This window comes from Canis aureus, chromosome 34, assembly GCF_053574225.1.
Source record: "Canis aureus isolate CA01 chromosome 34, VMU_Caureus_v.1.0, whole genome shotgun sequence".
NCBI classification, from domain to species: domain Eukaryota; kingdom Metazoa; phylum Chordata; class Mammalia; order Carnivora; family Canidae; genus Canis; species Canis aureus.
Genome location: NC_135644.1, coordinates 22447215 through 22519303, shown reverse-complemented (window position 1 = coordinate 22519303; position 72089 = coordinate 22447215). Strand labels below are relative to the sequence as shown.

Here is a 72089-nt window from a genome sequence, read left to right as displayed (position 1 = left end):
GTATATAGTATCTTGATTCTTCTATGGTCCTAAAGAAGAATTAAAAAGAAGAATTAAAGGAAATAGAGGAACAAATATTTCCTTAATAAATTAAAGTTAAGGGGATCCCTGGGTGGCGCAGCAGTTTAGCGCCTGCCTTTGGCCCAGGGTGAGATCCTGGAGACCCGGGATCGAGTCCCACATCGGGCTCCCGGAATATGGAGCCTGCTTCTCCCTCTGCCTATGTCTCTCTCTCTCTCTCTCTCTCTCCGTGTGTGACTATCATAAATAAAAAAAATAAAAATAAACAAATAAATAAATTAAAGTTAATAAAAGGTAGAATGAAAAGGAAAACTTGAGGAGCCCATATATACACAGGACTCCTATATTCAACACCCATAAGTGGTTAATCACATGGTCAACTAGACTCAGTTAAATCAAGAAACAACAACAACAACTAACTAATTCATTTATTTAATTGACCAAAATAAAATATTTAGATTTAAATTGAACAGCAAATGCCAAAGATTAAATTTTTCACATTTAGAATCCCTTTTCTTGCATATTCGAGAGCACCTACCAAAATGTGAGCCAAAGTGAACTACAAAGATTTTATCTTATTCAGAATATCTGTTAAAATGAAGACTCACATTTGGTGTAAATTGCTTTCACTTTGGTTTACTAGCAGATTATAAATAATGAGAGCAAATAATATATGAGATAATGATGAAAAGGAAAAGCAGTTGTAGCTGCCCAGTGTGATCTAGAATTCCCTAATTCCTCACAAGAATGTCTTCATCTTTTGTGGTAGTTTATGAAGAATCAGGTTCCTGGGAAATCAGAACACCCCATAGTTCAGTGCCTTTTGGATATTAGGCTGGGTGAGGGTCATATCAGTATTTAAAAGTCTGCCTGCTACATATAAGGCAATTCCTTTCTGTGCTTCGTATTTTACTTCTTACTGTGTCATAGATCCAATGACAGTTCTGGCCGTGAACTCCCACAGAGGGCTCGCCGTAAATTAGATGCCCCCCAAATTTTTGTTGAATTGACTCATCAGGGTTTAGGCTATTCATGAGAGGCATCTCTGTGGGATAAGCCTAATCTGCCAGACTCCCATGGTTATAGCAACCCTTGATAGTTTGGCTACTCTAAGAGGAAGTAAGAAACTTGAAAATAACAAATGAGCTGCTTTATTGCAATACAGTATAATTTCCTTATCTCTCTTTTGCTTCATGTAGTCCATCTCAAGAACGTAGCTAAAAGATCATTACCTCATTCATACTCATCAGGATCAGAAATAGAAGTACTGCTTTATATTCCTTGAAATTAGATGACATATTGGTTTCATTTCCGGAGAGGAAGTTGTGACACCTTTGGTAGCCAGTTTTTCATTTTCATCCTTGAATTCAAGCCATTAGAAAGTGAATTAGAGAAAAATTGCTAGAAAACTATCTTAGAAAGCTTTTATGAATATTTTCAGTTGGGCATGTCCCAGTCGGGATGTCCAATAGCATTGTTTGCAGGGTGTGTATTTGTATTTTACTGAATGATTAGGCAAGATTTAGCAGACCACCAGTATAAATTCATCATATTGATGACATTAAGAGAATAAACGTTTCTAAAGATTTCTTTATTTATTCATGAGACACACACACACACACACACAGAGAGAGAGAGAGAGAGAGAGAGAGAGAGGCAGAGACATAGGCAGAGACAGAAGCAGGCTCCATGCAGGGAGCCCGACATGAGCCTCGATCTCGGGTCTCCAGGATCACGCACTGGGCTGAAGGCAGTGCTAAACTGCTGAGCCACCTGGGCTGCCCAGAAAATAAACTTTTAATGTGTATTTTTTTTCTTATAGTCAGCAAGTTCCCCAGAAATTTTACAGGACATTTTTTAAAAATTAAAATATCAGTCACGTTACTAAAATGAAATCTTACTTACAATTATTGACTTAGACTAAAACCCTTGGTATATTAATTTCACAGGGAACACATACTTCTCTGAAATAATATGACTCAAAGAGATCTGGATGCCAAGCACACCTCTCTGAGCCTTAATACATGGTTTCTCTACAGCTGCTGAAATCCAACTGGGGACAGTCTCCTGGTATAGTGGAATAGCAGCTCAGTCACACAAATGGACAGCTTTGTGTTCAAATGTTAGACAACAAGCTAGAGAGGGTAAGTGAGATTTTCCATTGAGTTTACAGAGTTTGTTTAGTAAGTTATGACAACTGTATAATTTGGTCTCACTTAAAAGGAGACATTTCTTGCCTTTAGTTTGTTTTCTGGATGATTTTCCCTTTCACATTTTCAGGACCAAGTGAAGGTTTCTGGTTCCCATTTCAAATTACCCAACCTTATGTCTGGTATAAAGGAACAACACCAGTTCTGTATATGAAGTAGCTCTGAAAAAGTTGTTATGCATGACCATGTTAGTTCTGCTGTCCCAACACAACAGATTTTGAATATTTCATAGCTATTCTCGAATGAGTTGATTCACTGGCATCTGTCTTGGAATAGTGAGTGTTCTGTATTCACCTTGTCTGTGTTTTTTAAACTCACACCTCTCTTCTTTTTCCTTGAGGGAGATGAGAAATGCAAAAATGGATAATTAGCTTCCTTGTCTACCTGTTTTGTGTCAGGTCGGATGTTTGAATATGGCATTCTATTTGTAAAGAGCCTTAATGAGAATACCAATAACAATTTATAAGGCACACCACTCAAAAGCAGAATCTGAGATGCAGTACATCATAATAAACAAAAAGGAATATATTCAGACATATAGTCAGCCATGAGCCCACACATATACATATACACACCTGCAAACTCCTAAACCAGGAACACTACCCAGTAGGAGGCAAGCAATGGTGGGAGAAAAGGTGTGTGAGTGTGGCTTGGGAATGAAGAGAATAGAGAGGCAGAACAGATTTAGGATCCAAAGTAGACCATTCATATAGTAAAAGGATCTTTGCCTATCTACATTGCTTGGAAGGATACGCCCAAGATGAAATTTAAGTTAATAATGTTCTATGTAACAAATTATACTATTTTACATTAATTATTTCCAATGGATGATACTGGGCTCATATAAGTCAATTTCATGAGTTCTTCCCTCAAGAGGGTTCTGACACCCCTACTCAGTAAAAACATGTAGGGGAGTGTTTGCTAGGCTAGGAAGCAAAGCCTCAGGTTCTAGTCTCACACTGGACACTGCCTGACTATGTGATCTTACATAAGCTCTTTAACCAAATTGTGTTTTGTTTCCCTCTTTATCAAGCAAGGAGAAAATATTTTGATATTTAAATTATGGGGAAAACGCTTTAAAATATATAAAATGTGGTAAAAAGTACAAATTGCAAATATATAAATCTTTTTTTTTAGAAGCATAAATCTTTAAGTTAGAATTTTCATCATGCCTTTGTGTTTGTGTATGTGTGTCTGCATGTGTGTATGAGATAGTTGAAGTAGGTCTTGGAAATATTTACAATAATCCTAATTAAATGAAAGTAAATTGATATAGTTTTTTAGTATGGAACAATTACGGGAAAGGCCAAGCTCATTCCTACTTACTTTTTTTTTTATTAAGTCTATGATATACAGTCTGAGCAAGTTTTCTTACTCGTTTCAGAAAAATACAGATAAAATAGGAAAGTCAAGCAAAATAATTCATCTTTTGTTTCTTATACAAAAGGTTCGAGAACTTGTATTCCCAGAGCAATATCAGAGAAGCAATTATAAGTTGACTACTAAATAAAAGTAATGAGTAGCTGGAATCAGAGAGAACATCAACTGTGAATAATTAAACCACGGGATGGAAACTCTTTTTGAATCACAAACAAACCTGCGCCTTCTCTAAAGTTTTCTATCTAAGCAATCATCTATTTTTATAAATCCTTATGTAACAAACTGGTATGTGGATGGATTGGAGGGTTATGTGTGTTTGTGTGTGACTATGTTTACCTGGGGGTATGTATAACGGCAGGGTGACAGTGGTGATTTACCTGCTACTTATGAGCATAATTAATTTTTTTCTCTCTTACACCTTTTGAAGTCAAGAAAGGTAGATGTAGGGAAAAGCAAATAAAATAGTTTCAAATTCTTTTGTGTGGCAGTTTATGATTTAGTTCTAACTCTAAAGTGAATGGTAGGAATAGTTTGATATCTAGTAACTATAAAATGCACGTTTAGTATCTATAACAAGGTGCCTATGACACATTTAGTGTCAAAGCACTATTCATCAGTGGTGAAATAAATTACTTCCCAGAGCCAGTTAGGCCTGTGAGTGATTATTAATTATTTTATTAATAGTGATCAAATTTACCATTTGAAATAGGTTTACATAACCAACATATATATTTGTTGAATCTGGAAAAGATTTGATGAATGGAGAAAAAAAAGAAAGGTGGAAAGAAGGAAGAGAGGAAGGGAAGGAAAGGAGGGAAAAGAAAAATGAAGGACCATATATTGCACATTTTAACAAGAACTCCTTCAGACTCTAGGGCTAATCGTAGTAAGTAAACACATATTGTAATATCGCTCAGAGACTGATGAGCTTGGTCAGAACCCCAGTGATTTTAAATTACGCCTTCTGACAAAATCAACTTACTACAATAAATGCTAAGTTATCTAGGTATTTTTGTACTTGCTTCTATCACGCAGAGATGAATTTAAGAAAAACAGTGGGTGTCTGGGAGCTACTGTTAAAAACCATTTTCTGCATATTTTGATATCAAGTTTTCTACTTCTTCAGTACTCATTCTTCATGAGAACAAAGACCCCTGCAGCATTTCAAGAACATGGTTCGGCAAGGAAAGGCGCAAATTGTTTTGTTAGGATAGGAAAATGAACAAAAGTATTTTTACAACAATTTGGAAATTTTTGAAAACTCTATGCAAAGAAAAACATTCAAGTTAAATAAACAGACTGGCTCATTTCTGTAGCAACATTGTTGGTTCATTACATCTTAGAGCTAACACATCCTTTGGGAAAGGACCCCGCATCTGTATCTTTTGACATAATCATATTTGGTTTTACAGTCTAAGGCGTTCACAATTATTTCAGTAATTGTAATATTTTATTTATGGCTTCAATATCATAAGAGGATAGAATTAGATTGCTGAATCAAATAATGTCTAAGGAATAGTTTCATTCTACATGGATAGCTGTTTCATTAAACTACTGAGCTATAAAGAGAATATTTAACTGTCTACTTTCTGTCATAATTAATTTACACACTTCAGAATGCTATATTTTAAGGATCAAAAATAGTACCCCTCAAATTTATCTGGGTGCTAGAACCCTGTGAAACCACCCAGGAATGAGATGTATTCCCTAAAGACAAAGAATTTACCCTCTCTAGCTATAGAATCCCATATACCCCTGGCTGCTGGTGTTTTGGTTGTGTTTTATTCTTCTCCTTCCACTTCTGACTTGTCTCTCTCTAAGTTTGGGCTGCCAGAAGAGACAGGTGGTGTGTAAAGGTTACTTAAAACAGTGCCAATTTTAGCTGCACAGCAAACACAGGTCAAACCAAGTGGGAAGTGATGCCAAAGTAGGAGAAAAGTAAGGAAGTTAGACATGGGATGGTCTTTTTCCTTCATTTGGGTACATTTCAGCATTTTCTTTTGTTCTGCCTGGATAAACTATAGGGACTGCTGAAATTTAGATGAGCAAATTATATGATCAGTGTATTCTGTGCATGGTCCTATAGCCTCTCATTTAGTATTCACAACATTCCCATGCAGTACCTTTATTACACACATTTTACAGATGAGACATCTGAGGCTTAGAATCTCAGAGTAGTGAAGTGACCCAACTGAGGCTGCATATAGCTAAAGAGCGACAAAGTTTAAGTAGAAATATGTCAGTGGTAGGTCAGTTGTTCTACACTAGGGGCAACTGTTCTTTCCAGGGGCATGTGGTAATGTCTGGAGACAATTTTTTATTTTCCTAACTGGGATAGGGGCACTGCTGGCCTCTGGTATCTATAGAGGCCGGGGGCATTGCTAAACATCTTGCAATACAAAGGACAGCTCCCACAACAAATAATTATCCAGCTCAAAATGCTCAAGAGGGCTGAGCTTGCAAATCTGTGAAACACGTGTTCAAACTCAAGGCTCACTGTGCCTATCCCATTAGTGTTTTTCCTTCCCGAAGCAATAACATGGGAACACAGTTTCTGAAATATTGTATGGGATATATTAAGAGGGATTGTATGATCTGAGACACTGGAGAAAAAGCATAAGATGGAGAATTATTAAGTCATTGTTTATTCAACACTTTTATTAAGTCCCCAGATAGCTGTCTAGGGATGGATAAAGTTGAGCACTTAAGATTCAGTCCTTTCAAATGAGATGAGAACCATGTGTGCATGTACGTATGTGATATATATGTATATACACACGTTTGCATGTAGATAGAGATATATGGGAAATAACTCTGTAGGTAGCATACATCGAGGATAATCATGGAGGAGGTAATAAGCCAAAAATGCTAAGAATTAAGAGTGCTTACTATGTGCTGAGTGTACCTATGAGGTAAACACTTACCATATCCAATTTATTTATTCATGAGAGAGAGAAAGAGAGAGAGAGAGAGAGGCAGAGACACAGGCAGAGGAAGAAGCAGGCTCCATGCAGGGAGCCCGATGCGGGACTCGATCCTGGGACTCCAGGATCACGCCCTGGGCTGAAGGCAGGTGCTAAACCGCTGAGCCACCCAGGGATCCCTCATGTCCAATTTATAATGAAGAAACTGACATTCAGAAAACTTGAGTAACTCTCCCTAAAATCACATATTAAGTTGCAGAGCTGCTGTACCCCGTCACCTGGCTCCAGAGGTTGGCTATGGTAGGGCTCTACTGCTACAGACTACCATCGGAATTCATAGGAAACACACCTCTATGAGAAGGCTATGCCAATTCAAGGTGGGTTTGTAGTAAGGGGGAGACGTTAATACCCTTAGAGGACTAAGAAGGCATGTCAGATAACTGCAAAAGCCGAGAAAGGTGTCTGCTGCATTTGGGAGATGAAGTGGTGGCTAGAGCAGAGGTTACATAAGGAAGGACACGGTAGGAGACTTAACTGCAGAGGTAGGCAGGGCACACAGCATATGCTCAGCAGGTGACGTCTCAGCCCTCTGTCAGTGAAGAGTGATAGTCTTCTGGTGGAATCTACTCTGTCTCATCCCACCACAGAACTTCACCTCAGAACTTCAATATATTTTCCCTTTCATTCCTCCTTTCTCTTTAACAAGGCGGATCCCTCTGTGCATGCTCTGGATGGTGATTCTCACAGCTCAGTGCACATAGAAATCAAGTAAAGCAAGTGTAATTACATAAATTCCAGGCCCTCACCGGCAGCGATTCTGAATGAGTGGGCTTTAGGGAGGGCCTGAGAGTTTGCATGTCCATCAAGCTTCCAGGTGATTCAGATGTTACCATCAGTAAACCACAGTTGGCATCACATTGCTCACATCCTACCTTCTCCTGCCGCCTCTGAAATCTTGTTCTATCAACCATCCTTCCTCCACAGAGTATGGACCTCATGAGTCCAGACACTCTGTTGAATTCATTGCTGTACACTCAGAATTTAACATCACGTCAAGAAGAAAAAAATTTATAGCTAAATACATATGGGTCAAAATGATTTACTTTCCTTTCTTTCCATGAGTATCTTCCCTGCTGCCTGCAGATATGTTTGGGAAACCCTGTACAAACAAAAGTTCCCCCTTGATATATCCTACCATCTTAAGCATCTGGATTAAAGCATGTTAAGGTCAAGTTTTTATTGCCAGAAAATGAGCTAAAAAATATATGTATTTTAGAACTGCAACAAAAATCTATGGACCTGCAGAGCATAGTGTAATTATGTATATTGGACAAGTTTCTCAACCTCTCTATGCTTTAGTTTCCTCACTTATAAAATGAAGACACTATTAACTACATGTTTCATAGGGTTATCAGAAGAAAAAAATGTTGTTTTTTATGACAGTGCTTGATAGGTTGCAAAAGCAAACTACTAAACTATTTTGTTTAATTTCTAATATTGAAAGCCCCCAAGAGGTAAGTGACAAATGACAGAAACCAATACCTGCCTAGAAATTTGTGGTCTCAAGGGAAAAGAAGTATAGGTTGAGGAGTCATCCACATCCATGTATAACTGCAACTATGATGTAGGGGTGCCATTTGTCCTGAATCAAGTGCTGCGGTGGACCAAGGAGAGAAGTTCAAGCAATCAGAAAGTGAATGGGAGAAAAAAAGAACATAAAGTGTTTCCAAACACTAATAGAATGAATAGTGACAAAGAGAGTAAAAAAAAAAAAAAAAAAGATACTATCACAGAATAGCAAAATATAGAATCATAGTACTAAATTTAAGGACAAGAAAATAAATTGAAAAAAATATCTTAAAAGGCCTTCCATTCGACAAAATGTGCTTTATTGCCGTAAGGTTTCTCAAATTTACTTTTTTTTTTTTAAGATTGTATTCATTTATTTTTGAGAGAGATAGAGAGCAAGAGAGCGAGCAGGAGTGGAGGTAAGAGCAGAAGAAGAAGAAGCAGACTCTTCGCTGAGCAGGGAGCCCAATTTGGAACTCGATCCCAGGACTCTGGGATCTTGACCTGAACCAAAGGCAGACACTTAACCGACTGAGTCACCCAGGTGCCCTAAAATTTGCCTTTTCAGAATCAAATTTTTATGAGGCATCTCCTTTCTGACAGTCATATATGCTCACAAATCATTTCACTAATGCTTATGAACGACAGTAAGTTCAGCATTATTATCCCCGATTTTGCATATGAGGAATTGAAGATTGAGGATTAAATAAATAACTAGTAATTGGTGGGGCTAAACCTCAAGCTCAAGACTAGCTATTCCAAACGAGATATTTGACTATTTCATGTGCTAAAGATAAGGATATTCTAGGAGTGGGACTATATGGTGGGAATCATAATTTTATATTCATACTTCTTCCTTTTCTTGGAGAAACTTCTCAAAGAGGACTCTACCTGACGACTTTATTTCCTTTCCTTATTTAATGTGCAGTCTACTCTGTTCTAGCTTCCACCCACAGAGAACTGCTGAACTCCTCTTGATTATGTAAAATAGGTCTTCTACACGTCCATCTCAACTGAATACTATTCTTCCTACATCTTATTTAATCTTTCAACAGCCATCAACCCAGTTTATTTATTTATTTTTTCAGAAAACAATTTCTTCTATTGTGGTTGTGATGTCATGGTGTTCCTCCTACCTTTCTAATTGTACCTTCTCATTTTCATTTACTGTTTCATTTCCTCTAAACAAACTTTAAATGCAATGCTGGAGCTTCTTAGGACAGAGTTCTAGGATGCTTTTCAGTCTTGCTCTTCACTTATACCCTGGAGACAATGGTACCCATTGCTATGGCCTCAATACCACGTATTAACATTTAACAAATTTCTTTCTTTAGTCCACATTTCCAATGGCCTACTAGGTATCTCCATTCAGTTCTCACAAAACCCTTAAACTCCGTATGTTTAAGATGGAATTCACCATCTTCCCCTTAAATCTCCTATTTCTGTTTTGCCAGTCTTCAAGTCATCATCTCATCTGAACCATTGCAATGATATTCGAACTGGTCTCTGCTTTTGTGATGTTATTTCATTGTAGGTTCATTTTCTTTTCTTTTTTTTTTTTTTAAGATTTTATTTACTTATTCATGAGAGACACGGAGAGAGGCAGAGACACAGGCAGAGAGAAGCCAACTCTACGCAGGGAGCCTGACGTGGGACTTGATCCCAGGTCTCCAGGATCACACCCCGGGCTGAAGGTGGCACTAAACTGCCGAGCCACTTGGGCTGCCCATAGGTTCATTTTCTAATGTAGAAATGAAACAGGCTTTCCGAATTAAAAAAAAATGAAATAAAAGAAAATTAGAGGAAAGGAAAATAAAAGAATAGGAAAGAAAAGGAATAGAAAATAATCAATTCTTCACTATCCTTAATAACCATTCTCTTGGCCTCTCCTTCCAACCACAACAAAGACACTTTTATGACATAAAGTGCTAGATGTAATGCTTCTGATTCTGCCTGTATTCTATATTTTTTAAATGAAAAAAATGCTCTCATAATATTTTTCCATTTTATTCATTTAAAAAATTATTTTATTTTAATTTATATTTTTTTCAACAAATATTTATTGATTAAACACTACATGCAAAACCTTTCATTAGGTGCTGAGCAACAACAGTGAACATGACATATTCTCTACTTTCAAGAATTTTGAATTCTGGAGGGAGCAACATGCAGAAAACAAAATACTATGTAGAATACCATATTTTGTTATAAGGAAACAATAGAGTAATTTGAAAAAGTAGGAGAAGATTATTGATGTACTATATTAGTAAGAAAAGATGATTCTAAGGAGATAAATCTTGTATAAAGGACAGAAGGGAAAGTATTAGAAAGAAGAATATTCCATAAAGTAGGAACATTATGTGTCAAGATCCTGATATGGGAGAAAATGTAATCTATCTGTGGAACTGAAGATAACCAATATTGGTAGTAAGTTAGAGGAGTGTGGTAGACTGAGTTATGGGCTCCAATTCTCCATCCTTTTTTTTTTTTTTTTAAAGATTTTATTTACTTATGAGAGACACACAGAGAGAGAGAGGCAGAGACACAGGCAGAGGGAGAAGCAGGCTCAAGGCAGGGAGCCTGATGTGGGATTCGATCCTGCGACTCCGGGATCATGCCCTGGGCCAAAGGCAGGTGTTAAACCACTCAGCCACCCAGAGGTCCCAATTCTCCATCCTTACAGCCACATCTTTTGCCATGTAATATGCATTTCCATGCCTTAAAGGGAGAATGTATCTCTTTGCTCCTTGACTTTGGACTCAATTATGTGAATTTCTTTGATCAATGGAATATGAATGAAATTAGTATTGTGCCAATTCTGAATTTAGTCCTTATAAACACTGTATGCTTTGGCTTTCCTCAATGTACCTCTGCCATCTCCACGAAAAGAACATACTCTTTCTAGGGCCATATCCTAGAAGGATGAGACACATAAAGGAGAACCACATGGCTGATTGGCAGACTTTCAATTTTAATCAAAGCTGCCCAGTTGATTCTATCTACTGCATCCAACCTCCAGTTTATGGAATAAGCCCAGCCAAGATCAGCAGAACCACTTCAGCCAATCAATAGACATGTAAGAAGCAAATTCTTAATATTGCATGCCATTGAGACTTTGTACTTGTTTGTTATGCAGCAATAGCTGAGTACTATAGTTGGCAAGGTAGATAAGACCAATTAGGTATCACAGAATATTGCAACATGCTTCTATAAGTCAATAATGGAGATCAAGCTATAGTGTCCAGGAAAGTAAGAAAGGAGAAAAATAAAATAGTCAAATATGACATCATGAAAGCCAAGAAAAAAAGTGATTCACATAGGAGAGGTGCTTAACCATGGCAACCTAAGTGAGATAAGAACAGATAAATGACTGTAGGATTTGGTAAACATTTGTGACCTTTACAAAAGATAATTATATTGAATGTTAGAGGGAAAGCTCAGAGTGGATTGGAAGAACAAATTAGAGTGAGTGAGATCATATGATAATTGTCTTTGTCTGACTTATTTCACTTAGCATAATATCTTCTATTTCCATCCATTTCCTTGCAAATGGCAAGGTTTCATTATTTTTTTGATGGCTGAGCGATATTCCATTGTGTGTGTGTGTGTGTACACATCTTCTTTATCCAGTTATCTGTCAATGGACATCTGGGCTCTTTCCACAGTTTGGCTATTGTGGACCCTGCTGCTATAAACACTGGGGTGCAGGTGCCCCTTCAGATCACTACATTTTATCTTTGGGGTAAATATGTGGAATTTAAGAAACAAAACAGGATCACAGGGGAAGAGAGGAAAAAATAAAACAAGATGAAATCAGCGAGGGAGACAAACTATAAGAGAATTTTAATCATAGCAAACAAACTGAGGGTTGCTGATGGGGGGATGGTGTAATTGGGTGATGGACATTAAGGAGGGCATGTGACATAATGAGTACTGGGTATTATATAAGGCTGTTGAATCACTGACCTCTACCTCTGAAACCAATAATACATTATATGTTAATTAACTGAATTTAAATAAAAAGTTAAAAAATTTATAAAAATCAGAAAAAAATTTTTAAAAAGAATAAATAGGAGATGAAGGGGAGATTTTATTCATAAACAAGTCTTTTCTAAAGAGATGTATTTGTTTTCAATTTTGAGTAAGAAAAATCTTTCCTTTAACACATAATACGGTAGTTAGCTTGTAGCCATGTTACTTGAATTTAAATTCCAGAGTATTTCTAGATTTCTTAAGGAGTCAAAGTGGTTTTTTTTAAAGTGTTCTCTTTCACTGCCAAACAAAAGATTTTAAATTACTAAACAGATATTCAAGGCGTGCTATATTTAAAATCAGTGAAATAAGAACTGATAAATGACCATGGGATTTGGTATTAAAATGCTATATTTGTGCATATATATTTGTAAATAATAAATGAAATGTATATGTATGTTAGTATTACTAATTCAACGTGTATCATAATGAAGAGTGCTGGATATACATTACCACCTATATATTTTAAATGAAGAGTCTATTTTGATGATTTTTACTCTAACAGAAGAAGGAGAAAATTTATCTCAGGGGCAAAAAACAATGAAAAAGAAACAGATTTTCACAGATGGATGAAACAATCTATGGAGAAAACCGTAAATAGTAAAGAACCCCATAGACAGGTGCTAGGATTAATTTAAAGGCAGAAGACGTGAGTCGTTTGAACCCAGTGTGGCAAAAAATCCTCATTAAAAACACACACACAAAATTATACAGACTATTTCATCAAAGCAGACAACTACAAATTTAAGATAAGAAGAACCTGCATTCTGTATCTAACAAGCCACTAGAATATAGTATATTCACATTGAAAAACTAACCCAACAAATGTGTTTTGTTTTTTTACTGGGTAATACTTTTTCACAACACTTCCCAGAATAAGATTGGATATGCTTACACATATTTTTGATGTGGGAAAATATACATTAAGGACCCAAAGCACAACTAGTCAGTTGGTGACATTTCTTGCTTTGAAGCACAAAGCCTTTATATTTCTGCCAAATCTACAAATCATTTTAGCATGGCACCTCTTCAATTTGATCGTTATTTTGTCAGCCTGAATGCTAAAAAGGCAATTTTTTTAAACCACTGGAAATCAAATATAACCCCGTAATTTATACCTGATGGTTGGAAGATGTGTTAATAATTAAAACAAGAAAATAACCAAATCCCTGAATGCAGTCACCTAAAATACCATCTACTCTAACAGCCAGAATGCATGAGCACAAAGCAGGGACGGGATGGGGAGAAACAAGGTGAAGTGAAAGGATCCACAAATACATGGAGTTAGCCTGGGCAGAGTAATTATTCGGGATCCCTTCAATTGGATATTCTTTATATATTTGTTCAACATTTATTTAGGGAGGTAGGAATGAGTACCTGTGAGAAGTGATTTGTCTGTTTCCACTGGAGGGATTGTCTAATCCTGTGAAAGTAATACCAATTTCAAATTCACAATTTTTATGGAGAAATCAGAGATAACAGATATTTTCTTTTTTCTCTTGGTGGCAACAATGGATTTGCATGGTTTGGACCTTCCTTCAGAAAAATCTGCTGCAGAGAGCACAGCTGACTGAGTTTCCAGAGCACCTCTGTTCTTCCATAGTAGGCACAACAAAGGCCATGCTTCCCCCAGGCTGCTGCCAGCAATAGTGGATAGTAGTGGCCTACCGGATAGAGACAGGCCATTTCTGTTCTACACTGAATTCCTACAAGGAAAGTTTTTCTGAGGACTCCCCATGATCCTAGCCTCGGTTTTTAGTTGCACTTCGATCTGAAGCTTTTCCTATCAAATCCCTCTCTCTTTTCAGAGTGTCAAGTCTGGAGTTAGAAAACAGGATCAGAAATAATTTGAATTCACAAAGAATAGAAAAATATTCATTTACAGTTTTGTCCCAAGGATATATGAACTCTTCCAGCCTCTTTCACAATATAGTCAAAGGAGATCTGTGCTTTCTGAATCTTTTACAGAATGTGATACTGATCATTTTGTTGTAACATCATAGTGGTCAGGTGGACTCAGCATAAAGTGGTGAATACCCTGGAAGGCTTGGTAAAGTGGTGAATACCCTGGAAGGCTTTTGGTGCACTAAAAGAGCAGGGATTAAGCCCTATGAAAATTGAGAAATTCAGAAATCTTCCGTTTCATTAAAAATATCAGTCTGTATGATCAAGGGCATGCCAGGTTATTCCTTCTAAATTAAAAGACAAATTGCCACTTGTCTCTCCTACTACAGACAGGGAAGCATATTATCTGCTGGAATTCTTCAGATTCTAGAGTCAAAACATTCCAACTCCAGGAATACTGCTTCAGCTACATACTGTGGGATGTGGAAGGCTGCAAGCATTGGGTGAAGTCCAGAGAGGAAATGGCTCCACGGAAAGTCTAGATTGACTTTTGGGCCACAATATCTGGTGATGGAGGTGTTAGTAATGGAAAAAAGATTTACAGGGTGGAATTCATGGTAAGTCTAAGTTAAAGACTCAGTGTAAGCTCCTGAGATTCTGGAACGAGGTGATGTCCTCTACAGTGGAGAATAATGTACTTAAAAAAATAAAAAATAATACAACAACAACAACAACAAAAAAAAACAGTTCCTGAAATGTTATTGGGATCTTATAATAGAGGAGATGCTTGACCATTGATCCTCCACCAAGTATTAAGATTCTATTAGCACCGTCAAATTATAGAGATGGACAGGCCCAGCAGCATCCATCAGAATGGAAATGGTACATCTGGAATTGAACTTGAAGAGGACCACAGAGCACAAGTAAGCTGCATCAACAGATACCCAGCCTCCTCTCAAGGTACACAAGGAACCATTTCAGTTCATGCCTATGTTCTTATGAAGTGGGTTCCAAATGGCAAGCTGAAAGAGTAAGAAAGAGGTCAAGCTTAGTTTACTATGAGTCAGTTATGGTGTATGGGTGCAAGTTAAAAAAATACCATGATATAGCTACTACATTCAGGAATGGTCTATCTACTACTGCCCCTGAATATACAACATGTCAGCAACAAAGATCAATACTGAGCCACGAATAGAACACAATTTCTCAAACTGTTGTGACCAACTGGCTACTTGATGGAAAGTTAACTACCCTGAGACTTCTGCCCTGGAAGTGCCAGTGGTTTATCCTTACAGAGATGGATACTTCTCTCAGTAGATTTGCCTTTCCTGCCTACAGAACCTGAGCCAGAAACACTACCCATGGGTTTAGTATATGCCTGATCTCAGGTATTAAATTCCACATAATATAGCATTTAACCAAATGACCCATTTTACAGCAAAGAATATGCAAGAATGAACCTATAAAAATGGGATCCACTATTTATACCACATACTGAAACATTCAGAAGTTGGTGTCCGCTAATACAGGGATGCATTAGGGATGTAGGGATGGCCTACTGAAGGTAATGGTAAAATGCCAGCTTGGAACTAATAGTCTGCAAGGATGTGGGTGTCATCATTCAGGACTTAGTATACATATTAAATTTAGGACTCAGTACAGGTACTAAATCAGAAAACTGCATAAGGTGTTGTGTTACGAATAAGAATACTCTGACTTGGGAATGGAGGGGTGTTAGTAGGAATGGCCCCTCTTCCCATCATTCTGAACTACCTATTTAGAAAATTATGTTCTCTATCTTTGCAACTCTGGTTTCTATAACGTAAGAGGACAGTCTCCAAAAAGGATACACTTCTGAGACATAGCAAGGGACACATTGAACTATAAGCTACAGTTGCCACCATGGCCCTTTGGATTCCTTATGACCAAGGACCAGCAAGAAAAAAGAGCCATAATTACATTACCAGACATAACTGACCCCAATTGGTAAGAGGTTAGGCCACTTTTACAAAATGCTGGTGTATTATCTCAGGCTGTGATAATAAGATGTCATAGATTGGAAGCTTAAACAACAAAAATGTTTTTCTCACAGTTTTAGAGCTCAAAGTGTGAGATCGGAATGCCAGCATAGTTGGATCTGGTGAGGGGTCTTTTCCTGGCTTGAGATGGCTGCCTTCTCAATGTTTGTTCACATGACTTTTCCCTGATGTATACAGAAGAGTTCTCTCTCTGCCTCACCTCCTTCTTACTGGGCTACCAATCCTACTGGATTAGGATCCCATCCATATGACCTGATTTAACCTTAATTACCTCCTAAAAAGCTTATCTCCAAAGACATTCACATTGTGGGTTAGGGCTTCACCCTATGAATTTGGGAGGGGACACATTATTAAGTCCATAGCAAGTGATGAAGAAGAATACATGGGAAATCCAGTTGATCCATTTGGGTGCACCTTGGCACCTAATTATTACTGGAAAGAACACATGAAGTAAAACCTAGCTTGGGAAGTTAGGAATGTCTAACTTTTCAAACAAATAATTGACTTTAAAGTATATACAACATAAAAATACATTCATTTTTTTATGATTTTGGGTGTAACACCTAATGTGATTATTTATATACTCATTTATCTATCAAGTTACAACATACTTACATTAGCATTTTTAGTTAGGTTTGTAGGAAAAGACTCATTTATTTCCTTTTAAGTTCACTGAACTCAATAAAGGTCAATGGAAGGCCCTCATCTGGTCTGCTGCTGGGGAATTAGAACTCAATTATTTATGATATTCATTCTTTTTCCCAGGATAAAGTAAAATGCTATGCTCTCTATGGCAGTGGCCTTGGAAATAAAACAAAAAAACAAAAAACAAAAAACAAAAAAGCCCCATCAGTTTACAAATTGCCTTCAACATTTTGTCCTTATAATTGCTTCCTTGTATCCATCCCTAAGCAGATGACTCCAGATGTCCCTCAGTTGTCATACACTAAACACACACACAATTGAAAATGGGGCTGTGATCCTGAATGCAAGGTTGAATGCAAAGGGTGACGCTGGTAATATAGCATGTACTACAAAAGCCAAAAACAAAATCAATTATAGGTCTCCCCACTGATCTTACCTGAAGCACAAGGACGTATTCTACTCACTGGAATTTAAGGAGTATTGATTTTTTTCTTCTAAAATGTTTATTGATTTAGATATTTTGCCCAGCATAAAGAATTTATGTATGGGTTGAGTATGTCTTATCTCTAAACTACTCAAATTCTTAAAAACCACAACTGTAAACAATATAGATATTGCAAATATGATGTACTTGTCATATCATATAATGATAGAGAAATGCAAGGTTATTCTAGTATAATATGTCACAAAAGTTCAATTACCTATAGAAGAATTAACTATTACAGTCTAGGCAGATTTAAATCCATTAAAATTGCACTCTCAAGAGGAAAAAAAACTATTTTATATTAAATGTATCAGTTTCTAAATTCATATCATTAGCGCTTGTGAATGTTAAGCAAATCATCAAAAATTCTGAACTTACAGTGGAGAGGAACAACATAACGTAGTAGATGTGAGGTGTCTACAAATGAGTTTGCAAGAAGTGTTTCTTTATTTTCTTTTAATCTACTTAAATTCAGTCCTGGACAGAGAAGAGCTCTTATCCAGTAGGCCTGCTGGGAAGTTAGAGCTCAATTATTTTTGGTGTTCCCTCTCCTCCAGAGAGGCATGTAAAAACAAGAGTCTCAAATAGTACATCAGAGGGTAATTCCTCTGGTTTTCTCGTATACTGGTTATCATGGAGATGCTCATCTGTGGTAGGGTTTCTTGAAGTTCTTAGGATCCATTGTTCCAGTAGAAAGTGAAACATGGAGCTGGTTGTTGGGTAGTTTCTGCCTTGAATAGGATGGTAAATAATAAAGAAATGAGAATTCTTCCATTATGGCACTAGTGTATGGAAAAACACACAGACGTGAAGAAAGTGTAGAAAAATATATGTCTCCTTGCTTTCTGTTTTTAAAGGTGGGAATAAAGGATGTGAAAAATAAAATGGAAGAAACACCCTAAAATGGATGGGGAACTGGACTGTGCTGGTACTAGCCAGTGGCACACTTTCCTGGGAAGGTCACAAGTCTCTATATGTAGCTCAACACAGTCACATTTATCAAGATGTGGGAATATATAAAGCTCTGGAAAAAGGAAGAAAAAATTGTTTTCCATAAAAGAAATTTTTTTTTGAAATGCCTCTTATTCCCAAACCCTCCTTAAACTATAAGGAATTGAGGTGTTTTGTGTGCCTTGATTGAAGAACCAGAGAAAAATGGAGAAATTTGATGAGTCTGCAGAGACCTGAGATCAGGACAAAACAGCCACAATGCACAAGGACTTTCTGACTAAGGACAAGTAGCCCTTATAAGAAGATGGTTTTAATGGCTGATTAAAAAAGCAAACTCGGGCAGCCCGAGTGGCTCAGCGGTTTAGCGCCACCTTCAGCCCAGGGTGTGATCCTGGAGTCCCGGGATCGAGTCCCACATCGGGCTCCCTGCGTGGAGCCTGCTTCTCCCTCTGCCTGTGTCTCTGCCTCTCTCTCTCTCTCTCTCTCTCTCTCTCTCTCTGTTCTCTCATGAATAAATAAATAAAATCTTTAAAAATAAAAAAAAAACTTAAAAAAGCAAACTCGTTTCAGAAATAATCAGTTCAGAGAGGAGCCTAGAATGGACATACCACAGCATTTTCCAGGGAGCTTTCAAAGTTACCATGTGGATCAAAGTCCCAGTCTTCATTCCCCACCTTTCTTAGATCCAATGCCATATAAGCCTTAGTTTTAATTTTATCCAAAATCTACCTAGAAAAGGAGTAGGGAGGAAGAGAGTAGGTATGTTCTAGATTTCTTTTGACCTGTAAAAGACAGAGACTAAAATATCAGATTGGATTGAGTTTACCAGACTGAACTACATTTAGTTAGTTAGTTTTTTTTCTGGAATCTATATACATGGGAAAAAAATATATATATACATATACAGATACATGTACATCACGTATACATGTGTGTGTCAGTGGAATGGATACATATTTAATGTGGCAGTGGGATGCTTTTAAGGTAGGTTAAGTAACATAAGGAAATAAAGGATGTTTTCTGTTGTACATCTGAGTATACAGTAAAAATTTGTTATCCTGTTAAAAATAACACCAAACTCTCTGATATAGCAATGACCTTGAGTGACCATGATCAGGCCAAATTACAAATAGATTGTTTGTAGCACCTTCTCCTTTCTTGGCCACCCATTACTACAGAGAATGCTTTGGCTCCTCTGTTGTAATTCATGCTAATCTAGAGCTTTTCCAATAATAGATTCAGATGTTACCCATTCCAAGTGGATTTGCATTTACTAGTGAACATCTCAGATACAGAAGACCTTTCAAGCCAGAGAAATGAAAGTTTAACTTACAAAAAGAACTGTGAGCACTTAGTTAACAACATAGTACACAAGACTAATATTTAGAGAACATTCACTATGTACCATGTCCTGAACTTAAAACGTGCATGTCTGTTTGGGATCGGTTTGTAAGTGTATATCAATAAGATAGGAATAAGACACTTTGAATGGAACATCATCTCATGATATTCAACTCATATCACTTGGTGGTGATAAATTGAAATACAGTCTCCTCTGCTTCAGGGAGCTGTATTTGTGTCAAGAGTTTGTGAAAAGAATCAATTAGTTGCTATGTGCTATGTTCTTCACCCATCTGGCTACCTAAAGGACAAAGAATGGATGTGATGAAAGCCTTTGTCAAGTATAAATTCAAATAATGTCTCCAAGTCATTCAACCTTTATAAAAGACAGAAAGTACTGGACAATTCTATTTGTACTGGATGATTCTATTAAGGTTATTAAAATAGTGAGAATGTTCACTAATGAAGAACAGTTCTATAGGGGCAGGTAAACTAAGAAATTATCTGTGAATCTTATGGGAATCATTAAGAAGGACACAGATGAGTCTAACCTGAATTACTGCAAATAGGTAGAGGAGGAGGTGAGGCATTCTTTTTGGAATATGAGAAAGAGGAAAGGATTTTTGTGGTTAACCATTTCTTAAAGCAAAATGGTGAGGGAATTTGGAAAACAAAATGGAGAGAGGAAGGCACCTGGGTGTCTCAGATGGTTAAGCATCTGCCTTTGGCTCAGGTCATGGTCTCAAGGTCCCGGGGATGAAGCTCCAAGGTGGGCTCCCTGCTCAGCGGGGAGTCTGCTTCTCCCGGTCACTCTGCCACTCCCCCTGCTTGTGCTCTCTCCCCTCTCTCTAATGAATAAATAAAATCTTTAAAAAAAATGGTGAGAGGATTTCTTCATAATCATTGTTTCCTACAAGCACATGACTCAGATAAAAATTAGCACAATTGCTTCCTTCTTCATACTAATGAAATAAAGCTATGAAAAAAATATATATATCATGTTTGTAGCAATTTCCCCAAAGTTCTTGAAATGTTGATTAACCTATTTTGCCAATAGGACATTCCATCAGTAATAGGACTTTGACTTTCAAGTAGAACATAATAAAATTCAAACAGCATTTACGTATGGAGAATCCTTATTATTCCAAAGAACCTGTTAAGGTTAAGAAAGACTAAAAGTACAGTAAAAGTGTATAACGAAGAACAGAATTTCTTTGGAAAATGTCTGTTCAGATCCTCTGCTCATTTTTTAAATTAGGTTGTTTCAGGATGTGTGTTTGTGGGTTTTATTAGTGTTGAGTTGTAGCAGTTCCTTAGATATTTTGGATATGTCATTTGCAAATATCTTCTCCCACTCAGTAGGTTTACTTTTTGTCTTGTTGATGGTTTCCTTCACTGTACAAAAGCTTTATATATTGATGTAGCTCCAATAGTTTATTTTTGTTTTTGCGTCCTTTGCTTTAGAAGACTTATCTAAAAAGATATTGCTATGGACAATGTCAGAGAAATCACTGCCTATTTTCTTTTCTAAGATTCTTATGGTTTCAGGTCTCATATTTAGGTTTTTAATCCATTTTGAGTTTATTTTCATGTATGGTGTTAGAAAGTAGTCCAATTTCATTGTTTTGCATATAGCTATCCAGTTTTCCCAGAACCATTTATTGAAGAGAGTATCTCTTCCCCATTATACATTCTTGTCTCCTCTGTTTGACCACATAAGCATGGGTTTATTTTGGGGACTTCTATTCTGTTCCATTGATCTATGTGTCTATTTATGTGCTAGTACCATACTATTTGATAACTATGCTTTTGTAGTATAGTAGTATATCTCGAAATCTGGAAGTATGACACCCCCAGTTTTGTTCTTTCTCAAGACTACTTTGGCTATGTGGGATCTTTTGTTGTCCCATATAAATTTTAGTATTATTTGTTCTAGTCCTGTGATAAAAACACTATTGGTATTTTGATATGGATTGCACTGAATCTGTAGATTGCTTTGGGCAGTATGAACATTTTAACAGTATTAATTTTTTTCAATCCATGAGCATGGAATATCTTTCCATTTGTGTTTTCTTTAATTTCTTACATCAGTGTTTCATACTTTTCATAGTATAGGTCTTTCTACTCCTTGGTTAGGTTTAATCCCAGGTATTTTATTCCTTTTGATTCAATTAAAAAAAAAAGTAAAAAAAATAAAAAATAAAAAAAATGATTCAATTGTAAATGGAATTATTCTCTCAATTTCTCTTTCTGCCACTTTGTTACTAGTGTATAGAAACACCACTGATTTCTAGGTTTTAATTTTGTATCCTACAACTTTACTGAATTCATTTATTTTATCTTGTAGTTTTTTGGTGGCGTCTTTAGGGTTTTTTATGTATAGTGTCCTGTCATTTGCAAACAGTGGCAGTTTAACTTATCATTATTAATATGGACACTTCTCACTTCTTTTTCCAAAGAAGACAAACAGATGACTAATGGATACATGAAAAGCTGCTCAACATCACTAATCATAAGGGAAGTGCAAATGAATACCACGAGATATACTTGTCAGAATGGTTAGAATCAAAAAGACAAAAAATAACAAGTGCTGGTAAGGATTTTGAGAAAAAGGAGCCCTTGTGCACTGTGGAAGGAATGTAAATTGGCATAGTCACTGTGGAAAACTGTATGGAGGTTCCTAAAAAAACATAAAAATAGAAATATTATATGATCCAAAATCCCACTACTAGGCATTTACCCAAAGAAAATAAAAACAATAATTTGAAAAAATATATTCACCTTTATGTTTATTGTAGCATTATTTACAATAGCCAAGATATGGAAGCAACCTAAGAACCTATCCATAGAGGAATGGATAAAGAAGATGTGGCTTTACACAGTGGAATATTACTTAGCCGTAGAAAGAATAAGATCTTGCCATTTGAAACAACATGGATGGACCTAAGAAGGTATAATGCTAAGTAAAATAAAACTGAGAAACATAAATATCATATAATTCCATTCAAATGTGGAATCCAAACAACAAAACAAATGAATAAATGAAAAAATAATAAGCAGAATAATAAATACAGAGAACAAACTGATGGTTGCTATAGGGAAGGGGGTGGAAGGATGGGCAAAATGGGTGAAGGGGAGTGGGAGATACATACTCCCAGTTGCAAAAAGAACAAGCCATGGGAGTAATAGACACAGCATAGGGAATGTAGTTAATGATGTGGTAATAGCATTGTATAGTGACAGGTGGTAGCTACACTTAGGGCAAGCACAGAGTAACACATAGAGATGTTGAATCATGATGTACACCTGAAATTAAGGTAACATTGTGTGTCAACTATCCTCAAAAAATTTAAAAGATAAAAGAATAGGCTCTTTTTAAAGAATGGAGATAAATTTAAGAAAACTTTAAATTTATTATGTTAAAATTGAAATTTATAGGGATGCCTGGGTGGCTCAGCAGTTGAGCATCTGCCTTCTGCTCAGGGCATGATCCCAGTCTGTGGATTGAGTCCTGTATCAGGCTCCCTGTGAGGAGCCTTGCTTCTCCCTCTGTCTATATCTCTGCCTCTGTCTCTCTGTGTCTCTTATGAATATATAAATAAAATCTTTTTATTTATAAATGAATGAAAAGTTGAAAGGAAGAAGTAGAGGAGGAAAATGGGGGGTGGGGTAGGAGAATTAACTGCTAGTGATAGGTTTCCCTTTTTCCCTTTAGTTCTATACTCTTTCATGTTAAGTAATCTCCATTAGTCCATTAGCAGGCTGATTCCTAAAATGTGTTAAAAAAAAAAAAGACAAAAACAGTGTACTCTTACTCTCTCAAAGAAAGTAGGCAAATCTAAAGGCATTGAATCAATATTATTTTAAAACTAAAAAAAAATATTTTAAACCTTCTGCTTTATAGTATGGAACTTGGTCAACTGATGAAGTTCTCACATCTCTCAAATTTTAGGGTAGGATTTCTTACAAATGATATTCTGGCCCTCTTCCTAATTACACAAACACCTGCCATTATACTGAGGATAATTAATTAGCAATTAGTAAAACAATTAAATTAGTTTGGCTTTCCTACTGTGTTCATAAAATTTTTTCAAAATCAGCACAAATGTTTAATTACTGACAGTAAGCTCAATACTCTGTATCTTAGTAGAGGTGATGATCCACAAGAATGAGTTCACTCTAAAGACAGTACAATATGAGTAAGAAGACCTCAAGTCCTACTGCAGCACTTCTTGTCTTCTCTCCTGTCAAATCTTTTCTAAATGACATCTTTCAACTTAAAACTGGCATCTATTTTTTCCATGTTTGTTCTTTTCTTTAAAATTATAGATACCTATTCAGCCTACATTAGCTCTTTTTTTTTTCTCTCTCTCTCTCTGTTAACATGGAGCTAGGTACATTTTGCTTTAAATAAGCTCTGTAAACTTGGGCAAATTACAGAACTTCTCCAAGATTCAGTTTCCTTGTGTGTAAAAACTAGGTAGGCTACTATCAGTCACATATGATTGTTGCAAAGATGAGTAAAATAACATAAAACATAACAAAGAGTGATGATATGTAGAACATTTAGCAATATCATTTCTCTTGACCCATCCTTTCTTCTGTCATTCTTCTCTTTTTTGATGGGACACCTTAAGTTTTAAGAGCCATTCCTACAAAGAATGTTCAAATTTTGTGTCTCTTCCAAATTGGTAGGAAGCCTCATGGTTGAGAGTATTTCATTTTTTCTGCATTGAAGGTTGATAATCAGTATCATGATTATCACACTATCATAGTGACCAACATCAATATCAAAACCATCACCACTACCATTCCTTGTGAGCCTGCTACTGGGGACCTAGAGGATTCTTACTTTATTATTTTTATTATTTTTTTAATACTAGTTTTTATTTATTTTTTTAAGGCTTTTATTTATTTACTCATGAGAGGGATCCCTGGGTGGCGCAGCGGTTTGGCGCCTGCCTTTGGCCCAGGGCACGATCCTGGAGACCCGGGATCGAATCCCACATCGGGCTCCTGGTGCATGGAGCCTGCTTCTCCCTCTGCCTGTGTCTCTGTCTCTCTCTCTCTCTGTGACTATCATAAATAAATAAAATAAAATAAAATAAAAATAAAAATAAATAAAAAATAAATAAGTAAAAATATTTACTCATGAGAGACACACACACACAGAGAAATAGGCAAAGGTAGAAGCTGGCTCCCTGCAGGGAGCCTAATGCAGAAATCAATCCCAGGACCCCAGGATCACAACCTGAGCCAAAGGCAGATGCTCAACCACTAAGCCACCCAGGTACACCTATTTTTAATTTTCTTAATAGAGAGAGCACAGGAACAGGGTTAGGAAGCGGTGGAGAGAGAGGTAGAGAGAGAATCTCAAGCAGACTCCACATACAGGGTAGAGCCCAATGTGGGGGCTCAATCTCATGACTCTGGGATCATGACCCCAGGCAAAATCAAGAGTCAGACGCTTACTGACTGAGCCACCCAGGTGCCCCGGATTCTTACTTTTAATGCTTTATTTGTACCACATTTTTTTTTTTTTACCATATTTGTTGACCTCTTATCCTACTCATCGATTCTAATCTTTTTCTGAAAACCTTACTTTTGCAAAGGACAGGGAGAACAATTGAGGTGGTGATTTGCTGCAGTTTTTACCTATCCATCCTGACTCCCAAATGCTAAATATGGACGTCAGTCTTCCAGGCTATGGTTTCTTCAATATATGAGTATAACAGGGCTTTATTAAAACAAAATACACTTATACTAGTTGTTTCCATACCAGTAAGAGAATGGCATGCATTGTAGTGCCCAACACATCCTCAAGTATTGATATAACATCATAATGAACTACTCTGCTCCTTTTCCATTTAGTGATTTCCACTAGTCTTCCCATTATTACACAATTATAATTTTTACCTCAGTTACTGCCATGAGGGCAGGATTCCATCTATTAATCAGCAAGTCACTGATTGGCCAATTAGGGCTCATTCTTCTGGGGACCTTCTGAGGAACATAGTGTAGAAAGTGCAGTCAGTTTTGACAGGGTGTGGCACACGTTTCCTTAAAAAAAGCACTGTTTGATACAAAAACAGGCAATAAAACCACAGGTCTTGTGGGAATAAAAAATGAAGTCAGAAGCACAATACTCAAAACCATCAGTTACACATTAAAAAGTTAGGATGCTTAAACATGGTAGCAGTGTCACACATATTAAATGGTTAAGAAATACATCAAACCTATAATACTATGGCACTTTGTTTTGAAGAGAGCCTGATGTTTGCTGATGGAAGGGCATGTGGGAAGAGTTGCAGTTTGTGAGCTATTACAAAGTGGTGGAAGGATTATGCGAAATCTGATGGAAACTTACAACACAAGTTGTGGCTGGGTGTGGCTCACAATATATATTGTACCCTGAGGTCACAGGGAGATGTTTCAGGTGTGTGCATATGTGCCTTTTTATTTTTATTTTTTGTATTTTTATGTAGTTTTGGTCAGCTTTATGCTGTTTTCTCCATCCACCAAGATCAGGAATTATCACACTTTTCCTTAAATAATTGGATAGCGAATATTTTTAGTTTTCAGGACCACAGGGATCCCACCACAGTCAAAGAAAGGAGGTTTAAGAAAAAACAAACTTGTCTGTAGTGCCCCAGTAAAACCTTATTTACAAAAATAGGCAATGGGACAGAGTTTTCCACTCCCTAATTTGTTTCACATGGAAGAAATCACACATAAGAAAACACAAACCTTAGGTTTTGCTCAAATCATTCCTTAATATATCAATTGTGTTGCAACATATTCACATTTTCAGAACAAGTATGATAGCAGAATTGATTGTACCTCAAAATTTTCCCATTGAGGCGATTTGTCCTGATAATGCTTCATTCCCAGTTCTGCTGAGCTGAGCATTGTGTGGAAAGAACAATTTCCCGAGTTCTGGAGAAAACCCAACATTTAGATTGGAAAGCAAAAATACCTGAGTGGAAAAGCTGTCCAATTGCAAAGGAATTGTCCTCTACAGCCAAAGGCTGAGGTGACATGAGATGCGGTGATGAGACATCACCTGCATCTATTCTACTTAATCGCCTAATTCACTGCTGTTTCCTCAGTGTTCAGAATACATTAGGCACTCATAACAAATCCCTTATCTTGCAAAGGGGTCTAGTAACTCTATAAACCAGGAATGAGGACAACCTAGTTCATTTTTAATTGAAATCTTTACCCCTCTAGGGTCAGACTTGGCAATATTCCTTCCCCAGGATGCTTCATTTCCATGGTTACAAGAATGCGGAGTTCTCACTGTTTCTTCCTACTCTCTCTTTTTGTCTCCCTAAATCTTATAAGACCTCTTTTATTCAGTATATCAATTTGGCATATACTACTAAAAACTCAGTATACATTTACAAGCACATACTCACAAGATTATACTTTTCTAGCCCTCATGCTAAATACATTCTATATTAGTTTTTCTTAAGCAAATAAATTTCCCTGCTTAGACATGAAAGATTTCCTATCTGATTAACAGTAGTGAGCAATGTCTCTGACATGTAAGTGGTAATACACCTTTTGTAGTGAGAACAGACATTCTAAGAGAAATGTAGTTATTACTAGGATTTTGTTTAAAAATGGTATTTTTAATGGATGTAATTGTATTCCTCCAAAATTTATATGTTGAGACCATAATCCCCAATGTGACTGTTTTTGGAGATATGGTCTTTAAGGAGGTGATTTAGATTAAATGAGGTTATAAGAGTGGCTCTAATCAAACAAGGTTTGTGTCCTTAGAAAAGATAAAGGAAGAGACATCAGAGAGCGTCCCCTCCCCACTTATGCATGACGACATAGTGAGAACACATCTGAAAGTCAGAGGACAGATCTCACCAGAAATGAACCCTACTGGTGTTCTGATCTTGGACATCTAGCAGCCAAAACTGTGAAAAGGTAAATTTCTGGTTTTTTAAAAGCCATTCTGTTGTATTTTACATGGCAGCCTGATCATAATAATGCAGATATATTTAGAATCAGAGGGACAAAAAAGAACAGGTAAAGAAAGATTTCTAAAATAAGAAAATATTTTTAATATTAAGAGCCATCCAGAAAACTATGAACCTATGGAAAATAATTCAATACACATTTATTAAGCCCTGAATCTTTTTTTTAAAGATCTTATTAATACAGTATTTATTTGTCTTTCCTCTGTCAAACCCTGAGCCAACCACTTTTCCCAGGCTGCCTGGGGAGGTATAGGAAAAGGAACATACAGGGCATACAGGGAAGACAGGACATGGGAGAAAGACCTATGGGAGGTGGAGACGACTCCTTCACATGGTGAAGAGGATGAGAAAGGCCACCATCAGGCAAAAAGAGCCCCATGGCCTCCAAGAGGGCAAAGCCCAGAATGGCATAGGAGAAGAGCTGTTGCTTCAGAGAGGGATTCCTGGCATAACCAATGATGAGGCTCCCAAACACAGTCCCAATTCCAGCCCCAGAGCCAGCCACCCTTACAGTGGCAGCCCCAGGCCCAATGAACTTGGCTGCCGTGTCAATGTCTCTTGAAATGGCGCTGGTTTGGAAGCTGCGGCTAGGAATAAGTGAGGTCAGGGGATGTGGGGCTGCCAAGCTGCTGATTAAGCCCTGAATCTAACAGACTTTGCTGTTTCATTCAATAGTTACCATCTATATCCAAACCTCACTATCACTTTTGGTTATTTCTAGCATAAAAAGTGTCCTACTAGAAAGATACACAATTAGAAAAATTAATATTACGAACAATTTAAAACATTTGTGTTTTGGTTTCATCCTGTGGCTTTTGACCAAGGACTATATGTATAACAGAGAGAAAATTAGCCTAAGGAATGTCAAGCTTGGGACGCCTGGGTGGCTCAGCGGTTGAGCGTCTGCCTTTGGCTCAAGACATGATCCTGCAGTCCTGGGATCGAGTCCCTCATCGGGCTCCCTGCATGGAGTCTGCTCCTCCCTCTGCCTTCGTCTCTGCATCTCTTTATGTCTCTCATGAATAAATCAATATTAAAAAAAAAAAAAGAATGTCAAGCTTAAAGAAGAAAGGAAAAAAATATAGCCTTGAGAATAAAGATGCTAGAAAGGTCTATAACAGGCTTTCCAAGTAGACTGAATCCTTTTATATTGTACTTTTCAGGATTTATAAGACCAATTTCTCTATCCTTAAGCTGAAGCTAGTATCTTCAGATAATCAGAAAGTAAACAATTTTGCAGAAAGTATAACTGTTTAGAGTGAAAGCCTCTCCTACTCTAGAGATCTTTCATTAAGTATTCCCCACCAGACACAATAAACAAACTTGGTTAGGAAGAAAATCTGATTAGTGGTTATTATTTCCTGGACTCAAGGCAGTGTCCATTAAGTTGGAAGTTAGGTGTGGGAAAAACATGGAGTTCAGTGAAGTCAAGATCTTGGCTGCAGCTTTTAACCCAACAATTAGTACTACAGAAGACTTAAGTTTTTGAGGGGACTCCATTGATACAAAGGAACTTAATGGCCTATGAATGTTCAATCCTAAGGCCACCAACTTCACACCAACAGGAGGTGGATCACTAAAGCTGTATGGACATAGAAAAGGTCCCTCTCATTGTAGTTATGCAGGACAATGGAGAAAAAGCCTCTTCCTTGAGGGCAGGACTATCTTCTAGATTGGCCAGCACAGAAGTCTCTTCCGTTGGTAGGCAGGGAGTCTTTATTTCTATTTAGCAGGAAATATATGCTGTGGAAAAAAGACCACCATTTTTTCTAGTCTGATCTTTTTTCAAGCAGATGCCTTTCTTATAGAAACTGTATTTCTGTTCCATAATTTTGTACCATGTATTGTGGAGGTGGGTAGCTTGATACCACAAGATGCCTTACCCAGTTGAGGACAATGTGCTGGCCATAATTGCCTCACCGTGGGCCAGGGTTTGCCTCTTAAGTTTGTCTTGCTTTTGTTCTTGTCCATCAGAAAAAGAAATTTCCTATTGTACAGCATAATCGTATTGTTACTTAAAGGAATTGCCTTTTTTTTTGTAGGCAGATCCTTTTTTTAAAAAATTGTGATAACATACACATGATATAAAAAGTAACCATTTTAAAGTGTACAATTTTGTGACGTTTGCTACACCTGAAATGCTGTGAAGCCATCACCCCTATCAAATCCCAAAACATTTTCATCACTTCAAAAGAAAACTCCATACCTATTAGTAATCCCCATTCCCTCCTTCCCCATCCCATGGAAACCACCGAGTTACTTTCTGTCTCCATAATTTTGCCTATTCTGAATATTTCAGAATTTCTTTAGTTGGCTATTTTTCCCTAAGATCTGTTCAGAGAAAGAAAAGAAAAATTTAATAAAATAGTAAAAGTTAGGACTTTTAGAGCTAGAATTCACTGACTAATTCAAAATAATCAGATTTATTACCTGTTTAACACAAAAACTATAGAATCTATGAAACTAAACAGATCCTGTATGGCATTTTTTTCTTTTCCCACTCAATATCATTATTAAAGTATTTTTAAGAAATTATCTATACTCAAATTACCACTTGATCTCACTTTTCCTTGTATAATTGTACACAGAAATTGAAACAAATATCTTTACACACCCTCACTGACCTTTGTCCAATTCTATCAGATGACCAGCCAATTCTGAGCAATCAGAAAGCTCTTACTGACAGAAAACAGAACAAAATAAAAACCTACCAAGCTCGTTAAAAGATTCTTTGGTTCAAAAGAGGGTGACTTTTTGAAAGATACAGAAGTTTACTCTTATTAAAAGTTATTTAAATAAGCAGAAAAAGAAAATACATTAGACACAAATGATTTGTATCCTCAATATGATTCAAAATGATTTTTGCCTATTTGAATTATAAACAAGTATAAAAGTATAAAAACAGGACTATCTGACTTTATGAGGAACTTAAAGAGAATTTAAAGTATAAATACCACATTTAAAAAATAATGAAGACAGTGAATGCTGTAAATGACTAAAGACATCAAACTCAAGAAATTCCCTCAAAACTTAAAGTGAAAGAAGGAAAAATTTTAAAAATAAAGTATTGGGGAACATAGGTCAGATTCCACAGAATCCCTCTTACCAAAATGGATTTTATTTTATATTTTTTTTTCCAAAATGGATTTTAAACAGTATCAACAGAAATGACAGAATAAAAAACACTTGTATCTAAAGAAAATTTAGTCTAAAAATTGAAAGTGGAAACTCCCTGAAATAACATTATTATTATTATTATTATTATTATTAATGTTAAAAGAGAATAGTCTGTATTCTGGTGGGATTTTTGAAGATTAAACATAAATAATTTTATGAGCACATGCAGTTGCTTCTGCCTGAACCTTCTGGTCTACCTGCTTCCCTACTGACAATATTCCCAGCCTTTTCATTGTTTGGTTCTCAATTTCATTCATATCACCTTCAAGGCCTTTGTCTGACAACCAGAAACCAAGGGTCCTTCCTAGCGTTTTCTATCACAGCACAGGTTTATTATAATTAGAATATTTTTTTTAAGTTTTATTGATATATCTATTTATTTTTATATGTTGACTTCTTTACTGTATCTTTTCTTACTAAACTCCATACCCTAAGGATCATGTCTATATTAATTTATTATTTTTAGCCTATGGGGGAGCTCTATGCAAAATTAACTATTTGTAAAACCAAATATTTATTAAATCAAGAGAGAAGAAGGACAACAGTGTTATATTTTTGAATCAAAGAAACAAAGAATGGGAAAACAGTAGTGAAAAGATGATGCTTTTTTCTTCCATAAGGAAAACTATTACCATTTATAATTAATATTTATGATATAATGACAGTGAGAGTAATAATCATAATGCTGCAATGGACTGACTGTGTCCTCTAAAATTCAAATATTGAACCCCTACCATTCTGGAATTAGGAGATAAAGCTTTTGGAAGGTAATTAGTTCATGAGGCTAGAGCCCTCATGAATGAAATTAGTGTCCTTAGAGGAAGAGACACACTCTTTCCACTATGAGAAAGGACACAAGAAGAAGAAGGCAGTGTATAAATCACTAAGACGGCCCTCACCAGACACCAAGTCTACCAGTCTCTGGATCTTGGATTTCCAGTTACCAGAACTGTAAGAAATAAATGTGTATTGTTTAAGGCACTTAGTCTGTAATCTTTGGTATAAGCAGTTCAATGGACTAAGACAATTATTTTCAACTGTTTAGTACTTAAGATGTGCTAAGGACTGTAAATATATACATTCATTTAATTCTCAGAGAAATATGAGGGTTCTCGCTTTGTAGATAAGGAAACTGTCAGAGAGAAGTTAAATAAGTTGCCTAAGTCACACATTTTGGAGATATCGAAGCAAAGCTTTGACTTTAATCTCCATATTTCACAGCATAACGTTGGCTTATGAATTTCACAGAAAAACTTTGAGAAAAACATTCATATAACTAAAAAGCATATGGATAACTTTGAAACAATTCTGGAATAAGCAAATAAAACTATTTAGGAAAAGGAACCGCCAGGAACTACAAAATAAGAGAAATACATGCCAAAATTAAATATTATAGTTTTAAAATGCAGATATATTTGATCAATTCATTCAGTCCACAAGTATTTGTATCTATTATATATTAGGCAATATTCTAGGTCCTTTGTGTAGAGTGGTTAATAGAAGAGGCAAAAGTATCTTCCCTCATAGAGAATGCATTCTACTAAAAGAACCAGATGATCAAGACAAATTAAGTAAATATTAAATACACTAGACAATGGTGCATAATAAAGAGAAAATGTGTCAGCAGTATTCAAAGAATAGCAAGGAGGCCAGTGTAGCTATGCAGTGAGACAATCAGATCTGCCCGTGAGATAAGCAAGTTACTGAAGAACCAGGAAATGTTAAGGTCTGGTACCTCAGGACAGAGAATTCAGATTGTTTAAAAACAAGTAAGCAAACAGGCAAAAAAACAAATAATCAGTTCAAAAGAATAATATATATTATTCATTTATATATTCATAATAATATATTATGAAATTATTATTCATATTCATAATAATATATATTATGATAAGGCATGATATTTTTAGCTTCTCCTTTGCCTTTAATTCTCATAAATCTACTGATATGTGGACATTTCTTACAATTAAATGTTGGTGAAATATTTTTAAAATGATAATTTGTCTAACAAGGATATAGGCTTGCTCCCGAGAGGAGTTTCTCATCATTGTCAGAGTCCAAACACGCTGAATGATTGATCATCTGGTAAGGATGATGATAATTTCCAACTTGGTGTTCAACAGAAACTCTAATCTCTCTCTTTCTTATTTTTAAACTTTGAATTTATATATGTTGTATCATTTTTTCCTTAATAATTGTTTAGATATACTAAGGAATAATTATTTTTCATATCTGTCAAATGAACATTTTTAATTCTCTTTTTAAAATAATTTCCCACTGTGGAAGACCCTTTCTTACAATACATCTTTGACCTTACATACTAAAACATTTTACTTCATTTAAGACTATTTAATATCCTCTTATCTTCCTACAGATGGTTCTTGTAGTGTCTCTTAGTAAAGTGGTTGCATGGTCTGGGAATAATTTTTTTGAAGCATAACCACACTCATGGGCCCATAAGCTCATACTATTAGAAAAGGAAATAAATTGTGTATATCAATGGTCCGTTGGTCTACACTAGCTAAAAAAATGTACAGTAAATGGTTTGCCACTCCTAGTCCCTTGGCCATTAATGGATTATGCTGTCCCCTTGAGACAAAACAGTCCTTGACATCCTATGCAACAGAGAACAATAGAGAAACAATGAAAAGGGAGTAGATCTGGCCTTTAATCAAGAGATAAAATCTAATTGTAATCTAGAGTGTATACCAGGTCAAACACACCTAGCAGTGTAATTTTATTGTTATTTAAAATATTTTATTTATTTATCTGGAGAGGTTGCGGGAGGGAAAGGGACAAGCAGACTCCACGCTGAGCACTGAGCACGGAAGACCAAGGCTGCTGACCCCATCACCCAGAGATCATGACCTGAGCTGAAATCAAGAGTCTGCCACCCAACAGACTGAGCCACCTGACACCTCTAGTGTAATTTTTTTTCATTGAATCACTGTTGACATTATTTCTAACATATAGTCTCTTATATGTTTCAGTAAGTTTATTTATTATTTATTTATTTTTAAAAGATGTTATTTATTTATTCATGAGAGACACAGAGAGAGGGAGGCAGAGACATTGGCAGAGAGAGAGGCAGGCTCCATGCAGGGAGCCCAATGTGGGACTCGATCCCGGGATTCCAAGATCACGCCCTGGGCCAAAGGCAGGCGCTCAACCACTGAGCCACCCAGGCATTCCAATGTTTCAGTAAGTTTAAAAGATTTGAACAAAATGATGAATGTGTCTCTACCTCTGGCAGGCAGGATTATGGCAAGTCGATTATAATAAATGGTATGCACCTGTGGGTGTTCAATAACTATGACTTGAACAAACTTCACCTACCTAACTCTGAAGACACTGCAGATAATAAAATGCCATAAAGTTATGGCATTTGTATGAAAACTTTCATAAATATATTCAATATTACTAATAATATAATAATATATTCATAAAAATTCAATCATATTAAATGCAACTCAAAATTGAGCAAATATTATGGGACAGACAGGTGACAGAAATAGGTGATATAATCAAAACGTAATCAAATTTTGCTGTTGCTTAATTTTATTAATAGAATTGTTATTATATAAATAGCACAATTGTTTTAGGTGTCTTAGATAAAATAAGTGTTAAACCATTCCAAATTATAGAACAGAACAGTCACTAACAATGTAGCAGAAGAGCCAAAACATAACTATAATCCTCTGTATCTAGTATACTTCAATAAGAGTTCAACAAGACACAAATTATTGAAAATTGTTTAGCAGAAGCAGTAACAAGCACAATAAATATTTTAAAAGATGGGGACCTGATTTAACAATTCTCCCAAAAGCCTATAGTCGGATAAGTGCACAATATGTCTTCATCAATGCATGTCTTCACTCTGTTTCTTGAACCTGTCAATGCAAAATAATACCAGGATGTCCAATAAAACTCTACCTCATTGACAAACAGGGAAAAGTATTTGACAGTATACTGGATTTGAAAAGTATCTTGCAGGAAAACACAAGTGATGAACACCTGTTCACAGTGTGACAAAATGAGATCACTAGCAAAATAAATATTTGTGCAATTGAGATGATAGATTGAGGGGGCAGGAGCCAGGGAGAAACAGAAAGTGTAAGGCATAATATGGTTAAGAGATAAGAGAAATACATACATATATTTACACATTGTATGTAAAATAAATATTAATAAACGCTAATTCCCATCTTTAGAAGGAATTGCCATAATGGACCTATATAATGATATCCAAATAGCTGCTCAAATTGACTATTTGAAGAGTTCCTAACCACTACCATTTTGAGTTACAGTCACTTAAAGTGTATTTCAAATAAAAATCAAAAGAAAGAAAGAAAGAAAAAAATGTTAGAAATAAAAATATGTATGCAACAGAAAAGTAAAAAATGCAAAGAAAATTTCATGTATAACCAATTTAATAACACTTTTGTTTTTTACAATAACATGTATTTCAAACTTGAATTCCATAATATTTCAGGTCTATTTGGTAAACAATGTTAGGTTGAAAAACTAATGTATGATTTACTCAACAGGATATAGCAGCTTAGCTTAAAAGACCATAATTGTGCACATAATGCTTAATGTTTATCTTTAAAAGAAGTGCTTAATTGTGTGAAAGTATTTTCCCAGAAAATTACTTCTTAACCTTCCAAGAGGCAGCCTTTCCACTGATTCTTAAGCACAATAAGAAAAGGAGGGCTTAAGAACAAAGGGACAAATTTAAATAATAAAAAAGTTAAGCCACACTGTGGGCATAATTGGGAAATCCAATATTGAGGCTGAGATGACTATTACTTCATTCTTTGAAGATAATTGTATTTCAGTTTACTTTTGTTTTCTAGAACAAATTTTGTAGGGATAGCTATAAGAGGAATTAATTTTGACTCCTGAAATTAAGTATAAAAGTAAAAGAAAATTGTCCTGAAACTGCAAAGGTACAAATTTGGCTTTATGACAGAGCCTCCCAAACAAGCTGAACTAACTGGTTTACCCACTCTCTGACACTTAAAGCTCTCTGAAAGGTTTTTTCTTTTTCTTTTTTTTTTTTTTTTATTTAAGGAGGATTTTGGAAAAGAAAAAAAATGATGTCATTTTTTAACACCTTGCAAATACCCCTTAAAAACATTCTTTTTACATACTTAACAAATGAAGCAGCACACAAAGATCACTGCCTGGATTTTTATTATTGATAAAATAATTCTGTTAGTCATAAGGAGAAAAATCTTACTTTTCAAGAATCTAATAAAAAGTTTAAAAGTTCATTACTATTTCCTCTTTGAAGTCTTGGATATGATAACTGAAATTGTTCCAGGGAGACTTAGAATTAGCAAACAGTGTGACATTCAGTCTAAAAATCAGATTTTAGAATGGGATCCTAAAGCTAAATTTTATATTTCTTTGATTTTTTTCTGTCTTTAACTGCTTATTTCATATTGACCTACTTGATATTCCTAACACTTATTCAAAAAAGAACAAAATCAGATTGTTAAAACTCAAAATCCCACTAGAAGGCATTTTCATGTATCATCCTAAGAAACTAGTAAATTACTATCATTTACATTTCATTCCATCTTCTGATAAGATGGTCTCTTTAATTGGTCACTTTCCTTTGCTTACAAATATAAAAAGGTTTTGGTTTTGGTTTGGTAGTATAACTTTTATTGGTATAACTTAACCCTCTCCCAGAAAACAAAAACTCTAAACAAAATATTTTTTAAAGTAACTATTTGAAGGCATGGGAGATCAAATGGAGAGACATATAAAATTAAAAGGAATTATATCTTAAAGTGATTTCTCCTTTTTACTAGAGTATATTTCTGTCCACCTAGCATGAGGGGACTAGAACCCAAACAGAAAACTGCTGTCTCAGTGGCTTGAAGTCTCGAAGGATAGAGTTTTTGGCTTCCACAGTTGCTGCTACTGAGTGTAAAAATCCCGAGGGAAAAAGAGGACACTGAAGGGGTATGCACAAATCTATGTATAACTAGATTTATAGTTATACATAAACATAACTTTATTATGGCCTTTCCCTAAACTGTGCATGCATGGAGAAGACTCTAATGATAATAGTGAAAAACATCAAGTGGAAGACTGATTAAAGCTGGCAACTATCTCAATTTCCTCCTACAGAAGGAAGATACAATTTTGAGTTTGGGTTCTTCTCAGTGAAATACCTCAAGGTCATGTCTTAAAACTATCAATCATGTAGCAGGACTATAGAAATATTTATCTTGAACAGAGATAAAAGCAAAACATCTTTTCTAATCAAGCATAAAACCAAGCTTCTGTAGTTTAACACCTAACAGTCTAAAAAAGAAAAATCAACACTCTTCAGAGGAAGATAATAGAATTCGGAATTTCTACTAAGTATCATCTACAATATCTAATATACGACAAAAATTACTAGTTACATGAAAAAAATAATGGCCCTTTTTCAAGAGAAAGAGCAGTTAATAAGAGAGATTCCAAGATAACCCAGAAGTGGGATTTTCAGAAAAGAACTTTATGGCATCTAATAAAAGCATATTCAAGGATCAAAAGGACACTATTGTCAAAATGAGTGAATATATGTAGGATCTCAGCAGAGATATGGGAAATATAAAAATAACTTAATAGGAATTTAGAATTTAGAAGCACAGTACCTGAAATAAAAGATTCACTCAAAGGGATCAACAGGTGACTGGAGGTGGCCAAAGAAAGGATCAATGTATGCAGAAAATGTTCAATAGAAATGATCTAATGTGAAAAGCTAGAGGTAAAAATGACAAGAAAACAGAAGAGCCTCAATAATCTGTGACACAAAATCAAGTGATCTATTATGTGTAATGGGAGTTCCAAAAGGACTTGAGAGAAATGAGAAAGAAAAAAGTATTTCAGGATATTAGAGCTGAAAATTTTCAAAATTTGGGAAAGAAAATAAACTACAAAGAGGTCAAGTAAGTGCAAAATAGATAACACAAACTAGGCCATATCTACACATGTACAGTCAAACTACTGAAAACCAAAAGAAAAAGCAATATATATTATAAAAAGAGATATACAGCTCTAAAAATCATGGCTGACATTTCACTAGATTTAATGGAAGCCAGAATGTAATGAAATATTTAAAGTGATGATATTAAAGCCAATAATAAAGACTTCTACTTCTGGGATGATGGAGTACATGTACTTTCCCTATTTCTTTAAGTACAACTAAATATATAGGTTTGGGCAGCCCTTAATCTAATCTGCCTGGTACCATCATAAGGGAAAATTTGGACACACAAACATCAGTCTTATGTATGTACAGAGACACAATGATAAGATAGCTATCAACACCTCAAGGAGAAAGACCTCAGAAGAAACCAAACCTGCTGAAACCTTGATTATAAATTTCTAAGCTCTACAACTGTGAGAAAATAAATCTCTGTTGTTTAAGCCACCCAGTGTGTGGTACTTAGTTATGACAGCCCGAGGAAACTAAGACGATGATTGATAGATAGATAGACAGGCAGGCAGGTGTGTGTGTATATGTGTGTGTTGTGTGTACATGTGTGTATTTATGTACGTATGTAAAATTTTAAGAAGACTCTGAAAGGTAGCAAGAAGATAGACCAGCAGGGACCTCAGGACCCAAGGGACAACATGGTGATGAATTCTCTGGGATGTCTTTTTTTTTTTTTTTTTTTGTATTCCAGACTTGGAGCTGAAGAAGATAGCTTAGAAATGTCTGAAAGTGCAGACAAAAACAAACAAAAACAAACATAAAAAGGTCTTCTCTTTAGCCAAGAGACCAGTAATAGGGAATCTAGTAAGACAGACAACTTTTAGTAAATGACCAATCTACTCCAATAAAAACCAAGGAAAAAACTCTGGCCATACCCCATCCACACCAGCAAAGGCTGAGTGGGAAAGCTAGACTTCCACTCTTATAAGGCAGTCATTACCCTTGAGGTGATGTCAGACAAGGTCAAGTAGGAGATGGGATTTTCATCTTCACCAGCTGGTAATGAGTCCCCTGGTCATAGAATTAATGAAGAACATACAGCCTAGATCCCACACCCACCCAGCAGTGCACACCCAACAAAGCACTGCTCCTCACTAGTGCCATGGCAGGCCTAGAGGAGAGTCAGGACTCTTACCCAGTGCTAACAGAGCCATTCTCACCGCAACATCAATGGACTCCACATGGGGAGCTCAGAGTTGATTGTTCAGCCAAGTAAAAAGCTCTCACTTTCCTGATTGCCAACAAAATACAAGTGGGGAACCTGAACATCTACTTCCTTTTGGAAGTACTGAGGCAACACCTCCTTCCCCTTTTCTGTTGAAGCAGTGTCAGAAAAAGTCCACTAAACCAGAATTTTAAATAAAATCCCAAGTCTCAGAACATAATATGAAAAAGTCCAAATTTCCACTAAAAATCACCCCTCATATCAAGAACCAAGAAGATCAGAATTCAGAAAAAAATCATTGGATGCCCAGATCAAAATGACAGAAATGTTAGAATTATCTGACATTAGGAAACTTGGATGGTGAGTGGGGGGAAAAAACTATCTCAAAAGGTACATACAGTATGATTCCATTTACTAACATTCTTACAAAGACGAAGTTATAGGATTGGAGAACAGAGCTATGGTTGATAGTGGTTAAGAAGAGGGTAGGGGTTTGGGGGGCCTGGGTGGCTCAGTGGTTGAGTGTCTGCCTTTAGCTCAGGCAATGATCCCGAGATCTTGGGGTCAAGTCCAGCATCGGGCTCCCCAGAGGGAGCTTGCTTCTCCCTCTGCTTATGTCTCTGCCTCTGTGTCTCTCATGAATAAGTAAATAAAATCCTAAAAAAAAAAAAAAGAAAAGAAGAAGAGGGTAGGGGCAGGAGAGAAGTGTGTATGGCTATAAAATGACAACATGAGGGAATCTCATAATGATGAATATGTTCTGAATGAGTTGAAGGCCTTAAGACAAAAAAAAATCATATATATACATATATGACTCCTATTGGTTTTGCTTCTTTGGTTCTTATTATATATCTAAAAAGAGAATAATGGTAATACAGTGAGATCATAAAAAGTACTCAACAACCCAAAGAAGGCAGGAAATGAGAAAAAAAGAACAAAGGCCACATGACAAGGGGACCATGCTTCCTAGGCTCCCCAGTGCAGACTCACATGGAGCTGTGGGCTCTAGGACTCCTGGGGCTGCTCCCTGCTCCCAGTGGTACCCATTGCCACAGGGGGACTGGTGGCTCTCAGGCCCAGCAGCTGCTCAGCCTGTGGCTCTGGGGGTCATGGATTTGGCATCCTACCCTCTACAACCTTACCTTCTCCTCATGTAGTTAGACAAACCCATTGGAATCTGGTTGCTGTGTCTGCCAGGTACCTGGAGCACAGAATTGGCCTATGAGCCAGGATGAGCTCTTTGGCATTGGAGCAAAGCTGTACAATTCATGCCATGCAGGGCAGTGACTACAATAAAAAGTATAGCTATGGGACCAGCATCCCTACTTCGTGTAATCACCTACTCACTATTAAAAGGAATTACATACTGGCTTTAATTACCCTTGGGGTTGACTTTTAGCCGTGGGGATTATTATTCGGATGGTGTGCTAACAAAGGCTCCTGTAATCCAGGTGGTTACCTGGTTCTTTATTTTCGAAATTTCGAAAACGGTAATATATGATACTATCCATGTTCATCAGGACAAAAGAGATGATGTTCTGACTGGTCTGAAGTCGCGGGCACTGTGGCTCAGTAAAAACACCAAAGAGTGACTCAGTGACTTCAATGTCATGATCCTGGAGGCACTGTACCTAATAGGGTTCTAGTAAGGATCAGACCACTTGCTACTACACTGCTCTGGCCACAGGAAACCATCAACCTCATCAGATTTACACCCTAGACATCCATAGACCGGAGGATGGTGGAGATTAAGTTTTCTCCAACCAAATAATAGGACTAACAGTTTTTTTAGGGATTGTCCTTGGGAATTTGTGGAAGGAAAAGACAGACAAAACAAAAAAATATATAAATAGTAAAATATGATATGGGAAAAATGTTTATCTAGGAATTTTTATTTTTTATTTATTTTTTTATTAATAAATTTTATTTATTTATTCATGAGAGACACACACAGAGAGAGAGACAGAGACACAGGCAGAGGGAGAAGCAGGTTCCATGCAGGGAGCCCGATGTGGGACTTGACCCCGGGTTTCCAGGATCATGCCCTGGGCTGAAGGCAGCGCTAAGCCGCTGAGCCACCGGGGCTGCCCTATCTAGGAATTTTTAAAACAAATTTTTAGAAAACATTCCCAGGTCTTGTTGCCACATATCTAGACTTGATTAAAAATTGTTTCAATATATTGAAAAATTGAGAAATTTTTATTCTTAAAAAATTAAGAATCAGAAGATGAAGATTTATAGCATTTTGCTTGATTTTAGTCCAAATCATTTGTTACTCTTACCCTATCACAGGAACCAGGGACTCCAGAATTTGAGATAACCTTGAGAATCTAAGTTGATGTATTTTTCTGCTCATTGTAATTCTCCTCTGAAATAATGGAGATGATATACATTTTAGCACTTTAGAAAAAAATTTCATGTGTTTTAGAAGACATACCTAAATGATGGTATTTGTCAAAAAATGGACTGTTGTTTATGGAAAAATAAAAGCTGTTACAGAAAATTAGGGCTTATTGTGTTTATTTTTTTATTGGAGCTCGATTTGCCAACATATATAGTGTAACACCCAGTGGAAGGAGCCTCGGTGTCCATCGAAAGATGAATGGATAAAGAAGCTGTGGTCTATGTATACAATGGAATATTCCTCAGCCATTAGAAACGACAAATACCCACCATTTGCTTCAACTTGGAGGGAACTGGAGGGTATTATGCTGAGTGAAATAAGTCCATCGGAGAAGGACAAACATTGTATGGTATCATTCATTTGGGGAATATAAAAAATAGTGAAAGGGCTTATTGTTTTTCATTGTAACTTTTACTCACTGTCAAAAACTGTCATTCAGAAAAATATTCTTTATATACATACACGAATTTAAATAAGCCAAAAAAATTTTTTTATCTACTATGAGAAAAAGAAACACATGATAGAGATGCCTGGGTGGCTCAGTGGTTGAGCGTCTGTCTTTGGCTCAGGTCATGATCCGGGGTCCTGGGATTGAATCTCATGTTGAGTTCCCTGCAGGGAGTCTGCCTCTCCCTCTGCCTATGTCTCTCCCTCTCTCTCTGTGTCTCTTATGAATACACAAATTAAATATATAAACAAAAGAAACACATGACATAATGGAAAGCAAAGAGCAAGATTATAAAATTAAATGCAAGTATGCTAATGATTACATCAAACTCATATGACCTAAGTGCTCCAACTGTAGAGTGGAACAGAGTAAAACTCACTTTATATTGTCTATGAAAATCTACTTTAAATATAAATACAAAGATATTTTAAAAGCAAAAGGACAAAAGCGATACATCATGTAAGCACAAATCAAAACAAAGTTAGAATGGCTTTAAGAATTGCTAGATAAGGGACACTTGGGTGGCTCAGCGTTTGAGCGCTTGCCTTTGGCCCAGGGCCTGATCCTGGGGTTCCCGGGATCAAGTCCCACATTAGGCTCCCTGCATGGAGCCTGCTTCTCTTTCTGCCTACATCTCTGCCTCTCTCTCTCTCTCTGTGTCTCTCATGAATAAATAAAATCTTTAAAAAAAATGAATTGCTAGATAAGATTTACTTCAGAGAAAGGAATATTATAAAAAATGAATAATAATGTTTTATAATGTTAAAGGGCCAATTCATAATTGAATTAGATGAAGGTAATCAAAAGGTACAAAATTCCAGATGTAAGATAAATAAGTCTGTGGATATAATGTGCAGCATGATGATTAATAGTGAACACTGCTGTGTGATATATTTGAAAGTTCCTAAGACAGAAGATCCTAAAAGTTCTCATCACAAGGAAAATAACATTTTTTCTTTTCTTTTTTTTTTCTTTTGTATCTATAGGAAATGATGAATGTTAACTAAACTTATTGTGGTAATCATTTCACAATACATGCAAATCAAATCATTATGCTACATATACCTTAAATTTAAATAGTGCTGTATGTCAATTATATCTCAATAAAACTGTATGAAAAGGTAAATTTTTCAAGGAGACATAAAATACTAAATGTATATGCACTTAATCGAATGTGTAAAGCCAAAACTGGCTTCAACAATATCAAGTGCCTTATTCCCTAGTGGATGGTCCATAAATCTGTATTTTTCTAATCCTATCCCCGAGGAATGAGAATGGTGAGAGGGGGAGGCACTAGCAAGGTGCATATTTCTTTTACCAATATGGATCAACACCATGGCTAAACCTGAGTACACATGTGAGGAGGAGAAGTTTGGGTTGAAATAAGTGGAAAGAAAGTAAACTAATCACTGAGGGTAAAGGAGTTAACAAAGGAGTTATCCATAAGGGAACACTAAACACTATTTTGGTACCTCAAAAAAGATATAATAGCAAAAAAAAATAGTTTTGTTTCTTAGCTTTGGCTCAGATGCCTGTAAAGATTATAGACTTTTTCTGCTGAGCTCCATCATTACTAAAAACAAAACATCATGACCTGGGAGATAGCATCATGCAACATTGTTTTTGGAATGGCTTATGTCATATGCTTCCACGAAAGAAAAGAAATCCTCCTGATGTCTAAATGGAATAGTACTAACATACTATGTCATTTGGCTTTCATTTTACAGAGTAAATTTACTATAGTGACCCCAAATGGGACTATCTCTATGTTAATTTCTTTCTGTAGGACATACTTACATGCTTCATTCTGTATTAAAACTGAAAATTAAGGCATTCCGGGTGGCTCAGTGGTTTAGCGCCGTCTTCAGCCCAGGGCGTGATCCTGGAGACCTGGGATTGAGTCCCATGTCAGGCTCCCTGCATGGAGCCTGCTTCTCCCTCTGCCTGTGTCTCTGCTTCTCTCTCTCTCTCTGTCTCTCTCTCTCTCATGAATAAATAAATAAAATCTTAAAAAAAAACCCTGAAGATTACTGTCTAACTGTCAATTTTAATGGACTGTTTAAGAAAAGGTAAAATGATAGAATGTCTTCTCCTATTGTCTTCGTGCCTAATAGTGTTATTATACCTTTAAAGGAAAACTAAAAGAACATGTAGGTTCTTGAGATGGATCAGTTTTTATGGCTAGCCTACTGGTATCATGTATCAGATATGCAATACCTGGAAAATTGGAGAGAGCTATGAAGGATATTCTGCTATATGTATATTTATATGTATATACATACACACACTAATTTCCCATATGACTTTGTCCTGGAAAATATGGCATGTTTGATTATGTTTCCCAACTACACATAGACAAATAGCACACAGTGGGCACAACAAACATGATGGAAAAAACAACACTTAGGTCCAGATCAAACAGAGCTTAGGGGAAATAAGAAAAGGCCTAGGGATACTGAGATAAATGGAATTTGCTTTAATTAAGAGAGTTCTCAGAGAAAAAAACGATCTTGGAAGTAAAGGTGGCTTTGGGAGTATTCAAATTCCATGAAATAGACCCAAGAGTGCAAGCTGTTTGTTCCGATAATATAGTTTTAACTAAATAGTTTTTGCAAATGAAAGAAAGTTAAGACAACATGCCTCTACACAACAGTGAGTGAAAGCTTTGTATCATAACACAGGCAGGAGTTTTAAATATATTACTTCAAATAGACCAATCCCATTGGCCAGGCATACAACTGCCAAAACACTAGTCCATTTATGGAAAATATACAGACCCCTTATCAATACAAGTTTCCAAATGGGGAGTATATTTTATATCAGTCTGCTTAAAATCTCTGGCAACATCACAGATTAGGACAAGGAAGCCCAATCGTACAATTTGTTAGTACAGACAAATTTTAAATTTTACAGGAATACTCCCAAGAGACAGTTAAAAGACTCTTAGGAGCCTCCTTCCATTTCAAACCCACCTTCTTTTGATCCTGTGTGATGAAGGAATGTATCTTCATAAGGATTCCCTAGAACTTCATACCTCACTGAGACACAGCCTTTGGTTAATAATTCTGCACATAATAAAATCTGGCACATAGGAAATGCTTATTTCTATTGGAAAGTAGCAATAAACATTACAGTAATAATTTCTGATTTGTTTTGTAATTGTTTTTAATATTCATAATTATGTTGCAATTTGGTACCATATTCAGGTCATTGGAAGAGTCAATTTGATAGATGACATAAGACTTATGATAATACAGATAGTTGATTAAAAGTACTGGGAAACTGACTTAAAATCTGCTTAGGATGTAATCTCAATGGGAAATTATGGGCCTGAATAAGATTTATATCTCATTAATAATAAGTTGATTATTTATTAAAAGTTATAAGTTTAAGCTTATAATACAGTTCAAATTATAACAGGCAAAGGTTATAAAAAATTAAGTTCATGCAAAAATCTGTTAAAATTTTCACAGAAATTCTATGTTAGTTTGGTTGCTTCTTAAATTGATAACCACACTTCACTGGTATAATGTGGATTCATTTCATCTGTGGATTGATCTCATGCTTATCTCCAGAGCTACTGACACTTGGGTCAATGCTATGGAAATTATTAAAATATCATATAGTATTCTGTAACTATGGTTTGTGATTGTTTCAGAGCAGGAATTAATAGCCTGAGAGCATTGTTTAGAAATTCTAATTGGATTTTTAATTTGCACCTGGTTTTAGCAAATGTTAATGGGGCTCCAAGAATTAAGGCTGGTCACATAGCTAGGATATGCCTATAATAGTGTATTCTAAAGACCTTCACCATCATAGACCTTGGGTTTCCTGGTACTAAGATGCTTTGCCTGTAGGCAGTTAGTGATGGTTTGAGACCTTTATTAATAAAGTTATTTTGTGAATAACAACTGTTTGAGATCCGTGACTCCTTGAAACAATTGAACAATTAAGTTGATGACTGTGTTATTAACTCTATTACACTACCAATTTCTCAAGAGTTCATAGAAAAATATAGAGATCCAGATGAACTGGAACAACACTGTCAACTTTGCCAAACTGACATTTACAGAGTCCATACAGAGTCCATGCTAGGTGAACACATATTCTTTTAAAGAGAACACAGAATATTTATCAAAATAGACCTTATCCTGGCCCATAAAAAAAAAATCAAAATAAATTTGAGAGGACTGAATACATACAAAGTATGTTATCTGAACAAACTTAAACAAGTATAACCAGAAAATTCCCAAAGTATTTGCGAATTAAACCATATACTTTGAAAGAACTCATAGTTGAATGATAAATTATAAAATACTTTGAACTGAATGAAAAAATTACATACTAAGATATGAGGTGCGCAGTTTAAGTATTGCTTGCAGGGAGTTTTACAGCATTAAATTAAGTGATCGTTTTAGGAAAAAAGAAACATTTCAAAGCCGTAATTTAAGTTTCAACTTAAAAAATTAGAAAAATAAAAATCAAACTGAATCCAAAGTAACTAGAAGTAAAGAAATAATAATGACATGAGCAGAAATCAATGAAATATAAAATGAAGTGGAAATCAAAAAAAAAAAAGAAAGAAAAATCAATGAATTCAAAAGTTGGTCCTTTAAAAATTCAATAGTGGATAAAATAAATTGATTAAAAAATACAAATTCCTGGTATCAGGAATGAGATTAGGGACTTTACCATACACATTAACTGATATCTATGTCTTAATCTCTAAACCTATGGAGATGTCACCTTATATGGCAAGAAGGACTTTGCTGATGTTATTAAGTTAAGGATGTTTATTTTCTGCATGAGCACAATGTAATTATAAGAATCCTTATGACAGGAAGGAAGAAGGTTCAGAATGAGAGAAGGCAATGTGATGACAGAAGCAGAATCAAGACACCAGATTTGACAGGGCTCCATCGCTTTGCAGATGGAGGATGCAGCCTGAGCACGGGATGCAGGAAACCTCTAGAATCTGGAAAAGGTACAAAAATGATTCCACCCTAGAACCTCCAGAAGGAACCCACATTGCCAACACCTTGACTTGACTTTAGCCCAGTGGCGCTGACTTTGGACCTCTCTCCTCCAGAACTATAAGATAATAGATTTGAGTTATAATAAGCTACAAAATTTCTCATACTATGTTACAGCACTAATTGCAAACTATTACGGTTAGGAGCCTTTCTCAACAAATGGTGCAGAACTGTAAAACCATATGCAAAAAACCAACCTCACATCTTGTCCTACATCATTACAAATATTGGATAAAAAGGAATAACAAACTTTAGGGTAAGAGCTAAAGATATGCTTCTAGAGAAAAATAAAAGGAGAAAACTGGATCAGGCAAATATTTTTTAGATGAGTACAAAATCATGAACCAAAAAAATATGGATAGATACATAAGTTGGACTTCATCAAAATGTTTTGCTCTTTAAAATAAAAAAAAATTAAAAAATGAAACAGCTATCCACAGATTTGCAGAAGAGATTTATAAACCACATACCTCAGAAATACCTTGGATCTACAGCATATTAAGTAGACAGACGAACTTAAAAATACACAGATAGGCAAAACCTTTAAGAGATACTTTACCAAAGAGGTAAGAAATATGAATAGCAAATAATCACATTAAAAAAACAAAAACCCACCTCCACGTCACAGTAGTGGAGACACAGCAGGTAAAATCCTTAGACCGCACCTCACGGTCGCGGGAACCGAGACACGGAGAGCCGCAGGCCCCGGGGCGCCGCAGGGCACCCACCCGGAGACCCGGGTCAGCCCCGCACCCCCACCCACCCCCCACCCCCGGGCCTCACCAGGCTCGGCGGCCGCCACCAGCGCTCCCGCTCCCGCAGCGCCGCCAGGATCCTCGAAGTTAGGGGCCCGAACCGCGATGAGCGACGCACCCAATCCAGATGGTCCCAGCAACACCTTACTCCCGCAGGGACGCGTCCTCGGAACTGCTACTGCTGCAGAGACGGCGGGTGGGCGGACCGCTCCGAGGCCCGAGGAGGGGGGCGGCTGGGAGGGGTGGGCTGGGGAGGCCTGGGGAGCTGGGGAGGAGTGGGGTGGGATGGGGAAGGGTGCGGAGGAGTGGGTTGGGGAGGGCTGGGGAGGAGAGGGGTGCGATGGGGTAGGGTGGGGAGGAGTGGGGAGGGCTGGGGAGGAGTGGGAGGGGTGAGGACGGCTGGGGAGGAGAGGGGTGCGATGGGGTAGGGTGGGGAGGAGTGGGAAGGGCTGGGGAGGAGTGAGAAGGAGTGGAGAGGGCTGGGGAGGAGTGGGGAGGAGTGCGGTGGGATGGGTTGGGGTGGGGAGGAGTGGGCTGGGCTGGGCTGGGCTGGGGCAGGTCCTGAGCGGCCTCCCAGTGCCCCACGGGCTAGCAGGCCAGTTTGTGGTCTGTCCTTCCAGTGACCTCCCGGAGCACTGCACCTCCTGGGACCGGCTCTTGCCGTCTCACAGATCCCCCTCTTCTGAAATGTGTCTTGAGCGGTCAGAGAGGGGTTTCACCAGCCTGAAGGTGGCTAATTGGGTGGCTATCTGGCTCCATGGGAGGCAGGTACCACGGCAGTAATAGAGGCACGTGCAAGAGAAGACACGGATTAAGATAATGATTCCCAAAATAAGTAACATCTTTTTCCGCCAAGAGCTCCACTGTGTAGGCCATTGAGTTATTAGGTCCTCTGGGCCAAGGATCAGATGCCTCCAGTTGGTCACTTGTGTCTCATGTGATTTAATAAAGTTGACGCATTAGCAGACTCAACAGTATCAACACACGGATTGTTATGTGCGTAATGAGACAGGTGCCCCCTCGCCAGGCAGTGATACTGCTCAGTTCTATTTTGGAAGACAGCTTTCCTCATTAGAAAGACTCCAGTGTTCAGTAAAGACAAGCTCTGCTGGCTATCAGCTAAGGCTTCCTGGGTGAATTTAGTAAGGGCTTCCATGTGTTCGATTACGTCCCCAAGACCAATGGAAGGAATAAAGATGGTGGCCAAATGATCTATGGATGGAAAACAGAATGTGGCCACCTGGCCGCAAGGAGAGGGAGGCTGGCAGCTTTAGGAATTTGCCCTGCATGTGCATACCATATATGTTGACCGAGGGAAGTAGCACCATCAGTCATGAGGAAACGGACTGGGGGACGAATATGCCAGACTAGCCCCAATATTCTCCCAATATTCTCCCAATATCTCAATATTCTCCCCTCTTTCAATGCTACATGGTCCATTCCACGTATCCTGTTTCAAGAGGGCTGTCTTGCAGCAAGACAATAGGATATCAGCGGAGATTGAGTAGTTCCCCCCTTACCCAGAGGTATGGAGTAACTCACCCATCCCAGTGGGACAGCCTGTTGCAGATTCCAGTAGAAAATGCCTTTTCTGGATGTGATGGGATTTAGCATTCTCAGCAGCACAGCCCGTTTATCCACAATGATAGTCTGTGACTTACATACCTTCACGGTGTTAGGTGCCTCAGCAGGGGTCCCCAATCTAAACATATGGAACCATAGGCCCTACTGATTGATCATTAAATTGTAGTAAAGCCTGGAATAGTACCTTAGTCTACCCAATGTAGGTGATTTTATCTGTTAGTAAATTTATTCCGCTACTTTAATAGTCCATTCTTCCTTTCTATCATCTCTGCTACTTGTGAGTTAGAGTGGAGATGGAACCTCCACTCAATATCATGTACTGTTGTCTTGTCTTGCACATCATGCCCTTTGAAATGTGATTCCCAGTCCCTGGTTATCGTCTTTTTGATGAGGGTATGTGTACATGCTACTCACTTCTCTAATCCCCTCCGATGGTGGCAGCCTGGTTTGTGCAGCAACAGAGGAAAGCATGGGTTAGGCCAGATGCAGTGGCCACACAAACCAGCCATACTTAGGACACTCACTTGAGGGAGGGAGCTAGGAGAATAATTTTCTCAGTCTCTCACTTGTTGGGAACTTGGGTTTATGGTTCCAGATTCCTTTGGCAGCTGTCTTGGTTGTTCGGAACACACAGGACGTGCTATTACTGCATTAACCAGGTCACTGTGTTTCAAGGGCAATTCAGCATCCTTGGCAGTACACCATCCCCTGAGTGCTATAGTGGCCAATCTTTCTATGCATTTCCTGACCTCAAAAGGGCACGTGCGGGATCCCTGGGTGGCTTAGCGGTTTAGCGCCTGCCTCTGGGCCAGGGCGTGATCCTAGAGACCCAGGATCAAATCCCACGTCGGACTCCCGGTGCATGGAGCCTGCTTCTCCCTCTGCCTATGTCTCTGCCTCTCTCTCTCTCTCTCTGTGACTATCATAAATAAATAAATTTTTTTAAAAAGAAGGGCACATGCATGATTATCCACACCATAGGGTTAATCCCTTTAGATCCAGTTCAGTTATCAGTGCCTAGGGTTAAATGGCCAGGACTCAAAAGTGATCACCAGCTAAACCACTGAGTTTGGCCCACTGGCTCCTGCAGTTCATTCCTGTTTGCCACCAGATGAGGTCAGTGTCAGGCTAAATAGTGACTGTGGTCCCTGTGAATCGATTGCCTTCACTCCATCCATCAATGGGTATTTCTTCTGCTCCCTATCTATGGGTTGCAGGAAAGGGAGTGGGCATTTGAAGTATCTGTATACCCTAAAAGGCCTAGCAGAACCCTCATTTGTAGAGACAGTGGGCTGGCAGACAAGGTGCTCCTCTGCTGCAAATAGGCATCCACTTAGTCAAAGTGGGAGTTTGAGCCACCGCAGAAGTGGGTCAATGGAACATACTGTCAACCCACCCTTTGATAGAGAAGTTTTTACTGTAAAATGCTATTCCTTCATGAGAGGCTCTCTTTGGAGAAGTGCTATGTACATTGCTAGAAGCTATTGTTCTGTGGGGGTATATTGGTTTGCCGTCCCCTTTCGGGGTCAAAATCCCACTGCTACTTTCCCCTTCTGTTTTCTCTGCCTCAGTGCCCAACCCGTATCTTCTGTAGTCACAGATACATCTAACTCAAATGGTAGCCCTACTTGGAAAGTGCCCAGAGTTTTAATCTGCTTTGCTAACATTTTCATGTTTTCAAAGGTGGCTTGCTGCTCTGATCCTCAGTCCCACATCTGCCCTTTTACCTGATTGTATAGGGAACAGAGACACTCTACTAGGTGGGCAGTTACAGTCCTCCAAAACCCCAAAACCCCTACAAAGGCTAACATCTCTTTCATTTTCTGAAGGATTGGATAGGCTTGCACCTTATCAATCACAGATCCTAAAACAATGTATGTCCTACCTAACCAAATGACTCCTAAAAACTTTATAGCAGTGCCTGAGCCTTGAATTCTCTGTAGGTTCACTATCTATCCTGTCCCTGGTGGATGTCCCAACAAAGCCTGCAGAGTGTCCTGCAGCAGAGACAAGTCTTCATATGGTAACATTATATCATCAATGTCATGGGCCCATTTTACTGATGCGGGCAAGGAGAATAGTGACAGATCTTAAGCTACCATCATGTGACATATTGTGGGGCTGAGGAGGTAACCTTGGGAAAGGTTCTTGCTGCCCCTCCCATGTGAAGGCAAATTGATCTTGTCACTCAGTGGCCAGAGGTACACTGAAAAATGCATTTGTGTAGTACAGCATGGTATTACTCCTAGGACCGTGGCCAAGGTATCTAAGATCATGGCAATACTGGTACAGCCTCATGGATGGTGGCACTACCTTATCCAATTCTCAGTAGTCTATGGTCCTCTACCATGAGTTATCTACCTTTTTTTATTGGCCATACCAGGCTGTTGAAAGCACTATGACAAGGTGTACAATACCCACTTGGTGCAGTTCTTGGATAGTTTCTCCTATTTCCTTATGCCCCCCAGACAATTTCTATCATTTGACAGTTACCACTCTGTGGGGGCAGCATGCATAGTGATTCCCAGTTGGCATTTCCTCTTAACTCTGGTTTGATTACTTTAACCTGGAAGTAGAATTCACTGCTAGAGGTTTCCAGAGTTTGATCTTGTGGAATATCAATGGCCAATATGTTCTCTGCTATCAGAGAGATTAAAAACATATTCTTGTAGGGGAGAACACCCAATTTGCAGTCCCAAAGAAACCTTCCTGATCTTAACCTTTTGCCTTCTGTAACCATCAGTGGTGCTGAGGAGGCAAGAAAACTTCTGAGAGTTACCAAGTAAGTCAGTATAGCAGGCCTCCCTTATCTGTGATTTGCTTTCTGCTGTTTCAGTTACCTGTGGTCAACCATGATTTGGAAGCAAGTGCTACACCTGATGAATCACGAGAAGGTCAATGGTAGCCTAACACTACATCACAATGCCCACAATATTCATCCCACTTCATCTTTTCACTTAGGTATTTTATCATCTCATAGCATCACGTGAAGAAGAAAGGTGAGTACAGTATAAGGTGAGTACAGTATAAGAGAGTCTGAGAAAGACTTATACAGCTTATATTACAGTGTATTGCTATAATTCTATTTTGACAGTAGTTATGATTGTCAATCTTACTGGGCCTAATTTATAAATTGTACCTTATCATAGGTGTGTATGTATAGGAAAAAAATCATAGTATATAGGGGGTTCAGTACTATCTGTGGTCTCAGTACTATCCACTGGGGGTCTTCAAATGTTTCCCACATGGATAAGGGGACACTACTATACGTTTGGCTCCAGTGCCACCTTTTGTTTGTTTCTGAGGGACCAATACATAGGTCAATATGAGGCCTCTGATGGACTCCAATGGTCCTCACCTGGGGGTAATCTTGGCTTGTAGTCTATACCTGGAACATGGGAGGAACCCATTCTAAATAGGACAATATCCCCAAGGCCTTGGCTGGAGTTAGCAAGGCATCAGGTATGATAGGGACGAGTGGGGCAGGTATGAACTGTTGTTCAGACTTTAGGATGACCAACACAGTGTTGGTTCATCAGTCTGCATGTTCAGGTGGGATCTTAGCAGCTGTGAAGTCAAACCACGTTTGCTTCCAGTTTACTTTTACTGGACCATTTACCACTGATTGGGATAGCCTTTTAGCTTTCAGAGATTCCTCTCTGTCTCAGGCCTTTCCCACAACCCATACTCATTCCTGAGACTTACAGCTTCCTCCAGATCAGAAATAGATTGCTCTATATCACAAATGTCTTATCCTATGATTGGGCTCAGCATCATAGGATGATGCTGTCATCCTATGGAAGATACTGTCATCCTTTCATAGGTGCTGGTGGGGACTGGAGTATCTTATAGTGACTGGACCAATCAGGATCTTCCAAGTTGGGGCATAGTTGCCTGCCTCACTTCCAGCTCCCTAAGAAATCATTGTATCGGGGATCCCTGAGTGGCACAGTGGTTTAGCGCCTGCCTTTAGCCCAGGGTGCGATCCTGGAGGCCCAGGATCGAGTCCCACATTGGGCTCCTGGTGCATGGAGCCTGCTTCTCCCTCTCTCTCCCTCTCTCCCTCTCTCTCTCTCTCTCTCTGTGTGACTATCATAAATAAATTTAAAAAAAAAAAAAAAAAGAAATCATTGTATCTCCTCTCTAGATTTCCGGAGCCCCACATGACCCCCTTTCATTGGGTCAAGCCTCCCTTCAGGCTAGAATCATCCAATCTCTAAGGTATTGAGTGCTTTGAACCTCCTTAGTGCCATGCAAATGCTGCCAAAGGACACGGTGTGTAGTGATGTTTCTCACTTTTCTGCCTGCTGTCAGTGGAAGAAATACCACTGCTACCTTGCTCACTCCCTGCCCCCTGCCCCCTTCCCCCATCCTATAGCCACACTCACCACACCTGGATACTTTCCTTGGCCTTTTGCCAGAACATGAGAACTATCTAAATAAGCTGAGTGGAAGTATATTATTTCATTATAAACGTGTCCTAGATTGGTGGCTGCTCCATTGGCTAGGGATGCTTATGGGCCACACTGCATGACTATGGGATGCCTGAAAATGCCAGCTGTTTTTGTTTGAGGAACTGGGCAGAGCAACCTGTGGCAAGGAAGAAAAACAAACGGCTGCTGAAGTGGGTTGGCCCCTACTGTGGGCAGTTTGGCTGGCCACTGATGCCCAACGAGAAGCTGAAATTTGAGTTAGAAAGTTGAACGAAGAGTTGAGGTTCGAGAAGTGTGGTATCCACTACTCTACTAGCTTTTACTTTCCTTTGTATTAGAGGTCAGATAGTACAGGGCATTCCATGTGTTTCACCAACAATCACCACAACATCCTCTTTACATCCTCACTTTCCCAGGAATTTCATCTCATAGCATCCCCTTTAGGCTTTGCCACAAGAGCCTGGATGTTAATCCTAGGCAGTTTGTTCCCTCCAAGCTTTGCAAAGTAGTAGGTTAAGATCTCCAGCATATTATCCTCTTCTCCCACCTTGTCCACCCCGAGGCTAGCAGAGTTGCCCCTAGTTGTCTGGCCCAGGTCATGATCTCAGGGTCTTGGGATGGAGTCCAAAATCGGGAGTCCTGTTTAGTGGGGAGTCTGCTTTTCCCTCTCCCTCTGCCTGCCGCTCCCCTTGCGTGTGCGTGCGCTTTCTCTCTCTCTCTCTCTCTCTCGCTCTGTCAAATAAATAAATAAAATATTTTTAAAAACAAAAAACAGACAGTGATTGTTTATGGAGATATTGGTTGACTAGAGTATTATACCACAGTATTTTCTGAGGTGATTGGAATTTTTTTGCATTTTTACTGGTGTGGTGGTTACTATGGTGTGTATATTTATCAAAGTTCATCAAAATATGCACTTTGAAAAAATTCATTGTACATGAACTTTTCCTCCATAAGAAAGAAAGAATAATTTTCCCTATTTGGACTGAAATTAAAAGTGTATAATTTGGCACATTCTTATGGTTTCTTACCATGCCATTTATTTCAAGACTTATCAAAACACTCAGTTATTTTATGCTTTGCACTTTCAAAATGTCACAAAAAGAAAGTCACCTAGATGAACATGCTAGACCAAAAATCTACAACTTTCAAATTCCCTATTTAACGCCTAGGGTAAAATTAAATTGTAAGTGTACCCGAGGTCTTCTTATTCTAAAATTCCTTGACCCTGAAGTGGCCTCCTCTGAGAACTAGGCACATTTGATTTAAAAACAACATAAATATGCAGAAATATTGTCTTTCTATGAAGGAGATGAAATCTCTGACCACTTGTGATGAAAGAGGGGCATGATATCTACTGGGAAACTGCAATTAAATTGAGTCTACCCTTAGAAGATTTTGATCACTTGTTCAAACTCTTTTTAAGCAAATGTCCACTATAACTTGCTACATTCTCTCCCCCGCATGTATATACTCAAATGTTTAATTCTTCGTTAGTTTAAAAGTAAGGGTTTACATTTATAAACCTGTTAGCACTGGTTAGCACTAACTAGTATGTTAGTCCATACTTTAGTTGTAAGGAAACACAAATCAAACTGGCTTAAAGAAAAAATAATTATTGGCTCACTTAACTGAAAGCATATAGTGTAGTTTCAGACAAGGATGATAATAGTTGTTCACATATTATCATCAAGACTAGATATTCATCTGCATCTCTCAGCTCTGCTCTCTTCCATGTTGTATTATTTCCTAGCCATTTCTCTCCCCTATGGTGGCCCCCAGAAGACTGATGTCTATATCTAGGTAGTTCATGTAAAAAGTATACCAGTTCCTCTTTCTTAATAGTTCCAGCAACATTCCCTGAAATGACTACCATTGATCTGGCTTGGGTATATCTCTGAACCAATTACCATGGAGAGATAAAAAACAAATCTGTTCCCAGCTAAGGGAAAGTCATGTGGTCATTGTGAGAAATGCGGTATGGTTAATATGTCCCAACCAGGTGATCTGAGTATTAGGGACCTGTGATTTTCAAAAAGCAAATCAGTATCCTTGTAAGGAAAGTTTAGGATTAGAGGCTGGTCGATCCACAAATACAACAAACAGGACTAAAAACCAACAAACACAATTCTCTGCAGTAATTGAATGGGATGCTTTAAAAAATCCTTAGCACAGAGTTGTTGCTTAAGAAATATATGCTCATGAAAAAAAAAAAAAAAGAAAGAAAGAAAGAAATATTTGCTCATGAAATGAAGCTCTTGAACAGTTTTTCTGTGTAAAGTCATGTTGCTGTCAAAATTGAAATGGTAAAAAAAAATAAAATAAAATAAAATTGAAATGGTTTCTCTCAAGATAAGCTAATCTTCCTAAACTTTAGAGAGTTCTTTTGGCATTGGAGATTTCCTAAGGAAAACTATGAAAATTCCTTTTTAATTTGTCTTTTGCTTTCATATTTTTCTTCCACTGTTATATTCTTGTTGTATTTCTAGTAATTAATGCCAATACTCACTTCGTCACCAATAAAATTTGGAGGGCAGGGCTGGAATAAAGCCATAGAAATTGTCCCCCATGTTCATCAAAAGATTCATGATCTAAGACTTACTGGTATAGTATGTGCATAATATATATAATGTATTATTGTATATCAGTGATTATACATTTTAATTATACATTTTATTTTATATATTAATGGAATAAAGAAATTATACGGAATCATGTACACTCTCTATCTTGATTCCTTTTGTCATCAAAAGTAAAGCTTTGCCCAAATGCTGTTCAGAATTAGGAGAATAATGGGATTTGTCCTCTCTAAAACTAGTCTAACTAGTTTGTTACCCAGTGTGTTTACTCCAATATCACAGATCTCCAGCTGACCAGACAAATAATTTAAATATCAATAGTAAAGAATACTGGGACTTTGAAATCAGAATTCCAACAAGCAAAATTAATTTGATCTCCAAGAACATTCTTTTCCCTTACCACCGGGCTTTTGAGAATCTCACCTTCAAGTATGACCTGTGGTTGGCTTAAGCCGATCATCATACCATCTATTCTACTTGCAGAACTGAGCATATGATGTAAATCTGAGATTTTAATCCAGCTATTGGTGGGTAGCTGGCCTTTGTTTTATGGCTATAAGGAAAGATCATGCTGGAGAACAGAGTCAACAGTGGTAAGTTGGGCAAAAAAATAGGGAGTTCCTTATGTAAGTTCCAGGATCAAACCTCTCTCGAAGCAATATTAATTATAGAAACATTTGCTTTGAAGAATCAAAAAATTACTTTGTTTCAGCCAAATTGAGACTTTTTTGTGACTTGCAACTTAAAATATCCTAATAGGTTAATACTATTACCAGCAACAATTATTCATTAATAATTTTAAAAAGAAATCAAAGGACAATCAAAGATATAACACTGGACGATACGTCAGAGAATCTGAGTTATAGTCCCTGATTTTCAAATAACCAGCTGTTAGATTTTTCTGGCCTTTTTATCTTTTAAGCAGAAACATAGGATTAAAATGCTGTCCTGTAGTTTTTGAAGCTCAAATGACATAACATATATAAAAAGACTTTATAATATCCAAAGGGTTATCAAAATGCATTTGAATATGGTGTCAATGCTGATGAAAGACTAATACAACTGTCTTAAAAGCACCTCGACCATTTGGATCTGTCTGACCACTTCTCATACTTGGTGTGCATGCAGTGAAGGACAAATTTAGTTCACGTCTCCATTGACAAGACAAAGCTGAAAATCAGGTCAGTTCCCCAGATTATTCAAATAGCAAATTCACCTGCTCAGGGATTGACCTGATTCCCTTCACTTCATTGGTCAGTCGCCTCTTATGAGTGTGTTGCTTTAAGAGTAAGGATGTCTTATCATTATGTCCTGTACAGAGAGGATGGGGAGGCACAGCCCTTTCTCTTGTCTTGACCTTCACCCTCTCGGGATTGTCAGACTCATGATGGTCTATTGCTAATCTCACACCACCTTCACATATAAACAAAGGCTGAAAGAAAATATGAAAACCAACTAAGATTTTTAAAAATCTGGCATTGAATCCCAGAAAATTTTGAAACCGCCTGGACACTATGCATTTAGGACCAGGGATATAAAATTCATTAAGGATGGTTATGAAATTCCTTAATTCAGACTCCGCACCTATGGACTCCTGTGCAGTAGGCATGAAACAGAGCCCAGGAATCTGCAATTTTAATAAATCTCCCAAGTGGCTTTTAGGCATACAAAAATTTGAGGAACATTAATACAATTTGGGTCTTATGCTTTTCCACTCTTTCTAGCTAATTATTTGATCTTTATAGCTGGTTCTGAAGTTGATTATATCACAGAGTTTTCAAGGAGTCAAAAATAGTTTTAAGAGACAGTTTAGTTTCCCATAACAAATGAAGTCTTATACTGGGGGCTCTACTTTTATGAACATGGAGAATATAAACAAGCACTTGAAGCTGTATGTTATATTGATATTTTTTTATAGGAGACCTAGCATAAAACATTTATGTGGGGGATGTTGAGCAATTGAACACATTTAGTGATAATATACTCTTCGCTATTTGAAAACAACAAACATAATCGCATTAATTCTGTTTTTAAAATAGCAGATCCCAGTTACTTTGCCTGTGAGGTTACTCATCCAAAATTTCCGCGGGAATTTTTAGCACAGACATATTGTGCATGCATGGCACCAGGTTATTTTGGCACAATCACATCAGATTAAAGATCCGCTGAGACATCCTGTAAGTCTAGATAAAACAGCTCCCAATAAGTGCAACTGTCAATGACAGAGCTCCAAATGCTGAGAGTCTGCAGAGCAGCAGTAACTTATATAACAGTCTACCTACAACTAGTATTTTGGCAAATCATTGCAGATACCAAAGAATGTATCCAAACACTGTAAACTAGCTGTATAGTGGTAAGAGAGAAACATGGAACAAAACAGAAATATAATCACCTAAATCAGAAATTTTGCAGCTTCCACATATATCCATTCTAAAAGAAAGAAGGAAGGAAGGAAGGAAGGAAGGAAGGAAGGAAGGAAGGAAGGAAGGACAAATTCCAGATTTAAAATAATACTATTATTTTTTAATATCCAGGTGAATATATGAAAGTAATTTAATTATATTCACATGAACAAACCTTTATTTTCAGCTAACAAATAGCTATAAAATACATATTCACCAATATCCAATAGTATTGGTATCTAGCTTATAAAAAATTTCAAATACTGTATAACAAGAAATTTCTTATACTGTATAAGAAATCTTACAAAAATTTTCAAATACTGTATAACAAATCTGATGTCTAGAAGAGTGAGAATTAATTTCATTATAAGGAGCAATAGTTTCATCTCATTTCCTCAGAGCTCCCAGGATTAGAGCATAATTAAGCCCATCTGCAAATAGTGCTACTCTGACCATTTCCAATCATTTTACCCGCAAGTGTGGGCCCAACTCCTGAGACACTATATGTCCACTGCCAAGCTGGGAGGGGGTGGGAGGGGAGAGAGGGGAAGGACAGGAATACTAAGTGCAAACTAATAAAGGTTTCATCTTGGAGTAAAACTAGTTTAGATGTAGTTTAGATGTAGTTGATTCAGCAAGCACACTCTGAGTACTTACTTTACATAGAACTATGGTAAGAAGACAGAGTGAGATGCTATCTCTGTTATTAAGAAACTACAATCTGATGATGGGATTCTCCTCTCTGTGCTCCACTGTAAAATGACTTGACTCCAACCCTTTGTATGTTGAGGTTAAGTGTTTATTTGAGTAAACCTTTGAGGCACATTTCATATTATTGATTGATTCATTAATTTAACACTTTTTGGGTGTCCACTAAGGTGCAGACATTGCTCCCAGCGCTGAGGATGCAACATTGAACAAGTCAGGTAGGTTCCTTGCTGTAATGAAGCTGATGTTGTAAGTGAATACTCACTTTGGTTATTCATAAAATTCCTTTGCTTCCATAAATCCATTCTGTTGGTTCTTCTACCTTTATGACTTTCCCATTCAGTTTCTTTTACAGTACCTGTTTATTCTATCAATGCCTTAAACATCGATCTTCTCTATAAGAAGAGCTTACCATCAAACTCTTTTGATTTTCTTCTGTTCTCTCCAAATGTGATTTCATCCACTCTACTATCATTTGCTGATTCTGACTAAATGTCTATATCCAGCTCTGAAATTTTTGTGAGATTCATTCAGACTCTCCTATCCAGATGGAAAGCTCTGCTTGCATGCCTTGAAGAACTTCCAAATTAATATACCCAAAGTTTAAACCCTTGTATAGCTTTGCCTCCAATCAGTACTTTCTCCTGTGTTCTTTATCCCAAGAGATGTGATGTCATGAATCATCCCAACCTAAAGATATTATGCAAAGTATCTTAGAAAACCCTCAACTCTTTTCTTTCCCTTGGTTGTATCCATTTTCTACATGTAATTAATCACCAGACAGACCCAATTTACATTTTTAGTATTCCTTGGATTCTTCTCTTCTGTCTTCATCATCTATCTCCCTCAGAGCCTGAGTAAAATTTTAACATCTCTAGCCCAGACTCTGGCATCATCTTGCTTATGGGGTGATTGCCTCGAATCATCTTCCTTATAGCATCCAGATTAATTTCTCTGCTTAAAACTCTTGAATACTACATATCAACAGAAATTTAAGTGAACGATTATTGACACACAGGAGGTATGTAGCAAATTATCACTGAGCTGGATTTCTCTAAACCAATGTAAATCATTGTTCCCTATGACCTCCATATAAGGCACGTACACTTAGAGAGTAAAACAATAAAATGACAGAAGGTGGTACATCATTAGTATATAATCATTGTAGTACTGCTTGCAAGCTATGAGGATCAAATTCTAGGAGGAATCAAGAGCCACATTACATGAGTTTATTCAGTCAAATCCCAAAGTGTGCAAATTTGCCTTAGGATATAATTTATTCATTGGGAAATGCTAGCCAAATTCATGATGTTTTGCTATCAAACCAAAAGTATATTACTTAAAAACAAAGCAGGTTGGGATTTTCCTGAGCTTATTTTTAAAGAGGCACATGTTTGTACAGGCAGTATATTTCATCAATTAAGATAAGAAGATTTTGGAATCAGTTCTGCACATAAAATGTTCTGAAATAAAATATTCATTCATTTACATTCTAGAACAAAAATGATGATTTAAAAAATATCACTAGTATGTGGAGTGCCCAGCTATTTAATACCACAAGCCTATTCTTTATACATAAACGTTAGCAATAACAAAATCAAAGAATTCATTAAATACTTTAAATCAAAGCTTATTTGGGATTTCTCATTTTTGAGCTACTTAGCCAGTCCCCTCATTCTTTTATGCTAAAGATTAAGTTAGATGTTTACAGAAATCACCTTTCCATTTGTCCCTAGGTTCATGTTACTTTTATTCCTCAGATTCATGCCTTCTTCTTCTAATGGTAATTCTTGTATAAGTAGGTTTGTTGTTTTTTTATGTGGCACCTAGGTAGTGAAATAGTATTGGTATATTGTCATTCTAATGATGTTGTCAATAATTGGTGTATACACTTTGAAAGTAAAAATGATGTGTCATCAGGAAAACCAATAATAGTACCTAGCAAGTCAGTCAGCAAAACTGTCAGAGCTAACAATGGCCATATTGGATTTTCGAGGTCATTCAATAAACCATGTCCCTTGCATTCAACATGTTAATATTACCTTCAGGAGCAATAATGTGGCCTACACTTCACATGAGGCCAGCTCATTCTGATCATGAGGTAGATATGATCTAGTGTTGCCTACTCAATGAAGCACCCTGAATAATATCCTTTTTGGTATATGTGCAGCATGCACAATTCTGGATATTTAATGGAGTCATTAATGCAATATCTTTCCATATTGCATTAACATATATTAATGAAAATCCTTTTAGAGGAATCCTATGAACATTTGTCTTCTTTTTAAACACATGCATCTGTGTGTGTGTATATAGGTCTTAAGCATATATACACATATGCATACGTACATATATTTTAGCGTATGAGTTTTTAATGTAGAGAAACACAGCCAATGCAGATTTTACAATACAGAGGTTTTACAAAATCTGAATTCAGGCCCACAATTATTGATTTTTTTTTGTTATATAATTTCTTTGAAAAAAAAACAAGTACATTATATTAGAAAATCTTTAGTGTCGGTATGACTATCTTTTAGAAACTTGAAGTTCAAAAGACAGTTGAATGGCTAACATATGGATTTCAAGTTATTGCTTCTTTGCAATGTTCAAAAAACTCATTTTCAATTTCTATAACACTACTGGAATTAAGAGTATATAACATATTTTTTTTTACTTTAAGCTTAAAAACCAAAGTACCAATTTAATATTTCTTTACTAAAAATAATACCTCATACTTGCTGGCCTAATGCAAGATCTTGAGATCATGATTTTCCTTCCAGGTTAGATAGGAGTCACAGCATTGGAAAGGGAATGTCCTCGATGCTTTAGAATCTACCCCAAACCACAAAAAGGGTTAATACTAGGGAAAGATTGGACTCAGACACTCCTACTTACACTGTGGTGCTCATTACCAAAGGCTGTGGTGTTCTCTTCAGTTCTAAATACTGTCATTTTCTTACATTCTCTTTAGGAAAAGCCTGGGGACTGTGGTGTGAAAAAGCTGTATCTGTTCAATACTGCTGGCACCTCCCCTCTTGTTAGGTTCATGTGACAGGCTCAGTTGAATATTTATCTGTGACTAATAGAGACCTTTTTTCTAGACTCCAATTGACTCATTGCAATTTGAAAAGGCAGTCATATTGACATTCCGGTTACCACCTCTGGGACTGCTTCTCAAGCTGGAAATAAAAGTGTCTGCTGCTCTGTTCATGTTAGACACACCTGTATAGAAAAAGCTATCAAATAAGCAAAAATTCAATTGCCAGGGTTTTTTTCTAGACTTATGTAACATTTCAATCTTATTTCTCATTACTCCTCTGAGAAAGCAAAATAAAAGCACTCTCTCACCCATACACACCATGCTTCTGTGCTTCCAAAAATTGTTTGTTCTCTCTGTTGGAGATGCTCTTGCCCATATGTTTATAGGTTACTGATTCTTCAAGGCTCAAATCAACTGTCACTCCATCCACAATGCCTTTTCTATACTCTGCCCACAGTAGAATATACTATTTCATTTTCTTTTTTCTTTCTTTCTTTCTTTCTTTCTTTCTTTCTTTCTTTCTTTCTTTCTTTCTTTCTTTCTTTCTTTCTTTCTTTCTTTCTTTCTTTCTTTCTTTCTTTCTCTTTCTCTCTCTCTCTCTCTCTCTCTCTCTCTCTCTTTCTTTCTTTCTTTCTTTCTTTTTCTTTCTTTTTTTTAATTTGAGAGAGAGTGGGAGGGATCACAGAGGGAGAGGGAGAAGCAGACTCCCTGCTGAACAGGAAGCCCAGCTCAGGGCTCATTCCCAGGACCCCAGGATCATGACCTGAGCCAAAGGCAGATGCTTAACTGACTGAGCCACTCAGGCACCCCAGAATATATTATTTCTGTCTTCTGGATTCCACAGAACTTCATATTTATCTGTGTTATGGGGTTAACTGTATTATACCTTGCTCAATCACTGCAAGTTGCCCCACCATCATAACATCACATCACACAATACAGAAAACCTGTATTTAACTTCCCCTAGAAGTAGTACATAGTACTAAGTACTTCATATTATTTCATTTTATCCTTACAGCCACTCTGTATGACGTTCATTTTTCCTATTCCTAAAAAAGGAAGGAATTAAGATGCGAAACATTTAAGCATCTCTCCTACCAGTGCCCTGTTACTCAAAGCACAGTAAGAATACAGAGCAGTCTATGAACTACTATACTGTCTGCCTCTATCTTGCAAAGAATAGGAATTAAATAAACTTCCTACATATCTTGATTAATTCCATTAAGGCTAACTAAGTATTTTTAAAATAATTACATGTTATTCGGGCAAATTTTTAGGATTTCATCATGTAATTAGCCAAAAACTTTTTTTTTTTCGGCAGCTAATATGAAACAATGATTTTCAAAGACCAATTGCACTAGAATCACAAAGCATTAGCTAAATTTCAGATTCCAGGCAACTTCTTACTCATACAGAATCAATTGTCAATGGGAATGTGGGTTTACAAGCTTCTCAAATGAATCTTACACACTTTAAATTTTGTGAAGCTCTGGTTAAAACAAAATGCAGGGTATTTTTTTTTTTTTTTTTTTATCTGTTGTGATGGGAGTCAGCTTTTGCCTGGTTATAGCCAGCAGTTAGGCTTTTAGGCTCTGTGATTATTGAAGGCTGTAAAGTTGCTGCTCTAACAGAAGGTCACACCTTATAGCTCCCGTCATTCAGATGTTTCAGTATAAATATCATTGCAAGCAGTCTGGCCCCAGATTCTGTGCTCAGATTTTTAAAGTAGTAGGTCTAGCTAAAGAAGAAACTTCTCAGAGGCCACCAGAGCTGCCATGCTCACTGCCTCCCCTGTAAACTTAGGAGAGAGAATGGGTTTGAAGAAAAAAATCAGAGAGTTCACACATTTACTTTCTGACAAATTCTGAAGAGAAAACACAATTTCACTCTATCTTCCACCACCCCCCACAATCACTTTTTTTCTAGATTAACCCATAACTCATTCATCAAAAGGAATTTTATTTTTCCATTTAACTTTTCATTTATTCAAGATTTTTTCTAGCACTAGTATATTCAAGGCACTGTAATAAGAATGGGGAACTTAAGGTGAACAGAATATGACCTCTGTCTGAGGGGAGCTCTAGCAGCCAAGCACAATATACCCTATTAGAAGCCAAAAGAAGGTAGTTGAAGCCAAGAAAAACTTGCAAGACAAAGACATTGCAAGTAGAAGAAATAGCATGTGCAAAGAGACTGAGGCATGACATATTGTACTTAGATTAAGGAAAGTGCAAATAGAAGTTCTGAACCTACACTTCCTGAAGCAATCTAAAACACGTTTTTTTATTCCCAATTGCAATAGAAAACGCAGTTTTAGTCTCCTACATGATAGTCCATATAAGCCCTTAGATTCCTCTTTTTAATATTTAAAAAAAAATATATCCCTTTTTGTAAATTGCTCTTCAGATTTTCCCTTTCTTTCAAACTAGCTGCCTCAAGACTGCATACATTTTATAAGGTTGATAGGATGTAAAGACTTCATGGACACATTATGCTTGTTTGTTACAAGTTAATGGGCCTACGCTATATTGCTGACTTGAAGATATCAAGCAAAGTGAAAGCTTGTTTGAAAGTAAAAAAATAAATAAAATCATTCAGGTTCTATATCAAGAAACTGGCATGATTGAGATAATCTCTGAGACTATTGTTAATTCTTTAGTTCTGTGATTCTTGAATCTATTTTAGGATTTATTTAGGATCCAAAATAGCATAATCATCTCTGTTAATTTGTGAGAACAACAACAACAAAAATCATGGAGAGTGTAGATAGAAAAATCCCCAGAATAATCTGAAAATCAATTTTAATCTACTTCTCAACCTTTTACAAAAACCTTTGAGAAGAAAAACTGACAAATTTTTATTTCATCTCTCTTTACCTCCTCCTACCACTAGAGGATAGATATATTAATGTAAAGTGAGATGCCAAGAAAACAGTGGCAAAAAGTATAGTTACAGCAAAAGAAACTGGTCCTCTAAATACCGGGCACTGATAGTGAACAATTAATAGTAAATTCCTTTCATGCATCATATTAGAAGACCTACTATGTGCTAAGACAATGATCCACTAATTGATGTACATCAAAATTATCTGATGAGCTAGTTAAAAATGCGAATGACCAAGCCCTAGAGATCCAATATAGTAAGTTTGGGGAAAGAGGGGCTTGAGCATCTATGAGTTTGTCAAGTTCTACAGGTGATTATATTGTAAATCAAAATTTAAAAGTCACTCTGCTAGGGAAGAATAATGATCAATAATAGCAGATTCCATAAATTTTAACTAATCAACACATGTGCAGAATTATATAAAGATAGAATTTCAGTCATCTGATTTTTACAGACTCACTTACCAGACTAAACTAGTGAATTGCTTGAGTTTTGTTTTTATTTAGTAAGTTTTCACCTAATTATCTAGTTCCATCATGATATGTCACATTCTAACTTTGTTCGGTGGAGATCTATTATGACTTTGGAAAATTTTGTAATGTAGGGAAAAACATTCTTTTCTTTCTTTCTTTCTTTCTTTCTTTCTTTCTTTCTTTCTTTCTTTCTTTCTTTCTTTCCTTTCCTTTCTGTCTTTCTTTCTAGGTTTGTAGTCCATATTTTCTAAATAGGCCACCCTACATACAACAAATGAAAGAGAGGAGTAGGTGCAGGCGTTTAGACATTTCCTGAGCTATAAAAAGGAAACACAGCATCACATCTTCCTTGGGGATCATAATGAATTTTTAAATGGCGGCCTAGCCATTGATCAGCTGTCTCAAAGATTTCTGCAGGGACAGAAGCCTGCGTGAGAAGAATCATCAGTATTGATAAGTCCCTTATGCTCAGCAAGAGGAGAATTGTGATTTTCAGTTTGCACATTACCATGATGTGTATTGAACATCTGAGCAATGAAGTGAATCAAATTGTACATACTCAGCATGCTTGCCACCAGGCGTGTGTAATCCTTTAGGGTATATAATAGTGGAGAGTTTAAAATAGAATCCCAGAGCAACCCAAATAAACAACTAACTGCCAATTTCCTTAAGCATGGCAAAAGTACATCCCGTGGTGATACACCTGAGTTTGTTTCCAAAGGAATTTTCCAATAACCCGTCTACTTTTGCAGAGATATTAACAACATGTTTTTACTAATATGGAAGTCTGGAATTAAGAGAAAGAATAACCTATTTTGAAAAGAAAACATGGTAACTGATGAAGAAAGAATATTATGTTGAAAAGGATCGCATGTCTTTCGCCTTTCCATATAAACTTTGGAATCAGTTTATCAATATCAACAAAATAGTTATGTAGTAGTCATTGGCACTCACATATGCAATAGCCAATTACCTTTTTCAGATTTTGCACTTCTCTCTCCTTCCATTTTTAATCTAAATAGAATGTTGACATTTAAATATTATCCTCTCATCTCTTACTCTACTCTTGAGGTAGTCTGTGATTTTCAATTAAATATATGAAATCATCATAAATCCACGTATCAAGATTTCCTTGGTATGTCTTGGTTACTTACATGAACTCATCCTGGAGTAGATTCCTCACAAACGACTCACCCATACAATGGACCCTGGGTTCTTGCGCAGTTGAAACTGTTTTTCTACAGTCTTGAGGTTTTAAAGACAACTTGGCTAAATATAGAAATCTTACTTAACTTTTCTCTTTTTGAACATTTTGGAAGTATTGTTCTATTGTTGCTTTGTGCTGTATATTGCTCTTGATAGACTGGTGTTAGACTAATATACTTCCCATTATAGATAATTTCATTATTTTGTTTGGAGGAACTATTTTTCCCTCTTAAACTAGAATAGTTTTCCTAATGTATTTTGCCAAATCATTTGTTTTATACCATTTTCCCAGGTACAAGATAGGCCCTTTTGAAATGTAGATTTAAGCAATTTTTTTTTATTTCTGGATAGTTTTCTTGGCTTACAGATTCCAATGTTCATTTCTATTCTGCTTCTTTTTATTTTCCAGTGAGTCTAATCATATTAAGGACAGATTTTTTTCTTTAACTTTCCTGGCATTTCATCCACTTTCCTCTTAAACTTCTTACTCCTAAAAAAAAAAAAAAAAAAAGTCACTTATTAAATTTGTATCCCAATCTATATTTCCCTGGTAACTTCTAATTTCTTCTTCATTTCCTGGTTGACATTTTTGCCTTCAATTTCTTCTCCGAGTTGGACTTTCATTGCATTTTTTTCCTGTGTTGTGTCCTTTTTTGTCACATTTTTAAAACTTTCTGATTTAATGGCTTTCTAGAATTATAACTAAATGATTTTTAAAGGCTGTTTAATAAAATTTAGAGTGTTTAACACAGTGTCCTTCTACTTCCTTATTGAATTTTGGAAAAAACATTATCACAGGAAATATTTTAATTTGAATTTTCTGCTTACTCTTTGGGGTACTTTGTGTTGATTTTGGTTGATTTTTTTTAATCCTTGGCATTTTTTTAATAATCTCCTAGCTCAAGAATGCCTTTGTCTACCAGTATGTTAAAGTGAATTAAAAAAAAAAAAAAGGTCATGTCATTTATAGTTGCAATGGTTGCAGGAAGAAGGAGTGAATGGTGTCTCATTTTTATCTATCATTTCTGTAGGATCCTTAGCTATAATTCTCCCCCTCCTTTCTTTTTCTTGCTCTATCTTGCAGATTCTCCACATAAGAAGCAATGCTCCCCAAAGGCTAATTCCTCCATCTTGCCTACACAGAAGCCCCATTCTTGTAGCTGGTGCTGGAAACTACCAATTTCTTGACTTGTTTCTGGTATTTTGGTACTTACTGTTGTAATTTCTTACTGGAAGTGATATATTTATCTTTTAGCTATATGTTCCATTCTACCCTTTTATTTTTTTTCACAGAATCTCTGAAGTCTCCTTCCTTCACTCTTTGTACCTCGAGACTTTCACCAGCCATGAGAGCCTGATGGAATTTGGTTTTCATTTCTCTATTTATAAGAATTAGATGGCATTGATGTCTCCTAGCAATGTCTAAAATATGGCTGATTTCTGTTTCATTTTTGGTTTTTGTTTGTTTATGTCATTTTATTTGTTATTTTCAATCTTGTGGTTTTTGTTTTTTGTTTTTGTTTTTTCCCCAGAAAGATGTAGGAAGAGATTCAGATTCAAAGAGTTACCATTGTCCTCCATATCCAGACTCTTCCCCAAGAAAGATATAAGCAAGAAAAAGTCAGTTTTAGAAGCTGAGGAGAAGCGCTACTGCATGACTGTAAGAGTGGAATTAGGGATGCAACAGTAATTGTTCCAGTTAGTGAAGTGACTCACAACAAAGAAATAGTGGTGGAATTTCAAATTGCACTCAAAGTGATAAGGACTAATTATCAATTTCTTAAATAAATTGGGTCTTACAGAAAATAATTGATACACATGGACTAAATTTTCAATTCATTAATAACAAAATCATCAGTTTATGGAATAAGATAGCCTCCTACTAATGCACAATAAGGATTCCATTTGTCACTGACCTTCAGGGAAATTCTAAAGGAAGCACTATTGAAAAGGGTTGTAATACCATAATATCATCATCACTCGATTAATTATGCCAAATTTCACTTGATATTCTTATTTTAACAGATTTGTTTTGATTTAATTAATTTGGTTTAATTGAACTGAATTGTTTTAATTTTGTTTATAATTCAATGATTGTAGCACTTAAGTACATAAGGCATGATGCAGATTTGCTATGGTAAAAGGAAGCTGATTTGGATTGAACAGGAATTAATATAAACTGCCACCAATATGCATCACTTGGAGAATTAAAATAACCTACTAGAGTTATTTTGAGGATTACAAAATTAATAAGCATAAAATGCTTGGAATAGTATCTAGCACATTGTAACTGCTCAATAAATATTAGCTATTGTCGTAAGCTGTGCTAACCTTGATTTTGTTTACACAGCTCCTCTTTTGGACACAGTAGCGCAAATGAGGGTAAAAATTATTTTTATAGGTCATTTCTTTCTTGTGGTCAATAACACCAAAAATATTTACTGAAACCTCTCCATATTTAGAATCCAACCTCTAAAACAGAGAAAATTTCTTAAAGCATTCATGCTTTTTTTTTTTTTTTTTAGAAATAGGGAACCTATTATGAACATAGATTATGGCAACCAAGGAATATAAATATTTACTACAAAAGAGAAACACACAAATGCTTCAAAATCTTATGCTATTTCATAATTCTTTACTTGAATGTTATAGTGGTATGTTTCTTAGCCCATTGAATTAATTATGGAGACCTTCTTTGTTCTGTGGTAGAATCATAAAGACACAAAGTTTTTCTTGGGTAATTATTTGGCTTAATAGTTACATTTTCATGGTTACTTAAATCCTTCAATCCTGGGCCCTTGCCATTATACTCAGTCAGATGTTAACACTTTATTAAAAGCTCTTGTGTGGTACAAACACACACACACACACACACACCACTCTTGGAAGGCACCAAGTGTAATAAGTAAATCTTGGGCTATAATGTGTTTAATGAGATTGACTCAGTGACTCTGATAATATCACCAGAAGATGTGAAGAAAAAAGTAGGACAGAAGCTTGGGGAATTAGATTCTTTTTCTTCTCCCTCTTACTTCCTGCCTAGTAAGCCAAAAGGAATAAATGAGCCTAAATGCCTGCTAAAGGATTTGAGTAGAATAAAAATTTATATTATGGGAGGAGATAAAATCAAGGAACAAAACTGGAAACTTCGAACTCTTAGAGACCTCAGAAACTGCAATTAACATAAAAGCCTTTTGAGCCAAATTTGTCTTCACTATGCTCCAATCAGAGATACACATATCATATACGTTCCTACTGAAAAGAGCTGTTACCTTTTAAATGTTTTGAGAGAAGGTAATGGAAACAGAGATAGAAGTAGGGAATAGGAGTCCCTTGGTGGCTTAGTCGGTTAAGCATCTGTTGTGGGTTCAGGTCATGATCAGGGTCCTGGGATCTAGTCCCACATCAGGCTCCCTGCTCAATGGGAAGTTTGCTTCTCCCTCTGCCTCTCCCTCCACTCATGTAAGCTCTCTCTCCCTCATGAAAATAAATAAATTAATTAATTAAATTAAATAAATAAAATAAAAATCTTAAGAAAAAGATGTAAGGAATAAGTAGGAGAAATATAAGCAAAGAAGATAGTTCTAAGGTCCATAGTCTGGATTAGGACCCCATCTCTATTTCTGTCTAGGACAGGATGCTAGCTACTGGGAGGCAATGGCCTATTCTTTAGGTTACATAAGTGTATTTGTAAGCCCTTGAGGGAGCACCAAAGACTAAGAACATTTTCTTGAGTACTGAAGTATAGCCTAAGAGTCTTGGGTAAGCTTGTGCTACTCATGGAGAAATTAAAAGGATACCACTTTCCACTCTCAACCTCCATGAAACCCCAAGAAACTAACATGAATATCCAAATCTGCTTCTTATGCTTGCAAGAAAAAGTAAGAAGTTGTACCAGACAAAGATGAGCATAGCAGACTGCATAGGGAGGCTCATTTTCATTACTTGCATTGCTGGCCATAGTTCACACATTTCTAGGTGCTTCCTAACATCTGTGAGTGCTATAGAGCTTAATGACAACGGATAAATGGTCATAAATATTAAAAAGAAGTTAGAAATTGTGTGTGATATTGTGAGCTAAAGGCTTTGGTACTTACCGCTTGGTGGGTGATAGGGTGCTAAATATGTGTGACTTCAGATCATCATCCAGTGCAAAATACAAATAAAAGAAAACCTTGCAATGGAAAACAAAACTTAATAGATCATGTATTTGGCAAACAAACCAGATTTGTGACAAAAATATGAATATACAAATGCATGTTTAATAAAACCTTGTTATAATGTTACCATAAGAAATTATTAGCTGAATTTCAAATTCCAGTTTTAAAAATGTAATATGAGATCTATTTTAATTTAAGGAATTTTTAAATATAGAACATACAGTCCGTTTCTTATAGGACAATGTAACTCACATCAAAAGGTCAATTTAAACCTTGAGTTTGGAGGTAAAACACATAAGAACATTGCTGAATGTCCTCAATCCTTGCACTTTGGGGGAAAAAATCAGAAGAGGAGGTGGGTGGGAACAGATGCTACTTAAGTAGAATTCCACTTGGGTTATTTTAAGATGTAAATCCTCTTCAATCTGAATTTATGATTAATTTTCTATTCATGTGGTGTGATATTGTTGTAGTTGAGAAACAGAAGTTTGGCCAACAAGTGTTTGGAATAAACTAGATATTCTTTTTGAATATGCCGTTAGTTAAATGGCTTTGATAAATTGCCCAACTTTGCTAAGCCTCACTTTCCTTCATTTAAGATGGAGGTAGTTCCTGCTTCAATTCCTTACTATATATCACAAGATTCAAAGTGTACCTACTATATACATTTGAACTTTCATTGAAACACTTTGTTTAAAGTTCTAGTATAACAAGTAAAATGTAAAGGGCAAAGTGATCCCAACTACCATAAAAATAATTACTGAGTTAATTAATTGGGACACATAATCATGTGTTAAGAAAAGTGATTTACTTTTATTAGTAGCATTAGGAGGTCATAGAGCTAACTAGATTTGAGTCACTAATACAAAATAATAATTTACAAAAAGATCAGTGAAGCTCAAATACAAAGATAGAAATCTCAACACATCTTTACAAAGGTAAAGAGATAGTGGTCAGTTCTATATAAGTATGTAGAAAATAGGAAAAAGGACCAATTTAGGGGCTACATGATGAAAAAATATTAAAAAAAAAACTAAAACTATGAAAAAAGTGTGGGAAAAGCGTTAAAGGAAGAAGAATCTACAATATTGAATCTATTAAGACTTGAATATATTTAAGCTACTGACAAGATTCTTGAGAAATACATATATTGTATAACAGAAATACTATAGATGCACCAGATGGGGAAAAGCTCAAAAACAAA

General features: G+C 36.8%; 2 pseudogenes; one reads left to right on the top strand and one right to left on the bottom strand.

Moving 5' to 3' along the window:
- Positions 1–27605: 27605 nt before the first annotated feature.
- LOC144304747 (ATP synthase F(0) complex subunit C2, mitochondrial pseudogene) lies at positions 27606–38766 on the bottom strand (annotated as a pseudogene).
- Positions 38767–39951: 1185 nt separating this feature from the next.
- LOC144304444 (4-hydroxybenzoate polyprenyltransferase, mitochondrial pseudogene) lies at positions 39952–40640 on the top strand (annotated as a pseudogene).
- The last annotated feature ends 31449 nt before the right edge of the window (positions 40641–72089 follow it).